Below are 70,953 nucleotides of genomic sequence, written 5' to 3'. Positions count from 1 at the left end.
TTTGATTTGTTACAGCCAAATTATAACTAGTATGAAATCTTAATTAATCCTCTCACAATCTTGGTTTTAATTAGTTATTTCATTGCTTTAATTAGTTTTTATATTCAATAATTATGGTTGGTTTTGTTGTACACTGCCCAGTGTCACCTTGTGTGAGATGGGCAGCCATGTCAATTTGATTAAATAAATTTAAGAATTCTAGTGAATGTAGGATTGTAATTAATGTGTCGGATCAAGACTAGAGTAACCTGTTGCAATTCACTCTGTCACAGTCTCTTTGGTTGACTTTGACCCAACCATTCTCCCAATTCAACCTTATTCCATTTTAACTATAATTACAGAAATAAAGGGAGATATTTAAGTAATCCATCTTGATAAAGAGCCTTGGTGGAGCAGTGGGCTAATGCCTCCTTAAGTAACACCAGCTGCCTGCAATCAGTGCAGGTTCGAGTCCCACCAGGCTCAAGGTTGACTCAGCCTTCCATCCTTCCGAGGTAGGTAAAATGAGGACCCAGATTGTTGGGGGCAATTAAGCTGACTTTGTAATAATGCCGCTTGGGGTGTGTGTGAAAGCCCTAACAAGCAGGCATATACATAGAATGAAGGCTACTGCTAAGCTTGTAAGCCGCCCTGAGTCTTCGGAGAAGGGTGGGATATAAATGGAATTAAAATAAAATAAAAAAAATAAAGTTGGGATACAAGTTTAAATAAAAATCATTAATCACAGGGAAAACTTAAGTTGCTGGTGATGACCTATAAAGCCCTAAATGGCTTGGGTCCGGGATATTTGAGGGAACACAAGTTCCCTTCGTCCAGTGCGCTCGCAGAGGGAGTGTCTTCTCAGGGTGCCGCCGGTAAAAGATTGCCGGCGGATAACACCCAGGGGGAGGGCCTTTTCTGTGGGTGCGCCTGCCCTCTGGAACCAGCTGCCAGTGGAGCTCAGGACTGCCCCTGACCTGCGTTCATTCCGCCGGGACCTGAAGACTTGGCTCTTTGAGCTCTCTGGCCCAGGCTGAGAATTTTAACTGGGGTTTTATTTTCAGGGATAATTTAATCTTTTAATTGTCTTTTAACTTTGTATTTTGTATTGGTGTGATTTTAAAAAGCCCTGTAAACCGCCCTGAGTCCTTCGGGAAAGGGCGGTATATAAATCTAATAAAATAAATAAAATAAAATAAAAATGTTGTCTTCTGTAAGCCATTCCCTGATGTGTGAACTTCTTTTAGTTCTATCTTTTGGACAATTCAAGAAACAGTTTCCCCTTTAGGAACAGATGGGAGAAGCCACCTGTGAGTGTTCTGCAGGGAATCAGCTTTACTTCTTACATACTCTTCTTCTGTCCTCTATGAATACCTCCATTAGATATTCAGGAGGACATATTATATATATATAATGTCCATTAACAAATCTCTGCTGCAATTTTCCCCTTGTGAAATAGGGGGAATTCACTGTCATTACAGACAGAACAGAATATTTGTAGCTCAGGGTGGAACTGTCGGGTTTTTGATGCTCTCAGAGCTTGGTTGATTTCTTGGCGACCAGAGTCAGTGCACTGAAGATGTTCCCTATTTGGGTAATGAAACATCGGCAAGGACTCCATAGTCCTTGCTGTCCTCCATTCCGCAAAATCCACTCCGTTTTAGCACTGATGATGTAACCTAGTTGGGATAATGAAATGTCTGCAAGAAAATAACCAAGGTCAGGGAAGCACCAAGGACCTCAGTCCTTTTCTTCCTCCTACCACCCCCTCCTCCTTTCTCCTTCTCCTCCACTGCCTTCTAGAACTGATGACACTACCTAGCTGGGTCATGAAACGTCTGCAGGGAAACAACCAAGCTCAGAGAACACCAAGGATCCCACAGTCCTCCTCCTCCCATTCTGATTTCTTCACTCTGAAAATCCCTTCTAGCAGTGATGATGTTACCTAGCTGTATCATGAAACATCTGCAAGAAAACAATCAAGCTCAGAGAGCACCAAGGACCACACAGTCCTCCTCCTCCTCTTCCCATTCTGATTCTGTCACTCTGAAAATCTCACTCCCTTCCAGCACTGATGATGTTATCTAGTTGCGTCATGAAACATCTGCAAGAAAACCACCAAGTTCAGAGAACACCAAGGACCCCAAAGTCGTCCTCCTCCTTTCTAGCATTGATGTTACCTAGCTGGGTCATGAAATGTCTGCAAGAAAACCACCAAGCTCAGAGAGCACCAAGGATCCCACAGTTGTCCTCCTCCTCCTCCTCCCATTCTGACTTCCTTCACTCTGACAACCTCACTCCCTTCTGGCACTGATGATGTTACCCAGCTGGGTCATGAAACGTCTGCAGGGAAACAGTCAAGCTCACAGAACACCAAGGACCTCTCCTTTCAACCCTGATATACAAATCAGGGGTCTTCTAAGCGGGGAAGGCCTGCTGGCTCGCTTAGGTATATTAAATAAATAAATAAATAAACCTTTATTGCCCGGGATATTTGCAGGACCATCTGCTGCCCGGAACGACTTCCCATCGCCCAGTACGCTCACACAGAGAAGGCCTCCTCAGGGTACCGTCGGCTAGACAATGTCGGCTGGCGACCCCCAGGGGGAGAGCCTTCTCTGTGGGAGCACCAGCCCTTTGGAACCAGCTCCCCCATGAGCTTCGGATGGCCCAAGATCTCCAGTTCTTTCGCCGCAGCCTCAAAACACTCCTTTTCCACCTGGCTGACCTGGACTGACAGGGATTTTAATTATGTTTTTAATTTTTTAACTCTAATTTTTAATTTATTTTATTATTTTTTTTAAATTTTTAATTCTATTTATATCCCGCCCTTCTCCGAAGACTCAGGGCGGCTTACAAGCTTAGCAGTAGCCTTCATTCTATGTATATGCCTGCTTGTTAGGGCTTTCACACACACACCCCAAGCGGCATTATTACAAAGTCAGCTTGATTGCCCCCCAACAATCTGGGTCCTCATTTTACCTACCTCGGAAGGATGGAAGGCTGAGTCAACCTTTTAAATAAAAAAATAAAAATAAAAAAATTTTATTTTTATTTATTCTACAGGGGCCTTTAATTTTAATTTTTTTTATTTTAACTTCTGTACGTTATTGTTGTGAGCCGCCCTGAGTCCTTCGGGAGATAGGGCGGCATATAAGTCCCAATAATAAATAAAATAAATAAATAAATTGTCCAAGTACAACACGTGTACGTTGAGATTAGCTGAGCCTCCCCCCACCCCCCACCCCGTGCTCTCTCCCCCCAACACCCAGTGACAACAAAACCCTCCATCCTACCACACCATGTGAACCAGGGGTCTTCAAACTTGGCCCTTTTGTGACTTGTGGACTTCAACTCCCAGAATTCCTCAGCCAGCCATGCTGGCTGAGGAATTCTGGGAGTTGAAGTCCACAAGTCACAAAAGGGCCAAGTTTGAAGACCCCTGATGTGAACCAACCATATTCGCTTCCCTTTCGGATTATCAAGAGGTCTGCAGCCCCTCCTCCCCCCCCGCCCCCAAAGACCTGAGCGGTTTACAAAACAAAGACGCACCTTCATTTCAAAAAAACACAAACCAACCACTCCCCGCCCCCCCCAACTCGTCTCCGAGGCTCATCAGGGTCAAGTCCCGCCGGAGGCCCTCAGCGGCCTAGGTGAGAAAAGGCTCCCCCATCCCTGCCCCCCACATTCTGAGGGGCCCCGGCGGGTTCCCCCTTTCCGGCATGACGGGACCCGGAGATATTGGCCTCCCGACTTTCTACTCGGGTGCGGGTGGGGGAAAAAAAAGGGGGGGGTGGGTCCAGGCCGGGCCGGGAGAGCCTCAAGCCGGGCGGCCTCCTCCGCCGGCTCCCCTCAACGCACCTCGGCTGAAGCGCTCCGGTTCGCAGACCCCGCGCGCCGCCTCACGTGGCCGCGCCCTCGCCGTCTGATTGGCTGGGCGGCTCGCGCGCGTTTGGCGCGCGCTCACGCCTCGAGCGGCTCCGGCGGGAGGGGAAGGAAAAGAAAAAAAAACCAAAACCCCACAAAGCTCTCGCGAGAGCTTCTCGTTGCCCGGGCAACTCTCTCTCTCTCTCTCTCTCTCTCTCTCTCTCTCTCTCTCTCTCCGCCCCGTTTCCATGGTGAAGCCATCCTCTCTCTCTCTCTCTCTCTCTCTCTCTCTCTCTCTCTCTCTCTCTCTCTCAAAGACTACAAACCCCATGGTTCCGAGCCGGGGACCTAATTGGGCCAAGTGGCGGAGTTTGTAGTCCGAGGAGCCGTGCTAGGCTAGTCTGAGCAGGAGGCAGTCAGAAATCAAGGGGTCCCAGGGGGGGGGGTATCCGAGTGGGGTCTTTCAAGTGATGGGAAATGTAGTCCATCACTACAGCCGGAGGGAGTCCCAGTAGGAAGGATGGGATCGGTGTAGAGATAGTCCCCGATTTACGACCACAATGGAGCCCCAAATTTCCGTTGCTAAGTGAGCGAGCTGTTAAGTGAGTTTTGCCCCATTTTACGAGCTTTCTTGGCATAGTTGTTAGAATAGGAATAGAGCTGGAAGGGACCCTGGAGGTCTTCTAGTCCAGCCCCCTGCTCAAGCAGGAGAACCTACACCATCTTTCCCAGTTCCTGCAACAATTCATCATACGCTTATCCTTCACTCCACTAATCATTATTGCTCATCTCTGCACTTTTCCTAAAGTCTCTTATCTTTTTTTGTATTGTGACCACCAGTCACTTGTCTGAAATGGCATAGGTTCTCCTGCTTGAGCAGGGGGCTGGACTAGAAGACCTCCAAGGTCCCTTCCAGCTCTATTCTATTCTATTCTATTCTATTCTATTCTATTCTATTCTATTCTATTCTATTCTATTCTATTCTATTCTATTCTATTCTATTCTATTCTTCCACTCCACTCCATTCCATATTTTATTATATTATATTATATTATATTATATTATATTATATTATATTATATTATATTATATTATATTATATTATATTATATTATATTATATTATATTATATTATATTATATTATATTATATTATATTATATTATTATATTATATTATATTATATTATATTATATTATATTATATTATATTATTTTTTATTTCTATTCTATTCTATTCTGTTGTACTCTATTCCATTCTATTTATTCCATTCCATTCTATATTCTGTTCTATTCTATTCTAGAGAAACCTATATGCAGGTCAAAAAGCAACAGTGAGAACTGGACACGGAACCACTGATTGGTTCAAAATTGGGAAAGGAGTCCGCCAAGGCTGTATACTGTCGCCCTGCCTATTTAACTTATATGCAGAGCAGATCATGACAAAGGCAGGGCTAGATGAATCAAAAGTTGGAATTAAGATTGCCAAGAGAAATATCAACGACCTAAGATAAGCAGATGATACCACTCTAATGGCAGAAAGTGAAGAGGAACTAAAGAGCCTCTTGTTAGGAGTGAAGAAGGAGAGTGCAAAAGTTGGGTTGAAACTTAACATTAAGAAAACCAAGATCGTGGCATCCGGCCCTCTCAATTCCTGGCAAATAGATGGGGAAGAAATGGAGGTAGTGACAGATTTTATTTTCCTGGGCTCCAAGATCACCGCAGACAAGGACTGCAGCCAAGAAATTAAAAGACGCTTGCTCCTGGGGAGGAAAGCCATGGCAAATCTAGACAGCACACTAAAAAGCAGAGATGTCACCCTGTCGACAAAAGTGCGCATAGTCAAGGCCATGGTCTTCCCAGTTGCAATGTATGGCAGTGAAAGTTGGACCATAAGAAAGGCTGAGCGCCAAAGAATTGAGGCCTTTGAACTCTGGTGCTGGAGAAGACTCCTGCGAGTCCCTTGGACTGCAAGGCGATCAAACCAGTCGGTCCTAGAGGAGATCAACCCTGACTGCTCTTTAGAAGGCCAGATCCTGAAGTTGAAACTCAAATACTTTGGCCACCTAATGAGAAGGAAGGACTCACTGGAGAAGAGCCTCATGCTGGGAAAGGTTGAGGGCAAGAGAAGAAGGGGACGACAGAGAATGAGGTGGCTGGATGGAGTCACTGAAGCAGGAGGCGTGAGCCTAAAGGGACTCCAGAAGATGGTCGAGGACAGGAAACCCTGGAGGAACGTTGTACATGGGGTCGCGATGGGTCGGACACAACTTCGCAACTAACAACAACATTCTATTCTATTCTATTCTATTCTATTCTATTCTATTCTATTCTATTCTATTTATTCTATTTATTCCATTCTATATTCTATTCTATTCTATTCTATTCTTTACTTAGTAAAATTAATTAATTAAAATCTTTAGATTTATACTGTTAAATCTGGACATTTCTAGGTGTTTGCTTGTTTGTATGAACGACTAGCACGCATGTGCGGGGGAACCTTTACCTTTACCTTTTTTATGTTTCTTTAAAGAACAGAGTGGGGAATTGTCAAGTGCCAAATGCGAGCATTGAATGGCCATTTCTCCAAACGGAGATCAAGATGATGAAACCCGCTTACCCTAAGTCCGGCTTCATTCCTGAAACTGCGGTGTGGCTTGCTTGACAGCGGCCCCGAAGGATCTCGCCACAGCTTTCCAAGGCGGCCTTTTGGCTCCTCAGTCCAACCTGCGCCCTTGGGATTCCCTGCTGGTGCCCCATCCAAGCGGTTCCCCCCTTTTTTCCCCAAGGTCAGCCAAGGTCAGCGAGGTCCCGATGAGCAAAAGCGAAACGGGCCAGGCAGGCTAAGAGGGACTTTGCCAGGCTGCCAAATGAGACACGCTTGGAGGATCCGGAGGTAGAAAGGCCATCTCTGCCTGCCCCTTCAGCCCGTCAGTTAGTAGGAGCTGCCATTAACGAAGAGAAGAGTGAGGGGTGACATGATAGCAGTGTTCCAATATCTCAGGGGCTGCCACAAAGAAGAAAGCAGGACAAGAAGCAATGGATGGAAACTAGTCAAGGAGAGAAGCAACCTGGAACTAAGGAGAAACTTCCTGACAGAACAATTAACCAGTGGAACAACCTGCCTCCAGAAGCGGTGAATGCTCCAACACTGGAAGTTTTTAAGAAGAGACTGGCCAGCCATTTGCCTGAAATGGTGTAAGGTCTCTTGCTTAAGTAGGCGGCTGGATTAGAAGACCTCCAAGGTCCCTTCCAAATTATTATTATTATTATTATTATTATTATTATTATTATTATTATTATTATTATTATTATTATTATTATTATTATTATTTTTCAGGCCGGAGAAGTCAGCGGGAAAGTTAAGGTCAAGCCATTGGTCTTGCCGAATGACCAGATTTTTTTTTTTCCTTTTTTTTTTTTTGAACCGAGGCTAGTGAGTTATCAGAACGATGATTCACTTTAAAAATGTTCCTTACCATGCTTTTTTTCCCCCTTCCTTCCTTTTTTTTTAAAAAAGAAATCTTTCAGATTGGAAAGCTTCGAACAGAAAGCCTTTCTTTTTGTTTTTTTTTTCATCGATTGAATTTAAGCCGCTCTGACAGCCTTTTCCCCTCGGAGGAGCAGGGCGAAAGGCTTATTAATGAAGCCACCATTTGCACAGCTGAGTTCCTGCTAAGGAGGGGGATGCTCACTTCCCCCTCTTCTGCTTGACGCTGTTTTGGGCAAGGGGGCATCGACCAGCTTTGGATTTTCGCAGAAGCGGCCTTTGGTTCCTAGCTTAAGTTCTGGCACCGGGGGGGGGGGGGAACGGCGATTTTTAGTTCTTTTTAATCCCTGTTGCATTAGTGCTGGTTAATGGCTGCAAAAAGTAATATACTACTACTACTACTACTACTACTACTACTACTAATAATAATAATAATAATAATAATAATAATAATAATAACAATAATAAAAATGGACCTTGGAGGTCATCTAGTCCAGCCCCCTGCTCAGGCAGGAAACCCTATACCACTTCAGACAAATGACTGTCCAGTCTCTTCTTAAAAACTTTCAGTGTTGGAGCGTTCACCACTTCTGCAGGCAGGTTGTTGCACTGGTTAATTGTTCTAACTGTCAGGAAATTCCTCCTTAGCTCCAGGTTGCTTCTCTCCTTGATTGGTTTCCATCCGTTGCTTCTTGTCCTGCCTTCAGGTGCTTTGGAGAATAGCTTGACTCCCTCTTCTTTGGGGCAGCCCCTGAGATACTGGAACACTGCTATCATGTCACCCCTCACCCTTCTCTTCATTAAACTACACATACCCAATTCCAGCAACTGTTTGCAGGATGGAAGCTATTCCTAGTAAAGCTGCCTTTTGCAATTGACTGATGGCGAATTTGTCAATGCCAATGGTGTTAATGCCAATGTTTTATTATTATTGTTGCTGTTATAAATATTATTAATTAGTTATTAATTATTATACCCCAGTTCAGAACGTATCTGTGGGGGAAAAAGGACCGAAATGATGTCAGGCATCCTCAAAAGCGACCCCAGTGATCATCTGCAGTAGAGGAGGACCTTCCTCACAGGATTGTTGTAAAGATAACGGAGAACGTGTATTGAAAGTACTCGAATCCCCGCCAAGACGTGATCTGAATCCCGAGAAGCCCAAAAATGATAACAATCGTAGGGTTGTTGTTTTTAAATGAAGTTGTAGGTAGTTCTCTACTTATGACCATAATCGAGCCCCAAATTTCTGTTGCTAAATGAGACATTTGTGAAGTGAGTTTTGCCCCACTTCACGACCTTTCTTGTCTCCGTTGCTAAGTGAATTGCTGCATTTCTAAAGTCAGTATGGTAGCTAAGTGACTTCAGCCTCCCTATGAATTTTGCTTGTCAGAAGGTCGCAAAAGGGGATCACGTGTCCCCGGGGACACTGCGACCGTCATGAGTCAGTCGCCAAATGTCTGGATTTCTATCACGTGACCACGGGGAGGCTGCCACGGTTGTTCAGTGTGAAACACGGTGGCCAGTCCCTTTTTTCAGTGCCGCTGTAACTCCGAACGGTCACTAAACGGATGTCAAAGCAAGAACATCCGTTGACTGTTGTAAGTCGAGGACTACCTGCGCTACCTATATTGGGAGGATCTGCAAAACTCTCTTGAGTTCTTAAGAAGTTAAGGAAAAGAGATTAAAGAGAAGGCGAAGAGAAGGATAATTTGGGTCAGCAAAACTGCAGGTCAATATAGTAGAAATAAAAGGGACGCGGTGGCTCAATGGGTTAGAACGCTGAGCTTGTCGATCAGAAGGTCGGCAGTTTGGCGGGTCGAATCCCGAGTGCCGCGTAACAGAGTGAGCGCCTGTTACGCGTCCCAGCTTCTGCCAACCTAGCAGTTCGAAAGCACGTAAAAATGCAAGGAGAAAAACAGGGACCACTCCGGTGGGAAGGTAACAGCATTCCGTGCACCTTTGGCATCTAGTCATGCCGGCCACATGACCACGGAGACGTCCTCGGACAAGCGCTGGCTCTTCGGCTTTGAAACGGAGATGAGCACCGGCCCCTAGAGTCGGAAACGACTAGCACACATGTGCAGGGGAACCTTTACCTTTACCTTTATAGTAAAAATAAAAATACCCAGTTTTGTAGAAGCCGTTAAAAAGACACTTTTATTTATAAAGGCTCAAACCATCCTGGGGAGGCAGAGAGAGAGAGAGAGAGAGAGAGAGAGGGGGGGGGAGGAATTGAATGTTGACTAAAGGGCAATTTTAATTTTCATTTATTTCACATTTTTCTACAGCGGCTGCCCCTCTTTCAGACCCACTCAAGGTGGCTCCCAATTAAAGATTAAAAAAAATCAACCCTGACTGCTCTTCGGAAGAAAGAGGGAAGATGGGAGGCCAAAGGAGAAGGCGACACAGAGGAGAGAATGCTTAGATAGGGTCATCAAGGCCATGAATGTGAATTTGGACAAACTCCAGGAGATGGTGGAGGATTGGGGGTGGGGGTGGGGGAGGGGGAGGCTGGCATGTGTGGTCTACGGGGTTGCAAAGAGTAGAGACATGACTTAGCAACTGAACAACGAATTCCCCTGTTTGCCTCCTGGTCCGCAGTCCAGCCCTAGGCACGGATTCAAATTAAGAGTGAGAATTTTCTGGATTTCTGTCACGGGAACTTAAGAGGGGAGAAATCCAGCTGCAAAGACTAAAAAAAAAACAACAAAAAAAGTGAGCTAAATTGCTGGGCACCTGCTTGGAACTTGGCAATGCCAACCTCAGCCAAGGGGAACCCAACAGCTGGCGTCTTCTGGCCATGTTAACCCAGTTCCCCCTTCCATCTCCCGAGGCCTTCAGCGAAATCTTACCCAGAGCTTTTTTAGGGGGAAGTCATCCCCTCCTGCCTTTTTCTCCCTGCGGTTTGCAACTCCCCGATAAATACGGAGGATCCCAGAGAATAAGAAGAGTTGGAAGGGACCTCGGAGGTCTTCCAGTCCACCCCGCCTGCCTGAGGCAGGAGACCTCATGCCAGACAAGTGACTGTCCAGTCTCTTCTTAAAAACCTCCCGGGATGAAGCGCCCGCAACTTCTGGAGGCGAGCAGTTCCACCGGTTAATTGCTCTCGCCGTCAGGAAGTTTCTCCTTAGTTTTAGCTTGCTTCTCTCCTGGATTAGTTTCCATCCGTTGCTTCTCGTCCTGCCTTCAGGTGCCTTGGAGAGCAGGTTGAACCCCCCCCCTCTTCTCTATGGCAGCCCCTCAAATACTAGAAGGCAGCTCTCATGTCCCCCCTGGTCCTTCTCTTCATTAGGAGCCTTGGTGGAGCAGTGGGCTAATGCCTCCTTAAGTAACACCAGCTGCCTGCCATTAGTGCAGGTTCGAGTCCCACCAGGCTCAAGGTTGACTCAGCCTTCCATCCTTCCCAGGTAGGTAAAATGAGGACCTAGATTGTTGGGGGAAATTAAGCTGACTTTGTAATAATGCCGTTTGGGGGGGGGGGGGCGAAAGCCCTAACAAGCAGGCATATACATAGAATGAAGGCTATTGCTAAGCACATTGATTTGTGCTTTAGATTGTAAGCCACCCTGAGTCTTCGGAGAAGGGCGGGATATAAATGGAATTAAAATTAAAAAAAATAAACTAGACATACCCAATTCATGCAACCACTGTTCACGTTTTAGCCTCTCAAGGACAACCAATGGGTAGCCGGTCCCTCTCTTGTCTGCGCCGAACAAGGGAAAGGCTGCCTTGGGGGAAATCTCCCATGTTTGGGTGTGTCACTTTTGTCCAGAGCCTCTCTACATCACCCCCAGAAAGTGGAAAGCTTTGGCTCCTCAAAGCCAAGCCTTGCTAGCCAGTTGGGTCTTCCGATCTGCGCACTCTTCCCTTTTCTTCCTTCCTTTCTTTCCTTTTAGCCTTCCCCCCCCCTTCCCTCCCTCCCTCCCCTTTGCACAGACGTCCCCCCCCCCACACTCTGTCTCCTCCCTTCTCGGAAAGCCACAGCCCCCTTCCAGCTGAGTCACAGCTCTCCTGGCTTCCACAGCATTGCAGCACTCCCGCAGCACAAGGCAGCTCTCGCCACCACCTCCTCCTCCTCCTCCTCTGCCTTCTGCTGCCTCCTTCCACCGCCCATCTCAGCATCCCCACCATGGCCAGCACCGTTTCAGGTACAGTAAAACCAGGGATGGCTTTTCATCCTTGGGCTTTCTCTGCAGGGCGTCTCCTTCCAGGGGATCTTTCTTTCTCTTCCTTCCTTCCTTCCTTCCTTCCTTCCTTCCTTCCTTCCTTCCTTCCTTCCTTTCTCTTTCTTTCTTTCTTTCGCAAAGAGTTGAGGCAATTCACGCTTCTCCTTTCCGAGCCTGAGGGTCTGGGTGGGTGGGTGGGTGGGATAGAAGGTTTTTGTTCCCCCCCCCTCCCTGCAAAGCTCTATCCAAAAAAAGCTCAGCATCGTTGTCTTTGATTTGATTTGATTTTGCTTTTGGGGGGGTTTTCCAGGTTGCATGGGTGGGCTGAGGATAAGGTAGATTTGACTGGACGTGGAACAACTGCATGATGATGATGATGAGGAGGAGGAGGAGGATGATGATGGATTTCTGTACCCGGTGGGAAGTCCAAAAGGAAAGGGAACGTGATTTTTATTTTTATTTTTTTATTTTATTTACCTAAAGAGCAGGCCTTTGGGTTATAGTTAGCCAAATCAGAGGCGGAGCGCTGCAGACTGCTTCAGAAGGAGTGGTCCCTCCATGGCGCTGAATCAGACCCAGCACACGCGCCACGACGGTCTTTTCCCGCAGGGGCTGCATAGCTGCACCCTGTTGCCTTCTCAGGGAAGAAGGCCTGAATGGGGGTGTGGTGTGTGTGTGGGTGTGTGTGGTGGGGGGGAGAAGGTGCAAAGAGACCTGCGGTGTCCTATTCTAGGGACATCTCTGGATGCGCCCGCTCTCCGATCCTAAACGTGTCTTGGGTTACGCCTTCCACCTTTATTTTATTTTTTTAAGCGGATGAAAGGATGGTGTGTGAATATAATTGGACCCGTCGGGTAACCTAAAGCAATAGACAGTTTGCAATTATTATTATTATTTTTTTTTTGGTTAAGAGATCTGCCATCCTGAAAACAGGCTCCTTTAAAACGTGTCGTGGAGAAACGCATGTCATCCCAGAAAAAACAATAATTAAACAATAATTTTTTTAAAAAAAACAACAACAAAAGGACAGACTGGATGTACCCCTAGGTCTTTTTTTTCCTCCTCCTCCTTCTTCTTCTTCTTCTTCTTCCCCTGCCGTTGGCTTTCTATGTTTCTGTTTCTAAAGAGTGTTCAAAATGGAAACCACAAATCACCTTCCACCGTTTGTCTTCCTCTAAAAAAGAGAGAGGGGGGGGGGAGAGGGAGAAAGAGAGGGAGAGGGAGGATGGGGAAGAGAAGAGAAGAGAGAAGGAAATATAAAGTAAGAAGGAAGGAGGAGAGCAGAACAGAGGGAAGAGGAGAGAAGAGAAGAGAAGAGAAGAGAAGAGAAGAGAAGAGAAGAGAAGAGAAGAGAAGAGAAGAGAAGAGAAGAGAAGAGAAGAGAAGAGAAGAGAAGAGAAAATATAAAATAAGGAAGGAGGAGAGCAGAGGAGAGGGATGAGAAGAGGAGAGGAGCGGAGTGAAGAGAAAAGGAAATATAAAATAAGAAGGAAGGAGGAGAGCAGAAAAGAGGGAAGAGAGGAGAGGAGAAGGAGGAGAGGAGAGGAAAGATTACCGGGAGGCAGCTGCTAAGCATGGACAGGAGAGAGAGAGAGAGAGAGAGAGAGAGAGAGAGAGAGAGAGAGAGAGAGAGAGAGAGAGAGAGAGAGAGAGAGAGAGAGAGAGAGAGAGAGAGAGAGAGAGAGAGAGAGAGAGAGAGAGAGAGAGAGAGAGAGAGAGAGAGAGAGAGAGAGAGAGAGAGAGAGAGGAAGGCAACACGCAAACGTGCACAAACGCACAAACCGGCTGGCAGGAAGATGCCGTCGGCTGTGTGTGTGTGTGCGTGTGCGTGTGTGCGTGTGTGCGTGTGTGCGGCTTGCCTTCCCCACCGGTGGGCTCGCCCCCTCCCCAAATGCCCCGGCTGAGAGTCCTCCCCCCCCCCCGCCTCTGCCTAAAGATGCTCGGAGGCAGCTGGACCGGGAGATGCCTTCGCGAAAGGAGCCGCCCACCCACCCCCCTTTCTTGCCGCTGGCTGGAGGAGGCAGGCGGGGGGGGGCGAGAGGCTGGGGCAGCAGCTCCCCCCCCGCCCCCCCTCCTGCAGACTTTCCCCCGCAGAAATGGCCTGGGTTAAGCCAAGGACTGGCCCGGGTCCCTCTCTGCCTCGGGAGTGGAAGGAAGATGCTGGGGCTTTGGTGATAGGGTGGGGAGGGGAGGGGAAACAGAGGAAGGGGGGGGGGAGGAAGCACCAGGTGCATTCCCCATATGGTGCTTGCAAACAATCTGCTCCTTTCCCCCCCCCACCCACCCCCAGGCGATGTATTTCAATTCACTGACCACCGCAAAGGTCTCTTCCATCCGAAAAGCTTTGCCTTGGGGGGATCTGACGGCCCCCTCTGGTCTTCTCTAAGCCGGATTAGCAGTTGCGATTATTGGATGGAGGGAACGGGGTGGGGGTGGGTGGGGGAAGAAAGAGAGAAAAGCAGGGCTGGTCAGGTAAGGGGGGACTGCCGTAAAAAAAAAGAAAAAGATGGAAGAGATTAGCCGAAGACAAAGCAGAGAGCCCTTCCTACCAGCCCCATCACCACCCCCCTTCTGCGGGAGGGTGACATCCAACGAGCTGAGATGGATGGATGGATGGATGGAAGGATGGATGGATTTTATCCCCTGGATGGATGGATGGATGGAAGGATGGATGGATTTTATCCCCTGGATGGATGGATGGATGGAAGGATGGATGGATTTTATCCCCTGGATGGATGGATGGATGGATGGATGGAAGGATGGATGGATTTTATCCCCTGGATGGATGGATGGATGGAAGGATGGATGGATTTTATCCCCTGGATGGATGGATGGATGGATGGAAGGATGGATGGATTTTATCCCCTGGATGGATGGATGGATGGAAGGATGGATGGATTTTATCCCCATGTGAATCGCAGACCTGTTTCATCCTCAGCCTCCTGCCCCCTTAAAAGCAGGAAGAGGCTAACAGGAGGAGCACGTCAAGAAAACAAGCAAACCAGGGTTTGCAGCTGGGGAAAAAAAACCAACCCAACCCAATCATACATTATCTTTGCTCTGACCCCTTCAGCATCTTTCACCTGCTTCCATGACCGATTCCGGCTTCCCCAAAGGAAACACATGCTCAGTGCCCGCCGGGTGGGGGAGAGACGGGTGGGGGGGGGGCGAAGCATTGCACCCAGCCCGGCATCTTGCAAGGAGCCCCAGATGTTCCAGCTAACCAAGCAGCCACGCCTTCTGGAAGGTCCTTCGCCAAAGAGGCTGCAGAAAACCCCCGCAGATGTGCTTGCAGGCCCTGGCAGTCGGGTGGGGAGACGCCACGGGGCCCATCAACCACTAGACCAAAGCTTGAAGCAGTTGAAAGAATCCATTGGCGTTTCTTTTGTCATTCTTTTTTTTTTAAATGAAAAAAAAATCTTCTCCTCATCTTTATCAGCTGGCCCGGAATCTCGGCACACAGCGATGGCCGGCCTATAAATTTAATAAATAAAACAAAACACAATCCAGGAATTAATTTGAGGGGGCGTGGATTTGGTCCACCGGGTTGGGCGTCTGTGGCGGAAGGGATGTTGGGGACTGGGGAAAAGATATTTTTCTCCCCCCCCCCGCTTCCTCAATATCTTCGGAAATAACAGAAGAATATTTCTGAGGGCAGAAAAAGACCCGGTGGTCCGACCAGTCCCCCCCCCTCGAGTTTGTTTGCTTTTTTTCCTTTTCTTTTTTTTAATGAATTTCTTGGGTTTTAATTATTAGTTTTATAGCTTACGTGTTTTTATCGTGCTTTTTTTGGTTGGAGGAGATTGCTTTGACCATACCTTTTATCTCAGGATGTGATCTGGAGATCTAGTCAGCCTCCACCCCACCCCCCTTTTTGGGGGGTGTGGGGTGGGTGTGGGAGATCCACATATTATTAGGGAATGGCAGATGTCGAAGACAAAGGAAAAAAATTGTGTAGGTTGTGTAGGAAAAAAAATAAGGTGTGGGCCTCCCTCCCCGGCTGAAAAAGGGTGGTTTTCTTGATCTGGGGGAGCGAAATAATAATAAGGGCTGCAGTTACGTTTATTTGGCGATGCCCTACAGCTCTAGTACTAAGAGATTAAGAGAAGGTGGGGCCACGGTGAATTTGGCAAACCAAAGTCTTCTTTAAACGTTTAACCCTGGAACTCATTTTCTGGTTCCACGTGCGAATCCAAACAAAGGGCTTCTAAGGGGATTCTCAAGTGATCCAGGACACAGTTGTCCCAAAGGTTGTTTTTTCAAGACTTGCTGATTTTTCTCTGAAGGCGTTTCGCTTCTCCACCGAGAAGCTTCTTCAGCTCTGCTTGGTGGAGAAGCGAAACGCCTTCAAAGGAAAAATCGGAAAGTCCGGCGGCCTCTTTGAAAAAAAGCAACCTTTGGGTCAACAAAGGTTTGCATTTATTTATTTATTTTTTCCTTTGCATATATTTATGTCCAGAACGCCCAAACCTGCATCTCGTTCGGTAAGGCTGATTAGGAGAGAGAGAAGAGGGGGGGGGAAAGGCAGGATGAGAAGACTTTAGGACCGACAGTCAATATGAAATGGCGGGTTGGTTGAATAGGAGCCATGAGGTCTATGGGAACTCTGAGTAACCATACGGACAGATCTTCTCCAGGGCCATCTGTCCCTAATCTAGTGCTTCAGGTCTTCCAAACATACTTCTATCAGCCAGCTAACCGAGCCCAAATTCTTCTCTTTTCTTCCCCCTATGCCAGTTTTATTAAAAGCTCAGCCTTCGCATAGTCACTGTGTCCAAAATATCCTAGCTTGAGTCCGGCCCTTTGTGCCACGAGGGAGGAAACCCCCCCCCCTAAGATTGCCAGCCCATTCGTTCCCTCCTCCAGTTGTGTTTGATCCATCTGCAGACGTCCTTATGTCGGCTCTTGAACAGAAAAGATGCTTATCCTGGACATCTGGAGCGGGGTGGTGTGTGTGTGTGTGTGTGTGTGTGTGTGTTTAAGCATAAAATCCCTTATTTGATCCTGTCCGTACACTTCAAAGACAAAAGGACGCTCTGAATCGGCATGAGCACCTAGGAGAGTTTCAAACAACTACACACCTAACCGTTTCTGCAAATGGCATGGCTGCGTCGACAAACTCTCATCTGCATTGTTTTTTTGTGGGTTTTTTTTGTTTTTTTCGCAAAAAAGGAAAAGTACAGACAGGTTAATTCCCGTGGAGGATTTCAGCGTGGCGGGTGAGGCAACAGAGAATTGAAGCTGCAGAGCTGGCCTTGATAGGAGTGGCATATACGCCTTGCACATAAAAAAATAAATAAGTATCTGAGAGACAGATTGATCTGGTGGTCAAAGTACTGGGCTGGAAACCAAGAGACTGTAGGTTCTAGTCCTGCCTTAGGCATGAAAGCTAGCCGGGTGACTTTGAACCAATCACCGGGAGACAGTGAGTTCTAGTCCTGCCTTAGTCATGAAAGCCGGCTGGGTGACTTTGGGCCAATCACCAGGAGATGGCGAGTTCTAGTCCCCCTTAGGCATGAAAGCTAGCTGAGTGACTTTGGGCCAATCACCAGGAGATGGCGAGTTCTAGTCCCCCTTAGGCATGAAAGCCGGCTGGGTGACTTTGGGCCAATCACCAGGAGATGGCGAGTTCTAGTCCCACCTTAGGCATGAAAGCCAGCTGAGTGACTTTGGGCCAATCACCAGGAGATGGCGAGTTCTAGTCCCCCTTAGGCATGAAAGCCGGCTGGGTGACTTTGGGCCAATCACCAGGAGATGGCGAGTTCTAGTCCCCCTTAGGCATGAAAGCTAGCTGAGTGACTTTGGGCCAATCACCAGGAGATGGCGAGTTCTAGTCCCCCTTAGGCATGAAAGCTAGCTGAGTGACTTTGGGCCAATCACCAGGAGATGGCGAGTTCTAGTCCCACCTTAGGCATGAAAGCCAGCTGAGTGACTTTGGGCCAATCACCAGGAGCTGGTGAGTTCTAGTCTTACCTTAGGCATGAAAGTTGGCTGGATGACTTTGGACGAATCACCAGGAGGCAGTGAATTCTAGCCCTACGTTAGGCATGAAAGCCAGCTGGGTGACTTTGGACCAATCACCAGGAGGCAGTGAATTCTAGCCCTACTTTAAGCATGAAAGCCAGCTGGGCGGCTTTGGGGCAATCACCAGGAGACAGTGAGTTCTAGTCCCACCTGTCAAGCGCAGGGAAAATCAGGAGATTCAGGCAATCTGACCAACTAGCGGTGAAGGGAAATGAGTGGGAGATAAGAAAAGCATTCGAGTTGGGCGGGACTTAGATCACTGGCCCCCAACCTTTTGGGCCCCAGGGACCAGTTCTGTGGAGAGAGGTTTTTCCCGCGTACCGGAGAGGGTGTGGTTTCTTGTGCTGCCTGATTTGTGGATGGGGCTTCGCTTGTTTGCTTGGCCTGGGTTCTGGCATGCCGCGGCCCGGTTCCAGCTTACAGACCTGGGTTTGGGGACCCTCTCTTAGATGTCTTGCGAGTGTGCATGGACTTGTGACTTATGACACGTTGGAACTGCCCCCCCTCCTTTGGGCTCAGCCTTGTCATCTCTGCACCTCCTGGCTGGGGGACCTTTGCAACGCCCCTCTCTCTGAGCCCGGCCCACCTGACTGGGATGCTGTTGTGGGCGAAAATGGGAGGAGAAAGGAGAGTTAGAAATGTTTGCTGCCTTGAGTATAAAGTGATAACGGTGGGATAAAAATGAACTGATTGATCTTCAGTTCCCTCAGTTTAATGCAGGGGTCTTCAGCCTTGGCCTTTTTATGACTTGTGGGCTTCAACTCCCAGAATTCCTCAGCCAGCATGCCTGGCTGAGGAATTCTGGGAGTTGAAGTCCACAAGTCATAAAAGGACCAAGGCTGAAGACCCCTGATTTAATACATTTAATAGAATTCTATTCTATTCTATTCTGTATTTCTATTCTATTCTATTCTATTCTATTCTATTCTATTCTGTTCTGTTCTGTTCTGTTCTATTCTATTCTATTCTATTCTATTCTATTCTGTATTTCTATTCTATTCTATTCTGTATTTCTATTCTATTCTATTCTGTATTTCTATTCTATTCTATTCTGTATTTCTATTCTGTAATTCTATTCTATTCTATTCTATTCTATTCTATTCTATTCTATTCTATTCTATTCTATTCTATTCTATTCTATTCTATTCTGTATTTCTATTCTATTCTATTCTATTCTGTATTTCTATTCTGTATTTCTATTCTATTCTATTCTGTATTTCTATTCTATTCTATTCTATTCTGTATTTCTATTCTGTAATTCTATTCTATTCTATTCTATTCTATTCTATTCTATTCTATTCTATTCTATTCTGTATTTCTATTCTATTCTATTCTGTATTTCTATTCTATTCTATTCTGTATTTCTATTCTGTATTTCTATTCTATTCTATTCTATTCTATTCTATTCTATTCTATTCTATTCTATTCTATTCTATTCTATTCTATTCTGTATTTCTATTCTGTATTTCTATTCTATTCTATTCTGTATTTCTATTCTATTCTATTCTGTATTTCTATTCTGTAATTCTATTCTATTCTATTCTATTCTATTCTATTCTATTCTATTCTATTCTGTATTTCTATTCTATTCTATTCTATTCTGTATTTCTATTCTGTAATTCTATTCTATTCTATTCTATTCTATTCTATTCTATTCTGTATTTCTATTCTATTCTATTCTGTATTTCTATTCTATTCTATTCTGTATTTCTATTCTGTATTTCTATTCTATTCTATTCTATTCTATTCTATTCTATTCTATTCTATTCTATTCTATTCTATTCTGTATTTCTATTCTGTATTTCTATTCTATTCTATTCTGTATTTCTATTCTATTCTATTCTGTATTTCTATTCTGTAATTCTATTCTATTCTATTCTATTCTATTCTATTCTGTATTTCTATTCTGTATTTCTATTCTATTCTATTCTATTCTATTCTATTCTATTCTATTCTATTCTATTCTATTCTATTCTATTCTATTCTATTCTATTCTATTCTGTATTTCTATTCTGTATTTCTATTCTATTCTATTCTGTATTTCTATTCTATTCTATTCTGTATTTCTATTCTGTAATTCTATTCTATTCTATTCTATTCTATTCTATTCTATTCTATTCTGTATTTCTATTCTATTCTGTATTTCTATTCTATTCTATTCTATTCTATTCTATTCTATTCTGTATTTCTATTCTATTCTATTCTATTCTGTATTTCTATTCTGTAATTCTATTCTATTCTATTCTATTCTATTCTATTCTATTCTATTCTATTCTGTATTTCTATTCTATTCTATTCTGTATTTCTATTCTATTCTATTCTGTATTTCTATTCTATTCTATTCTATTCTATTCTATTCTATTCTATTCTATTCTATTCTATTCTATTCTATTCTATATTTAAACACATGAAAAGATTCACTTAACAACTGGGTTATTAACTGATCAACTGCAGCTTAGCAAAAGTGTCAAGAAAGATCGTAAGATGGGACAAAAGTCACTCAGCAAATGCCTCGCTTAGCAACAGAAATTTCAGGCTTGTGATCAGAAGTCGAGGATTATCCGTGTTTCAAACCTCCATCCTTGGTGAAGCAGTGGGCTAATGCCTCCTTAAGTAACACCAGCTGCCTGCAATTAGTGCAGGTTCGAGTCCCACCAGGCTCAAGGTTGACTCAGCCTTCCATCCTTCCGAGGTGGGTAAAATGAGGACCCAGATTGTTGGGGGCAATTAAGCTGACTTTGTAATAATGCCGCTTGGGGGGGGGCGAAAGCCCTAATAAGCAGGCATATACATAGAATGAAGGCTATTGCTAAGCACATTGATTGTGCTTAGATTGTAAGCCGCCCTGAGTCTTCGGAGAAGGGCGGGATATAAATGGGATTAAAAAAATATATATTCAATGTGTACATACTGTAAGTATAACTGGGCATATTTGGCTATGAGGGGGAAGCACCCATTCGGCCTGGAGCTTCAGGATCATTCTACAGGGAGTCTTATTGATACTTACGGACCACACTGGAGCTCAGAATTTACGTTGCTAAGCGAGAGATTTGTTAAGTGGAGCTCTGCCCCATTTTACGACTTCCCTTGTCATGGCTGTTAAAGGAATCGCTGCGGCCGTTAAGTCAGTAACACGGTCGTTAAGTGAATCTGGCTTCCCCTGTTGACTTTGCTGGTCAGGAGGTCGCAAAAGGGGGATCACGTGACACACACACACACACCATGCCCCAGGGGACGCTGAGACCGTCGTAAACACGAGCCGGTTGCCCGAGCCTCTGAACTTTGATTCCCTGACCATAGGGAGGCTGCGACGGTCGTTAAGCGTGAAAAACGGTCGCAAGTGGCTTCTTCCAGTGCTGCTGTAACGCCGAACGGTCACTAAATGGACGGTTGTCGGTCGAGGGCCGCCTGTGATTGGCGATAAGAGGGAAAGCAGCCATTTGGCCCCGGGGCCGCCTTGCAGGATAATCGTGTCGGATGAACTCAAAAAGAAAGGCTCCTTCGCCACTTGCTTGCCCGCTCTCTCTTTCTCTCCTCCTCCTCCTCTCATTGCCCCCCAGCGCCCCCCTCTTCCACTAAATAGGATTTGGGCCCCTGGGGGGATTCCGCCCAAGTCGTTTCCTTCCTCCGTAGCGCCAGCCGGGATCTGGGGCGACAACAAGGCTGCAGTGTTGATGGTCTGAGAGCTGAGCAGGCTGTTCTTCGGTTTCCTGCTTGGCAAGAGTCAAAATGGAAGCCGGGGTACAGGATGGATGGACGCTGATTAATCCCGAGGTCTGAAAGATGCTGGCTTCCTTCCCTTCCTTTCACGGCACTCTTTTCAACTGCAGCAGGAGGCATGTTGGCCTCATTCTGGGAAGCAGAGGAAGCCGGAGATAAGGAACACGCCTTGATTTGCATTTCGCTCTTCCCACCGCCTGGGAAACCATCTTAGCTACTCTGCAAGAGGTTGCTCTCCTTCCTTCCTTCCTTCCTTCCTTCCTTCCTTCCTTCCTTCCTTCCTTCCTTCCTTCCTTCCTCTCTCTCTTCCTTGTTTCCTTTCTTCCTTCCCCTTCTTCCCTTCCCTCCCTTGTTCCCTGTCTCCTCCCTCCCTCCCTCTCTCCTTCCATCTCCTTCCTTCCTTCCTCCCCTTCTTGCCATCCTTTTCTCCCTCATTCCTTCCATCTCTCCCTTCCCTCCCTCCCTCCTGCCTTTCCTCCCTCTCCTTCCTTCCTTCCTTCATTAATTCATTCTTCCCTCCCTTCCTCCTTCCTTCCTTCCTTCCCTCCCTTGTTCACTGTCTCCTCCCTCCCTTCCTTTCTTCCTTCAATCCTCCCTCCCTCCCTCTCTCCTTCCCTCTGTCTCCTTCATTCCTTCCTTCCCTTCTTGCCGTCCTTTTCTCCCTTCCTCCCTCTTCTTCCTTCCTTCATCAATTCATTCTTCCCTCCCTTCCTCCTTCCTTCCTTCCCTCCCTTGTTCCCTGTCTCCTCCCTCCCTTCTGTCCTCCCTTCCTCCCTCTCTCCTTCCCTCTGTCTCCTTCATTCCTTCCTTCCCTTCTTGCCGTCCTTTTCTCCCTTCCTCCCTCCCTCCCTCCCTCCCTCCCTCCCTCCCTCCCTTCCTTCCTTCCCTCCCTTGTTCACTGTTTCCTCCCTCCCTCCCTTCCTTCTGTCCTCCCTTCCTCCTTCTCTCCTTCCCTCTCTCCTTCATTCCTCCCTCCCCTTCTTGCCATCCTTTTCTCCCTTCCTCTCTCTTCTTCCTTCCTTCAGCAATTCATTCTTCCCTCCCTTCGTCCTTCCCTCCTTCCTTCCCTCCCTCCCTCTCTCTCTTCCTTTCTCTCTCCCTCTTTCCTCGTTCTCTTAGCTAAACTGCTCTTTAGCTTGGACTGCTCGCCTGAGATACGGTGTGTTTAGTCTCAAAATAACAGGTAACCTGTTTAGCATGTACAGACTTTCCAGTTCTGTCTCCGTGGATGGATTGTTTTTTTTTTTTTAAAAAAGCAGCTCTTTAGCAGGCAATTTTTGGTTTTGGGGGTTTTTTTTGTTTTTTTTGGGGGGGAAACAGCACTGCAATTATTAAACCAACCAGACGCAAATATTCTGTAGTGAATTTCCTGTTGTTACCGATCTTCAGCGCTGCAGGACACATAGGCATATTGTGATCGCCCGTGGATTTCCCCCCCCCCTTTTTTTTAATGGGCGTGAATGCCATTTTCTATTCTCTCTCAAAATTAAAAAAAAGTGAGGTGGTGCCTGTCCTCCACCGGGCAGGTGCGGAGAAATGGCTTCCTTGCCTTCCACCCTGCCAATCAGAAACGACAGCGGTGCATTGGGCTGGAGAAAGTACAGGATCTTGCAAAGCAAATAATAATAATAATAATAATAACAATAATCATCATCATCATCATCATCATCATCATCATCATCATCATCATCATCATCATCATCATCATCTTCCAGAGTTTGGTTTTCCTTTACTGGGCTGGCAATATCAAATCTGGGTCATCTGCAATCTCAGTCAGCAGATTTAGACTGCCGCAGTTGATGGATGCAGATTTGCAGTACTATTGCATAGGCAAAAATACGTACGCTGTGAGTAAAACAAGATTCCAAGCAGTTTTATCGCCAAAGCAACCCCACAATAAAAATGAACCAGAAAGGCTGACACAGCTACAGGGGCAGTTCTGTAGGCCTGGAGACTAAAACATACGAAGAACGGCTGCAGGACTTGGGTTTGGCTGGTCTAAAGAAAAGAGGAAATAGGGGAGACATGATAGCAGTGTTTCAGTATTTGAGGGGCTGCAACAAGGCAGAGGGGGCCAGCTTGTTCACCAGAGCACCAGAGGGAAGGACAAGAAACAACAGTTGGAAACTGACCAAAGAGAGAAGCAACCTGGAATTAAGGAGAAATTTCCTAAAAGTGAGGACAATCAACCATTGGAACAGCCTGCCACCAGAAGTTGTGGGTGCTCCAACACTGGAGGTTTTTAAGAAGAGACTAGACAGTCACGTGTCTGAGATGGTGTAGGTTCTCCTGCCTGAACAGGGGGCTGGACTAGAAGACCTCCAGGGTCCCTTCCAGCTCTATCCTATCCTATCCTATCCTATCCTATCCTATCCTATCCTATCCTATCCTATCCTATCCTATCCTATCCCATCCCATCCCATCCCATCCCATGTTTTCTCTTCTCTTCTCTTCTCTTCTCTTCTCTTCTCTTCTCTTCTCTTCTCTTCTCTTCTCTTCTCTTCCATTCCATTCCATTCCATTCCATTCCATTTTTTTCTATTCTATTCTATTCTATTCTATTCTATTCTATTCTATTCTATTCTATTCTATTCTATTCTATTCTATTCTATTCTATTCTATTCTATTCTATTCTATCCTATCCCATCCCATCCCATCCCATCCCATCCCATCCCATGTTTTCTCTTCTCTTCTCTTCTCTTCTCTTCTCTTCTCTTCTCTTCTCTTCTCTTCTCTTCTCTTCTCTTCTCTTCTCTTCTCTTCTAATTTCTATTCTATTCTTCGCTTACAGCCATTCATTTAATGACCATTTGAAGTTAAGAAGTGCACTGAAAAAAAAGTGACTCACGACTTTTCCACGCTTATGACCGTCGTCGTGGCATCCCTGGGGTCAGGTGGTCAAGATGCAGAGGCTTGGCAACTGACTCCTATTTATGACGGGTTGCTGTCTCGCTTAGGAATGGAAATGTTGGACTCAGTTGAAGTCGTAAGCTGAGGACTACCTGAGTTTTGTATGTCAGCACCACGCTTTGGGATTGGAGCTTGATCTCTCTATTGCAGGGGTAGACAACCGTGGCTCTTTGATGACTCGTGGACTTCAACTCCCAGAATTCCTGAGCCAGCACAGCTGGCTCAGGAATTCTGGGAGTTGAAGTCCACGAGTCATCAAAGAGCCAAGGTGGCCTACCCCTGATATAGGTGGTACCTGGCTCAATAGTAGCAACTGTGAGAGGGATCTTAGTGAACAATCACTTATGACTCGTGGACTTCAACTCCCAGAATTCCTGAGCCAGCATGGTTCAGTTGGAAACCTCTCCCTTTCTCCTCTGCGTGGCTGGCTGAGGAATTCTGGGAGTTGAAGTCCACGAGTCATCAAAGAGCCAAGGTGGCCTACCCCTGCTCTATTGCGAGAGTGGGGAAGGATGGGCCAGGGATTCTGGGAGTTGAAGTTCAAAGGTCGTAAAAAGGCCATAGTTCCCCACCCCTGCCCTATTGTAACAGCACTTCGTGGTGACCATAAGCTTATCTTTCCGCTTTTGTCAGTGCATTTTATCTTCAGTCTGGGCAAATTCATCCCAGTTTTTATTTAGAAGGCAAAGTAATCTCTCCTCCTCATTAGGACTGAAGAACCTGGTGACCGTGTTCATGCCCTGTTGGTGGCAATGTTGTAGAGGTCCACCGTTGCCTTTTTCTGGGAAGGTTGTGGTTTTGTGCTTTTCCTTTCTTCCTGGTCTACAGCCTGAGCATTTCCTGGTGGTTTCACATCGCAGCACTAACCGGCGCCACATGCTTTTGTTTGCGAGATTAGCCAAGGATGGCTAGACGATACCATCTACGTTGGCTTTTTCCAAATAGCCCTAATATTGTTACAATTGTAGAGAGCTACTTTCCTTTAGTGGCTCAAGGCACTAAAGGCTAAAAACTGGGCAGCTGTGAGTTCTAGTCTTGCCTTTGGCACAAAGCCAGCTGGGTGACCTTGGGCCAGTCCTCCTCTCTTGGCGCTAGGAAGAAGGAGGCAAGGGTGATCCATTTCTGAGAATCTTGCCGGGAAAACTGCAGAGTTGGAAGGGACCTTGGAGGTCATCTAGTCCAACCCCCTGCTCAGGAAGGAAACCCATTGCCATTCCAGACAAAGGGTTGTCCAATCTCTTCTTAAAAACTTCCAGTGTTGGAGCATTCACAGCTTTTGGAGGCAGGTTGTTCCACTGGTTAACTGTCCTCACTGTCAGCAAAGGGCCTTGACCAAAGGGCCAAGTTTGAAGACCCCTGTTGTAAGGATATTCGGGAGATTAAACAGATGGAAACTGACCGGCCCAATGCACAGAACATACTAAGATGAAAACTGAGTTTCCTCAATAGGCTAACCCACCAGCTGCTCAATCCTACCTTAGCTTTGATGCTATTTAGCCAAACCATCACGCCCTTCGACCTCTGTGCGAGTGTTCGACAGCTTTGCTGGTTTGTTCCAGCCACTCACCTGCTGGTCCCACGAGAACCAGCTTCAGTGAGAAAGCAAAGCCCTAGGATTTGCAGGGAAAATCAGTAGCAGAGTTAGGAAGGTTTTATGCATCTATCAACCTGAACCAAAAGTGGACCATTGATCGGTGCTTCAAGCAATAATTGATATGTTTCCCATTCTAGTGCTGGCATTGTTCATCCGGTTTTCCCTCATTAAGAGGTACCATTTAATCCCCCCCTTTTCCCCCCTCTGTTGGTCCTTCTCTCTTTCAATGTGCATTATTGATTTTCTGATCTATAAATCTGTACGTATATAAATCTGAAATGAGCCCTCTGGAGCGTCAGCTTTTAGACAGTTGACTTCATAATGTCCTCCAACTCTAAGGAGGCAACAATATAACACAACTCATGGTCTAAACATGGCTGCTGGCCGCAACAGACAATCTTCGATGCAGATGGGTATAAATGCACATTTCTTAAAGAATCAAAATAATTCGAGCTTGTCAGAAGACACACGATTTATTTGTTTTTTAATCCCATTTATATCCCGCCCTTCTCCGAAGACTCAGGGTGGCTTACAATCTAAGAAGCACAAAACAATGTGCTTAGCAATAGCCTTCATTCTATGTATATGCCTGCTTATTAGGGCTTTCGGGGGGCCCCAAGCGGCATTATTACAAAGTCAGCTTATTGCCCCCAACAATCTGGGTCCTCATTTTACCTACCTTGGAAGAATGGAAGGCTGAGTCAACCTTGAGCCTGGTGGGACTCGAACCTGCACTAATTGCAGGCAGCTGGTGTTACTTAAGGAGGCATTAGCCCACTGCTCCACCAAGGCTTTTGATGCTTTTGCTCAGAATCCTGCAGGCTTTTTTATTTTTATTTTACTTTGAAATTTTGTAATATTTCAGGTGGGAAGGCCTAAATTATTTGAGCCATTAAAGTATTAAAGTTGTTTGTATTTAATTTTAGACCTACCGTATGTCCATCAACCAAAGTGGGTTTTGTCTGCTAGACCGGCAGTCCTTGACTAACATTTCTAATTGACTCAGCAATTATGGATATAAGTCGCTCTGGTTGTTAAGTGGGCCATCTGGACCACTTAACAATTGTCTCGCTTAGCAATGGAAATTGTGGTCATAGGTCAAGGCCTACCTATATCTGACTGGCTGGAATTTGGAGATCTGGACTTGGATGCCCCTTCAGACAGAATTTTGTCGGCCTCGGCTTGTTCTATTTCAAGCTGATTATCGCACAGCAATGTAATTAAGGAAATGGCGATCGTCTCAGAATGAAGAGAGAGAACAAGATAATTCTTAATTGAGTGCCAGAGCGACTTCCTCCATTTATAAAATAGGAACTTTGGAGAGCTTCAAAAAAGGGAACGATTACTCTGGATGAGATCAACATAGAGAGCTGTAAATGGGATGAGTAAACTCAGCCATCTCAGCAGAAGTAGCAGCTGAGCAAATTCTGCATGAGCCCAGCTCAAGATCGGACCACGTTAGACCTTGGATGGGAGAACTCTGAAGGTTATCAAGCTAAACCAGGGCTCTTCAAACTTGGCCCTTTTATGACTCGTGGACTTTAACTCCCAGAATTCCTCAGCCAGGCACGCTGGCTGAGGAATTCTGGGAGTTGAAGTCCACGAGTCATAAAAGGGCCAAGTTTGAAGAGCCCTGGTCTATACCTACAAGACTATTTTCTCTACAAACACAACCACCCACAATCGCCATCTCTCTTTTACAGAGCTGTTTTGTTTGAGGATGGCTGAATCAAGGAGGCGTGGTGCTGAACGGACAGCTCCTCCAGGTTCACCAAAAGCCTTGCAGACCCGAACTATTGACTGTGGGAAGTGATGTTTGAGCAAAAAACCTGACGGTTTCTTTTATGTGTGCATGTATTTATTAATTGAATTGATATGCTGGCCGTCTCACTATCCAAAGCCACTCGTCTGGGTGGCTTACGATGTAAAAATCCCCCACAAAAGTAACAACACTGACAGCCGTTAGATAAAACTAGGAACGGAGCGGATACGGAGGTGGGATCTTCTCCCTTAAAGTCCCAGCAGCGGCTTCCACTGAAAAGTACCCCCCCATCAAAGCCCCAAGACAATGGGCAGAGCCAGGTTTTGAGGTCCTTCCAGATGGCTGAAAAGGTCGGGGTGGACCTCACCTCCAGTGGCAAGGAGCTTCAAAGGGCGGGGACCATAGGAGAAAGAATAGCAGAACTTGGGGGCAGCGTGAAAAGAGGGATCAGCCTAGAATCCCTACATAGTCACAAGCGAACTAAGTCCAAGTCCCTTATCCAGGTGCTGATCATTGGTTGAGAAGATTCTCATGCACAGGCCTGTAGCAATAAATCAGCTGAATTGAACCTTTTGTGCTGAACAGGGGCCACGACAGAAAAGACCCCGCTTCTGGACCCCACCAGCCAAAATTCCTTGACTCAGACTTATGATGGTTGCAGTGTCCCAGGCTCATGTCATCCCCTTTCTGCGGGCCCTCTGACAAGCAAAGTCCATGGGGGAAGCCCAGATTCAACTTAACCAGCATGTGACTAATTTAACAACGGCAGTGATCCCCTTCCCAGCTGTGGCAAGTAAGGAGCAAAACTCACTTTAAATGCTGTCTCACTTCACCACCTTGTAAGTTGTCGAGACTGAGGGATAGCTTGAGAGCTGTGAAAGAAGGGGCCAAGGGAACGACAACCTGGCCTTCTCTGTGGCTGACTAGCAGCTCCATGCAACTGCTGTGGGATCAAAGAGGGCTGATGTTGCAGTCCCACTGGATGGCCAGGGCAGTTCACGGCAATTGTGTCTCCCGGTTTCCTCCCCCCCACCCGTCGCTTTCTCTGATCCACCCCCTGCCGGGAGAACTGATCCTCCCCTCCTTGGGATGCCTGTTGTCAGGAAACGAGTAATTACTCCTGATCACTGGCGCCAAGATGGAGCGACAGGGTCCCCAATGCCAGGAGCTGTGTACACCCCTCGCCTCATTAGCTTTCTTCCAACAGCTGGTCCCTTTGTCTTCTGCTGATCTCTACCTTCTGGGTGAAGTGGGATCTTTATGTTTCGGGGCATTGATAAAAATATGAATGGCACAACAGATTCCCAAGACTAGGGTCACTTGTAAGACATCACGGCTGAAATGCGGAAGGCCCTGCCAGAGATGTAGCATGGCAAGATCCCAGGGAAATAACAACAACAACAACAACAGTAGTAGTAGTAGTAATAGACACCATGGGTGCAATCCCAAAATAACTGGAGCACCACTTGAACACCATCATCGGCATTGAAAAATTCACCATTAGTCAATTGCAAAAGGCGGCCTTACTAGGAACTGCTTCCATCCTGTGACAAGATCTGTAACACCATCAAACATCCACATCTGCCTATCCCGGGTCCTTGGTAAGGACTTGATAGGCTGACAAAAATGCCAAATCCAGTCTGAACATCTGGCTGACTGTGCGATGATCAATAATAATGATGATGAAGATGGTGGTGGTGGTGGAAGGGACCTTGGAGGTCATCTAGTGCAACCCCCTGCTCAGGCAGGAGACCCTATACCATTTCAGACAGATGGCTGTCCAGTTTCTTCTTAAAAACTTCCAGTGATGGAGCATCCACAATATCTGAAGGGAAAGCCTTTCCACGGATTAATTGTTCTAACTGTCAGAAAGTTCCTCCTTAGTTCCAGGTTGCTTCTCTCCTTGATGAGTTTCCATCCGTTGCTTCTTGTCCTGCCTTCCATCTGACGCTTTGGAGAATAGCTTGGCTCCCTCTTCTTTGGGGCAGCCCCTGAGATATTGGACCACTGCTATCATGTATAATATCTGTCATGTTACTCTAGTTTTACTCTTTGCTCTCTGTTCATCTCAGATGTGTTCGCACCAAGATTTAGACCTTGTTGTTGTGTGCTTATACAGCTAGTCCAGAGGTGTCCAACCTTTTGGGCACCACTAGGGACCAGTTCCGTGGAGAGAAGTTTTTCCGTGGACCGGAGGATGCGTGGTTTTGTGTGCTGCCTGCATCCCGCGGATGGGGCTTTGCTTGTTTGTGCAGCCCGGTTGCTGGCATGCCACAGACCGGGGGTTGGGGACCCCTGAACTAGTCCTTGACTGTTGCTAAGTGAGACTGTTGTTAAGTGAATTTTGCCCCAGTTCTCACCCCAATTAAGTAATCGGCTGCAGTTGTTGAATTAGTAACACGGTTGTTAAGTAACATCTGGCTTCCATATTGACTTTGCCTGTCAGAAGGTCACAAAATGGTGATGTCACAACCGTGGGACACTGTGACCATCATAAATATGAACCAGTTGTCAAGTACCTGAATTTTGATCGCGTGTCCGTGGGGACACTGCAATGGTTGTAAGTGTGAAAAATGGTTCTCACTTTTTCACTGCTGTTGTAACTTCAAGTAGTCATTAAACGAACGGTTATAAGCTGAGGAATACCTGTAATAATGCCTAGCAGTTAGTATTGACCTTGGTTATGTGTATGTTGTGGTGTGTGTGTGTGTGTGTGTGTGTGTGTGTGTGTGTTCGTTCATTTTGACTCATGATGTGCAGTCCAGCGGACTAGATTATTGTTAATTGTACTACACTAATCCCCAAATTTGTTATCCTTTACAGCAATCACTTAACAGGTTTTATGTGTTGTGAAAACAGCCCTACTTCTAACAATAGATACAGGCTTCAAATGACGATGCTTTATTGTATTACGATTATATCCAATTCTCCATAGTGGATTCCATTATTAATTAAATGAGAAATGCCAAGTTTGGGATAGTTAGACCTATTGAGACTAGGCATTTTTATTTATTTATTTTTATACACGAATTGAGATCAGCTTTTTTTTAAAATGACTCCTGACGTAGATCCAAACTCCACCTATAACAGACTGAAGAGGATGTTTGATTTCCCAAATTCATTCTTGGAACTAATGTTCATACGCTGTTTAGTGCTGGACGTAAAAATTAAAAGATGGGGGGGGGATAAGGCACATGGGAGGAATCCTTTGTAAAATAGAGTGGAGCCAAACATTCAAAGCCAAGTTTGGATTTAATGCCAGTTTTGATTTTTCTTTATGGGTTAAGCGTCAGAGATCTTAAAGCAAGAGTTCCCCAACCTTTTTGGCTTTGCAGACCGAGGGGGGGGGAGAGGCAATCCTTCCATATGTGTGGCGGGCGAGCACACGTGTGCAGCTCCACTCGTGTTAGTGGTGGGCACGTGCACCCACTGCTCGTGCAAATGGAGCACCCACCAATTCCGTGGCCCAGTTCCGAACAGCTCAAGGCCTGGTAGTCTTAAGATGTCATTCATAACATTTCCCTCTTCGAGAAGGTTGAAATGAGGGGTCCTTGGTGCTCTTTGATCTTGGTGGTTTTCCTGCAGACGGTTTATTACCCAACTAGGTAATATCAGTGGTAGAAGGGAGTGGGGAGGAGGAGGAGGAGTGTGGGGTCCTTGGTGCTCTGTGACAGGGCTTTTCAACCTTTTCACCCATTGTACCGCTTTTAGGATATGGCAGCATCCGAGTACCCCCAGTCGCCTAGCAAGGTGTCAAAAACTTGATGACCAAAAAAAAAAAAAGGAAAAAAGTGATGAAGTACAGGTAGTCCTCGACTTACGACAGTTCGCTTAGGGACTGTTCGAAGTTACAATGGCACTGAAAAAAGTGCCCCCCAAACCACAGCCAAGCAAGACTCTTGCCTGCCCGCCCGGCGGCGCTCTTCCTCCTGTCCGAGGTTTTCATTGTTGTGAGCATTTCTGTTGAGGATTGGCAGTGGGGGTGGGGTGGGGGGTGTTTGGTTTTTATTTCCCCCCCCCCCGCTGGGTGGTTGCAGCAGGTTTTGGTCACTTCACATGACCCTGAGAGACTGTGACCATCATAAATATGAATCAGTTGCCAAGCATCTGAATGTAAATCACAAGACCCTGGAGATGCTGCAACATTCCGGCTGATTGGTGCTTCTTCTGGGCTCCGAAGTACCAGGATCAGCACCGAGCTCCAGCTGGAGCCTGGCACTGATCCTGGCGCTTCCACTGAGCCCTGACAGCCCTGCAGCTCCAGCTGTCTCTCGCTCCGGCTTGTGCGGTGCTGCCACCGGTTTAGCTCCCTCCCCCACTACCACTTTTCTAGGATGGTCGCGTACCACCTGCCAGGTCCTAATGTACCACAGGTGGTACCCATACCACTGGTTGAAAAGCCCTGCTCTATGAGCTTGGTTGTTTTCTTGCAAACATTTCAGGACCCAACTAGGTAACATCATCAGTGTTGGAAGGGAGTGGGGTTTGCAGAGAGGAGGAGGAAGAGGAGGAGGAGGAAGAGGAGGAGGAAGTGTGAAAGAGGAGGGGACAGGAGGAGAAGAGAAGGAGGTGGAGAACCACAGCGTGGTTGGTGCTCTCTGAGCTTGGTGGTTTTCTTGCAGACGTTTCATGACCCATCTAGGTAACATCATCAGTGCTCATGACGATGTTACCTACAGTAGTTTGGGTTAAGGAAACGTCTACAAGAAAACAAGCAAATTCAAGACAGGACCAAGGACTCCTCTTTTCCATCTTCCAATTTTACCCCAGAAGTAATTTGGTGAAATAGGTTGATCATACACACCTTAACCGGTCCAAAATTACCCGGTGAGCTTTTGTGACTAACAGCGGATTTTAACACGGTCTATACTCTAACCACTGCACTGCACATCTAAAGTCTCCTGCTTGAGCAGGGGGTCGGACTAGAAGACCTCCAAGGTCCCTTCCAGCTCCATTCTGACTGATTGGACGCTACAGGTGTGACAATCGGTTTCCATGGCTGCATACGTCAGCCACGTTGATGCCCACCGGGTTTCCTCTTTCCAAGCAACAGGTCCGAGTTACAAAACATTTGATCGAGCTGGATCACCGTCTTATCTAATGAAGCAACTTCCCTGTGAGTTTTTCAGAGGCAAACAGAGGAGAACGAAGATAATTATGCTGAGATGCAGCCTGTGTTTTGGCTCAGGGCCATCCCGGAGACATAAATTCCTAACTCCACTTTATCTTCACTAGTTGATCAGCGATAACATCACCCGACACTAATTATGCCAGTCACGCATTAGGGCGCGATTAGTTTCGTAATTTATGTCTCCCCGATCAGAGAAACATTTCCTTGGTTATTGCAAATGGAACTTTCTCTCTGGGAGCTGCCTAACCCTATCCCAGTGGACCGGTAAGATTTATCTCTTCCCTTTTAACATGCATGGAAAGTTCGGGCAATTTCCCGAAATATGGATTTTTCCACGTGCATTTTGAGGATTGAGGTGTGAGTAGCTGCAGAACTCTGCATGGGTGATCATCTTTTTTCCGATACCAGTGCTGCAGTTATTAACAGACTTTAACAGAATAACAGAGTTGGAAAGAGTTGGAGGTCATCTAGTCCAACCCCTTGTTCAGGCAGGAGATTCTATACCGTTTCAGACAAATGGTTGTCCAATCTCTTCCTAAAAGCCTCCAGTGATGGAGTACGTACAGTCTCTGAAGGCAAGCTACTCCATTGGTTGATTGTTTTAACCGTTAGGAATTTTCCCCTTAGTTCCAGATTGGTTCTCTCCTTGGTTAGTTTCCATCCATTGCTTCTTGTCCTGCCTTCAGGCGCTTTGGAGAATAGCTTGACTCCCTCTTCTTTGGGGCAGCCCCTGAGAGATTGGAAGACTGCTATCCTGTCCCCCCTCGTCCTTCTCTTCATTAAACTAGACCTACCCAATTCCTGCAACTGTTCTTTGTATGTTTTAGCCTCCAGTCCCCTGATCCTCTTTCTTGCTCTTCTCTGTACTCTTTCCAGAGTCTCAACATCTTTTTTTTTTATAATATGGTGACCAGAGCTTCTTGCAGTATTCCAAGAGTGGTCTTATTTGAATCCACCATTGTTACGACCTATTTTATGTCCTTTAATTACCGTGTTACGGCTGGGCACGCCGTCAGCCAGATGTTTATACTGGATTTGGCATTTTTATCCTCCTATCAAGTTCTCCCCAAGGACCTGAGATAGGCAGATGTTGTTGTTTTAAAGGTAAAAGTACACATAGGTTATAGCAGTGATGGCGAACCTTGTAGAGACCGAGTGCCCAAAAGCTGCCGCTGCCCCCACTCTGCCCCCCCGCCCCTGCCCCACCCCGCCTCGCCCACCCACAGGCCCACCCACCGCCTCCACGGCCTGCTGCAGATCACCCAGGTGGGACAGCAGCGCTGTGGCAGCCACGCCCTCTGGCCACGCCCCACAGCATCATCTGCGTGCGACGGGGTGCGAGGGCAGAGTCTTCTCCCCGCTGCCTGGCTGTCACGTCCTTGGCTGCGCTGCTCCATGAGGGCCGCGCCCGGGGGCGACTCTCCTTCAGGGGGCTGCTGGTGAGGAGGGGGCCGCAGTGGGAGGCAGGGCTGGGGCTCCGAGTCCCGCCCCTGGCACACGTGCCATAGGTTCGCCATCACCAGGTTATAGTGTACAGTAGTCCTTGGCTTACAATCGCTCTTTTAGTGACTGTTCAAAGTTACAGCGGCACTGTAAAAAATGACTTAGGGCTGGGGTTTTCACACTTACGACCGTTGCAGCGTTCCCAGGGTCACGTGATCGAAATTCGGGGTGCTTGGCAACTGGTGGCGAGTCTGCTAACATCGGACATTTTTGCATTGACAACAGATGGAGGTGCAGCCATTTTCTTCTTTTGCTTTTGCTTAGAGTTAAAGCTAGACGATGCTGGGGGGAAGGAACGTGCACGAGAGTCTAGCTAGACATAACAAAACTGAAGCTAGTGTGAGAACCAAGGATATTGAAATAAGAGATGATAAAGAACTGGCGGGCTGGAGAGCTGGAGAGCTGGAGAGGAAGTCTGCACTTCAAGCTAATTGGGGAATATGATTTATGACTGCAAATTGGAGGAGGGAATTGTGCTTTGATACTATGTGCCCCAGGGGAGGGGAATTCAGTTTTTGGCTTCAATTAGTGCCGATGCTGTGCTACTCAAATAAAAATTCTTTAAGGTAAACAATGCCTCAAAGTTCTTTGAAGAGCTTCATCTGTCGGAACCACGACAAATGGCACGAATAAAGATTCTTTAAGGTAAAGAATGCCTCAAAATTCTTTGAAGAGTTTCATCTGTTGGAACCATGACAAATGGCATGCATTTATGACAGTTGCACTCTCCCGGGTTTGTGTAATCACAATTTGTAACTTTCTGAGCCAGCTTCTGACCAACAAAATCAATGGGGGAGGCCAGATTCGCTTAATGACCACAGGATTCACTTAACAACTGAAGCAATTCGCTTAATGTCGGTGGCAAGAAAAAGTCATCAAACTCACTTAACAACTACCTCGCTTAGCAATGGAAATGTTCGGTTCAATTGCGGTCATAAGTCAAGGACTCCCTGCATTAAGTCTCAAGAAACAGCCGTTGGTTTAGAAGACAATGAAAGAGCTTGTGAACGTGGCTTATATAAGAACATGACACATGCATGGGACCCAGGTGGTCTGTGTTAATCATGCGTGCCCAAATTTTTGGATAGTTTCAAAAACTAGGTTTTTTTCACCCCCAAGCAGTGGGTTAGGATGCCGGATAAGCCTTTCTCAAAATGGGTTAGAATTCTGAATATTGGTTTTGGGGACTCTCACTTTGCACTGTTACTTGTTGCATTGTTGACGTTTTATGTTTATTGTTTATCCCTGTTTATTAATCCTATCTTAGCTAGCCAGAGTCACAATCTGCAACTTGTGGGGTCCTATCAATTGCATAAATAAACCAATAATATTTCAAAGCCCGCTTGAGGACTGATTCTAGGTCCCAGAATTCCCCCTTGACCTTCCCATTTCCTGTAGCGTCAAAGTATATTTCTGTGGCCCACGAAGGAGAACAAGCCAACTTTGGTCACGGTGGGTGGGGTTTACAGGATCAGCCATCCATGGAGAGGGTGAGATTATGCAAAGCTGCATTAAAGCATGCTCAACTTACATTTTTGTTCTGCTTTTTTCCAGCTTACAAAGAGAAAATGAAGGAACTCTCTCTGCTTTCGCTGATTTGTTCCTGTTTCCACACCCAGCCCCACCCAAATACCATCTACCAGTATGGAGGTAAGTGGCCCACGTGCGTTAATGACCTGCGGAACAACAAACTCCTGCCTTCTAGAGATCTCAGCACTACAACACCCACAATTCCTCTTGCTAGGTCAAGGAGGAACAAAAACATGGAAGACCAACTGCAGAAGACCGGCTTCGTGTTTCTGCGAGCAAAGCGTGATCGGAGCTGCCGTCTCTCTATAAATATTGGTGGGGTTGTGTGTGGTGCTGGCTTTGTTGCTGTAAGCGGGTTGGTTGGCTGTGTTGTTACATCCTGATTGTTGTTACATCATCCAATCAGGATGTAACAACACAGCCAACCAACCCGCTTACAACAACAAAGCCAGCACCACACACAACCCCACCAATATTTATAGAGAGATGGCAGCTCTGATCATGCTTTGCTTGCACAAACGCGAAGCCGAAGACACCAGCCTGAAGATGATGAGTGGGACCTCGTCGAAACGTTGCCAAGACACCCTCAATCTTACACGGGAAAAGACCCGAATACGCCAAGACCTACATACCTATACCCGTGAAAATCTATGAAAACAAATATATAGGACGCGGTGGCTCAGTGGGTTAGGACGCTGAGCTTGTCGATCAGAAGGTCGGCAGTTTGGCGGGTCGAATCCCGAGTGCTGCGTAACAGAGTGAGCGCCTGTTACTCGTCCCAGCTTCTGCCAACCTAGCAGTTCGAAAGCACGCAAAAATGCAAGTACAAAAATAGGGACCGCTTTGAACAGTGTCTTGCATTGCTTTGCTAAGGTTCCCATTTATTTATTGTTAATTTATTAGATTTTTATCCCACCTTATTTTATAAATGACCCAAAGCAGCAAACATATCAAATACTCCTTCTTCTTGTGGTTTTCCCTACAATAACAATTCTGACAGGTGGGTTAGGCTGAGAGAAAATGATTGGCCCAAAGTCACCCAGCTGGCCTTCATGCCTAAGGTGAGACTAGAACTCACCGTCTCCTGGTGATTGGCCCAAAGTCACCCAGCTGGCTTTCATGCCTAAGGCGAGACTAGAACTCACTGTCCCCTGGGGATTGGCCCAAAGTCACCCAGCTGGCTTTCATGTCTAAGGCAGGACTAGAACTCACTGTCCCCTGGGGATTGGCCCAAAGTCACCCAGCTGGCTTTCATGCCTAAGGCGAGACTAGAACTCACCGTCTCCTTGTGATTGGCCCAAAGTCACCCAGCTGGCTTTCATGCCTAAGGCGAGACTAGAACTCACCGTCTCCTGGTGATTGGCCCAAAGTCACCCAGCTGGCTTTCATGTCTAAGGCGGGACTAGAACTCACCGTCTCCTGGTGATTGGCCCAAAGTCACCCAGCTGGCCTTCATGCCTAATGTGAGACTAGAACTCACCGTCCCCTGGGGATTGGCCCAAAGTCAGCCAGCTGGCTTTCATGCCTAAGGCGAGACTAGAACTCACCGTCTCCTGGTGATTGGCCCAAAGTCACCCAGCTGGCTTTCGTGCCTAAGGCAGGACTAGAACTCACCATCTCCTGGTGATTGGCCCAAAGTCAGCCAGATGGCTTTCATGTCTAAGGCGGGACTAGAACTCACCGTTCCCTGGGGATTGGCCCAAAGTCACCCAGATGGCTTTCATGCCTAAGGCAGGACTAGAACTCACCGTCTCCTGGTTATTGGCCCAAAGTCACCCAGCCGGTTCTGATGCCTAAGCCGGGACCAGAACTCACTGTCTCCTGGTTTCTAGGCCAGCAACCTCATCCCTATGCAAAACTGGCATAAGGAGAAAAAAGCTGAGATATACAGTATGTAAATAAAATAAGTCGAGTTTTAAAAAGAACAATTCATACAGTCACCTGCAAATCACCGGACTCTGAGTAATGAAGTGATGTACATGCGCATGTGACTCAATCCTTATTTTCTTTAACTCCCAAGGAATTCAGTGAGTTCTCTTTTTTGTTTTTTTAAAAAAATAACACCTCTGCTTAGAATTGCAGATGTACTGCAGAAGTGTGCCACTTCGCTATAAGCTTAATTAGGTTTGGTTTTAGCTTTATTTATTTATATTTATATTTTGCATACAGAAAGCGCCCATCTCCTTCACACTCTTTAGCTTTGCCTATTAAATGAACATAGACCATTTTGATACTGTGTGTCAATGGTGGCTTTCGGCTTCCTGGATTGTACAACCCCAGCCTCTGTGGCTTAGAAGTATTCAGCAAATCGTGGTTAAAGATAAGCTACTGTGGGAAGTCAGCCCTCTCCCCCCCAGAGAAGGAAATATTAAAAGGGCAGAAAAATATATTTCCTCAAAGGATCTTAAAGAGGCAGAAAAGCATGCCCAGTTTTTCTTAATAGCCCCAGGTCTCCCTCCCCCAAGCAGAAACCAGCTCTGTAGAAATGCAGATGTGATAATCCATTCAGGAAGGTTGGAGGCCTCCAACTAGAAGCTTAGGAAGACAAAGAAATTTAAAATCTACATACCTCACCCAAACTCTTAAGACAGGACATAATAGGATTAACTCACAGATGCCAAAGGGCACACCCAGACTCAGGTCAGAATACATGACACAGGAAATACAAAGCCTCAAACAGGAACAGGAAACAACTCCAAACAAAAGGCTCCAGAGGGTATAAAACCCCACTCCCTACATGTGCTCGTCCCTCTTTTTTCCTCCCAGAGCCATCTTCCTGTCTGGCTCTCTTCTTCCACAAACTGCAACCTTCTTCCTAAAACAGTCGCCACGTTGTTTATCCCCGGCTTGGACTGAACCATGATGAAGACTTTTCTTTCAACATTACCCAAACTGAACTGCTGCTTTATTTAGCCATAGTTTTTAAATAGATAGATTTGTGGTTCTCCCACCTTTATGATAGTCAGAAAACTGCTAAAAAAAACACCATGATTCTTCTTCCAGGCCTTGGGACAAGTGTGGTTATAAGATCCCTTTTAGTCGTATTTCCCTTCTTGAAGTCACTCCCATCTCTTTTTTTAAAATATGTACGCTTTCAATATGTACGCTGAAGAGCCTTGGTGGAGCAGTGGGCTAATGCCTCCTTAAGTAACACCAGCTGCCTGCAATTAGTGCAGGTTCGAGTCCCACCAGGCTCAAGGTTGACTCAGCCTTCCATCCTTCCGAGGTAGGTAAAATGAGGACCCAGATTGTTGGGGGCAATTAAGCTGACTTTGTAATAATGCCGCTTGGGGTGTGTGTGAAAGCCCTAATAAGCAGGCATATACATAGAATGAAGGCTACTGCTAAGCTTGTAAGCCGCCCTGAGTCTTCGGAGAAGGGCGGGATATAAATGGAATTTAAAAAAAAAATTGTGAGCTGCCCTGAATTGACATGGACTCAGGCAGCCTAGATTCATCCCAGTTTTATTATTTTTATAAACAGCTCGTGGCAGTGAATACACCTGCTATGCCTTCCTCCCCTTGTTTTTCCTACAACTATCCTGTGAAATGGGCTTGGCATACCCAATTCCAGCAACCGTTCCTTATATGTTTTAGCCTCCAGTCCCCTGATCATCTTTGTTCCTCTTCTCTGCACTCTTTGTAGAGTCTCAACTTCTTTTTTACATCATGGTGACCAAAACTGGATGCAGGATTCCAAGGGTGGCCTTACCAAGGCCTTGTAAAGTGGTATTAACACTTCACGTGATCTTGAACAGCCCTCTCTCAACAGAGTGGGAGGGATATGACACCACCTACATACTATTTACAACACAGTCCTTTCAGCGGTTCCAAGAAGGCTCCACACCCATTTGCGCTATTCAGCTGACCCTGAGGGGACACATAAGCCTCCAAGTGGCCTCAACGACTCTCAGAAAGAGTACTAACGACCAGAGGATTGCAAGGAATATAAATCCTTCCCTCCTCCACCATCCAGTCAGAACCGAAGCAGCTCCTTGGGATGAGAAGCGAAACCTCTTCAAGGAAAAACAAAAACAAAAAACCAAGGTCTAGTTGTGTTTTGGAAAAAGCACCTTAGGGACGTCTCCAAGAAAGGGGAAAAGGCCAGCCAACTTTACACCAATCGGTCTGGATGTGTTCATTTATGTGTTCATTTATGTCAACGGCCAAACTCTTGCCGAGTGGAGGGGGGGTCCACAGGGAGGACACGGAGAGTCAAGAGTGATGCAAGCATTGTCATAGCGTTAGAACGCACAGAGCTTGTAGTAACTTTGCAAGCCTGGTTTCATCATTCTGGTTGAAACCAGGGCCCACCGCTGGCCTCACATTAAGCCTGACGAAAGACGAAGGGAAATGTTGGTTAAGCCTTGGGAGAGATGGCAGAAAGCAGCCTCGTACAGACGGTCCTTGACTTACAGCAGTTCATTTAGTGACCATTCAAAGGTACATCTATTCAATGCTGCAAACATTGACATGTTTTTGCACTGACAATATAAGAGACAGCCAGTTACTTTAACTGTTTCGCTGGGGGAGGGAGAGGAAAACTACCCGGATGTTGTGAGAAGATTAGAAAAGTCCGCGTACAGAATCGGAAGTCAAACCTCATATGTAAAACTAATTGGATAATGTGATTTATGACGTGTAGATAAGGGCGGGGGTTGTGTGTGTGTTACGATGGGTTTCAGGGGGAGGAGAGTTCAGATTCTGGCATCCCTCCATGAGTGCCGATATTTCGTTTCATTATTAAGATTTTTTAGATAAACAATGCTTGCGGTTTTTTTGAACTGTCTCATTGATCGGAACCATGACAACGTCATTGAAAAAAAATGCCTTAGGGCCATTGTTCACACTTGCGACGGTTGCAGCATCCCCCATCGTCAGGTGATCAAAATTGAGAAGCTTGGCAACCGACTCACATTTACGACAGTTGCAGTGTCCTGCTGGGGGGGTAATGTGATCCCCTTTTGCGACCTTCTGACAAGCAAAGTCAATGGGGAAGCCAGATTCACTTAACAACCGTGTTACTAACTTAACACTTGCAGTGATTCCCTTCACAATAACAACAATAAAGTTGGAAGGGACCTTGGAGGTCATCTAGTCCAACCCCCTGCTGAGGCAGGAAACCCTATCCCATTTCAGACAAACGGCTATCCGGTCTCTTCTTAAAAACTTCCACTGTTGGAGAATTCACAGCTTCTGGAGGCAGGTTGTTCCACCGGTTAATTGTTCTAACTTAGGAAATTCCTCCTTAGTTTCAGGTTGCTTCTCTCCTTGATGAGTTTCCATCTGTTGCTTCTTGTCCTGCCTTCGGGCGCTTTGGAGGATAGCTTGACTCCCTCTTCTTTGGGGAAGCCCTTGAGATATTAGAAGACTGCTATGCTGTCACCCCTGGTCCTTCTCTTCATTAAACTAGTAAAGGTAAAGGTTCCCCCGCACATGCGTGCTAGTCGTTTCCGACTCTAGGGGCCGGTGCTCATCTCCATTTCAAAGCCGAAGAGCCAGCGCTTGTCCGAGGACGTCTCCGTGGTCATGTGGCCGGCATGACTGGACGCCAAAGGCGCACGGAACGCTGTTACCTTCCCACCGTAGCGGTCCCTATTTTTCTACTTGCATTTTTTTACGTGCTTTCGAACTGCTAGGTTGGCAGAAGCTGGGACGAGTAACAGGCGCTCACTCTGCTACGCGGCACTCGGGATTCGACCCGCCAAACTGCCGACCTTCTGATCGACAAGCTCAGCGTCCTAACCCACTGAGCCACCGCGTCCCAAATTCATTAAACTAGGCATACCCAATTCCAGCAATTGTTCTTTGTATGTTTTAGGGACAACAATAGTTTTTGCTCATCATGTCCTCATTGTATTAAAAACCTTGGGCCTTGATAGAATTTGCAGCTCAGCATTGAACTCTGGGGGTCCTTGGTGCTCTCTGAGCTTGGTGGTTTTCTTGCAGACGTCTCATTACCAATCTAGGCAATATCATCAGTGCACTGATGACGTTACCTAGTTTGATAAGGAAAGGTCTCCAAAAAAACCGCCAAGCTTGGAGAGCATCAAGGAGACACACTCAGGGTCCTCCAATGAAATTCTGTGCAGATCAGGACCCATAAAATGATTTACACAAAGTGTGGCTAAACCATACAAGTTCACTGCCATCACAATGGTCACCACTTTTTTTTTAAAGGCCCAGACAGATTCATGGAATATCAGGCATAGTAGACTACTTCTACCTTAATTAGCATTTATTTATTTATTTTACGCTGCTTCTATGCTAGCCGTTCCTGAAAAGGCATCAGAAGCTGCTAATCCGAAACATCAGCTGCTAAGAGAGAAATACTGAAAAAATGGCTAATTGGCCACTGATCCAGGTTTATGATAAACCTTGGTAGATTCAGCAAAGGACATCTTACGTTTTTAACCGTGTTTGAGCAATTTGTCAGTGGCCTGTTGGCTCTTTCACAGTAAACGCTGGATGTGTAATTCAAAAAACCTCCTGACAGTGAGAACAATTAACCAATGGAACAACCTGCCTCCAGAAGCTGTGAATGCTCCAACACTGGAAGTTTTTAAGAAGAGACTGGACAGCCATTTGTCTGAAATGGTGTAGGGTTTCCTGCCTGAGCAGAGGGTTGGACTAGATGACCTCCAAAGTCCCTTCCAACTTTATTATTATTATTATTAAAATCAATTTGACAGCCTATTTATACAGTGGGTAGCCTTTTTTTAACCAATATAAATTTCATCAGCTCTTGTTGAGCATTCAGAACCAAGTTAAGTATGCCACTAACTGAGCTGGGTTCGTTGTTTATGGAGACAGACACATTTATTTATTTATTTTTATAAATATTTTATTGGTTGTTTTTTTTACAATAACAATCTCCAGTGCCTGGTGTACAGCGTGTTGTCTTGGTTTATATATTTGAAAAAAAAGCAATAATAATTAATTAACAGTCAATAATGATTGATTTTGATAATTCCATAATTAGTATATTAATTAATAATACATTTCTTTGAACTTCCCTTCGCCCAATTGTATCCTCCTTCTTCAACCTTAAACAAATAGAAATCTTAACATTTTCAGTGTATAGATGGTTAAATATAGACATTTTTTCATATTTGTACAGATAACGATAACATCTATGTATAACTTTTTTATCAGTTTATTCTTATAACAATCCTCTCATTAGCACACCATGCATCCTATTTTCGTGATTTTTGTTTAAGCTTTATTTCCTCCTTTATATTCGATCCATTTTTACCAGTCAATGCATCATCTGAATATCCAAAATTTTCCATTTAAGTACACCGTCCCCATATTTTCATATTTCATGCACTGTAAAAACACTGTACTTATCTATCTGCGTATAATCTCCTTTCTGATCAGCTTATATTTCACTTAAGTTCGCAAAAGTTACATCATCTCAATCTTTTTACCTTTCACATATTGCAAAACATACTGTACTACTTAAATCTCTTCTCCCTCTAGTTTCTAGGGCCCCTTTAGGTTCAAAGTTCTGTGTTCTTTTAACCACATTCAAACAAGTGTTGGCTCCTGTAACCCTCTATCTCAGTGATGGGGAACCATTTGGAGACCCAAGTGCCCAAACTGCAACCTAAAACCAGCTTTTGTATTGTCGGGTGCCAGGTGGGCGTGGCCCATTGGTGGGCGTGGCTGCGGTGGTAACGGCAGACTGGGTGAGACTAAAAAGTTCAATCCGTCAATTTCAACTTGGCGAGATCTTTTTTTTTCCCCGCGAGAAGTTGAAATTGATTGATTGATTGAAACTTTTTTTTTTTGCACACGGCGGCGGAGGCCTAAAGCGAAAAGGTTTTCTTAAACCCAGCTGAAGGCCTAGGACTGGGGCGATGGCGCGCGGGCCCACAGAGAGGCCTCTGCGTGCCACCTGTGGCACGGGTGCCAGAGGTTCGCCGCCACGGCTGTATCTGGTAGTAAAGTAAAGGTAAAGGTTCCCCCGCACATGCGTGCTAGTCGTTTCCGACTCTAGGGGCCGGTGCTCATCTCTGTTTCAAAGCCGAAGAGCCAGCGCTTGTCCGAGGACGTCTCCGTGGTCATGTGGCCGGCATGACTAGACGCCAAAGGCGCACGGAACGCTGTTACCTTCCCACCGGAGCGGTCCCTATTTTTCTACTTGCATTTTTACGTGCTTTCGAACTGCTAGGTTGGCAGAAGCTGGGACGAGTAACAGGCGCTCACTCTGTTACGCGGCACTTGGGATTCGACCCGCCAAACTGCCGACCTTCTGATCGACAAGCTCAGCGTCCTAACCCACTGAGCCACCACGTCCCTTTGATGTATCTGGTAGTAGGGCGAGTCAAATCTCTTGAATCGAGACAGACCCATTTAAATACTTGGGTGAGGGATTCTCGACTGCATGGGAGAGAACTAAACGGAGATGGCGAAGAAAGAACTTGTTCATTAATAAGGACCAAAAAGGATGCCACAATACTTCCCATAAAGTCTGACCAATAACCCTTTTCACTTGCTCAGATATGGAGGTCAAGCAGTTGGACAAGAGGGCTTCTGGCCAAAGCTTTGAAGTGATTTTGAAGTCCCCTTCTGACCTGTCTCCAGACAGCCCCATCCTCTCCTCTCCCCCCAAGAAGAGGGATCTGTCCTTGGAGGAGCTGCAGAAGCGACTGGAGGCTGCCGAAGAGAGAAGGAAGGTAACTTGTGCGTCGCTGACTGATCCTTCCCCAAATTTTATCTCCAGAAAAATCCTCGCAGTTCCCTGGTGGCAGCTAAAAATCATGCCCTGAGGAAGACCTGGAGAAAACCTTGGGACCCTGTGCCTGAGAGTTCTCCAAAATACTGTGTGTACATGGGCAGAAAGCTGGCCAAGAAATTCCAAACCAAATTACATATATACATATGTAACTACTGTTTTATTGTTAGGTGCTCAGCGTGGTTAACATTTCGGAGAGAAGAGAATATCTGTAGCTCAGGGTTGAACAGCAGCGTCCTTGTTACTCACTGAGCTTGATCGTTTGCCTGCAGACATTTCATTCTCGAAGTAGGTTACATCATCAGTGCTAGAAGGGAGTAGGGTGTGTAGAGAGGAGGAGGAGGAGGAGGAGGACTGTAGGGTCCTTGCTGCTCTCTGAGCTTGATCGTTTGCCTGCAGACATTTCATTCCCGAAGTAGGTTACATCATCAGTGCTAGAAGGGAGTAGGGTGTGTAGAGAGGAGGAGGAGGAGGAGGAGGAAGAGGAGAGGAGGAGGAGGAGGAGGGGTGCGCTCTCAGCTTGGTGGTTTTCTTGCAGACGTTCCATTATCCAACTGGGTAACATCATCAGTGCTAGAAGGAAGTAGGGTGTGTGGAGAGGAGGAGGAGGAGGAGGAGGAGGAGGAGGAGGAGGAGGAGGAGGAGGAGGAGGAGGAGGACGACGACGACTGTGGGGTCCTTGGTGCTCTCTGAGCTTGGTTGTTTTCTTGCAGACGTTCCATTATCCAACTGGGTAACATCATCAGTGCTAGAAGGAAGTAGGGTGTGTGGAGAGGAGGAGGAGGAGGAGGAGGAGGAGGAGGAGGACGACTGTGGGGTCCTTGGTGCTCTCTGAGCTTGGTTGTTTTCTTGCAGACGTTCCATTATCCAACTAGGTAACATCATCAGTGCTAGAAGGGAGTCAGGTTTGCTTTTTTGTTCATACAGTAGGCAAATAGCTTGCCTTGTCAGTGCTGTTGGGACTGTTCTCGGTGGTTCCTTGATCAGACTGTTGTTTACGGAGTTGGCTCCCAGAATCCCCCAGCTAGCCAGAGTTCAAATCCACAAGTTTTAAAGTTGCCAAGTTTGGAGACCCCTGTCCTGAAAGAAGGAAGGAAGGAAGGAAGGAAGGAAGGAAAGAGGGAAGGAAGGAAGGAAAGGAGAGGGGAGGGAGGGAGGGATGGAGGGAGGGAGGGAGGGAGGGAAGGAAGGAAGGAAGGAAGGAAGGAAGGGCAAAACAATGCCCAAGCGCACACAGACCTATTATATGTATATGAATGGACAATGGCTGCTGGGGAATTCTGGGAGTTGACGTCCACAACTCTTAAAAGTCACCAAGCTTGGAGATCCCTGTTCTATAGAGAGCCCTGGTGGCGCAGGGGTTAGAATGCAGCATTGCAGGCTAATTCTGCCGACTGCCAGGAGTTCGATCCTGACCGGCTCAAGGTCGACTCAGCCTTCCATCCTTCCAAGGTCCGTAAAATGAGGACCCGGATTGTTGGGGGAACCAAGAGGCTGACTCTGTAAACTGCTTAGAGAGGGCTGTAAAGCACTGTGAAGCGGTATATAAGTCTAAGTGTTATCGCCGTTATTATTGCTATTGCTATATCAACTTAGGACATCTTCCCAGTCGGATGGCTATTCCAGGGCTCCTGAATTCCCTCTGATTTATGGGTTTGTGGGGGTTTTTTTATAGAACCAGGAAGCTCAAGTCCTGAGGCAGCTGGCAGAGAAGCGCGAGCACGAGAGGGAAGTGTTGCACAAGGCCCTGGAGGAGAACAACAACTTCAGCCGGCTGGCTGAGGAGAAACTCAACTACAAGATGGAGCTCAGCAAGGAGATCCGCGAAGCTCACCTAGCCGCCTTGAGGGAGCGACTCCGCGAAAAGGTGAGCCCGGCCACCTCCCCGCTAACCAGATCCCAACAGGTCACGTCTTTGACCCCAAGCCGCCCCAAAGGTGAGGCCCTGGGTAACGCAGAAGAAGAAGGACGAAAGAGTAAGTCGCAGCAACGCGTATCCCAAAGGTGCTTTTTTTCATGAGGCAACTGGACTTCCTTGTTTTTCCTTTGAAGACGTTTCGCTTCTCATCTGAGAAGCTTCTTCAGGTTCTGACTGGCTGGCGGGGAATGGAAGGGTTTATATTCTTATGACACACACCCCCCTTCGAAGGGTGCGGGACCATGAACGGATTTCCAGAAAATGATGCATACAGGAACCCTTTTGCGCTTCAGTCTGTGATGCAGACAATACATCCCCATCATCCTGCGCCCGTCTTCAACCGGGAAGGGACCCAGGGCAGAAGACATCCTGCAGCCAAGAAGGCTCCACCCCCATTTGCACCCCTCAGGTGACCCTGAGGACACAGATAAACCTCCAGGTGGCCTCAACGACTCTCTAAAAAAATGCAAACGACCAGCTGTCTGCAAGGAGTATAAATCCTTCCATTCCCCCGCCATCCGGTCAGAACCTGAGGAAGCTTCTTGGATGAGAAGGGAAATGTTTTCAAAGAAAAACAAGAAAGTCCAGTTGCCTCATGAAAAAAGCATCCTTGGGACAACCAGGACCTGGGTGACTGAGCATCTGCATAGACAGCAATGCATAGTGGCTAAGATGGACACCAACTAGTGCCGTGGGTAGGACACACCTGGTGGGGGAGACTGCCCTGGAATTGAGCAAGATCTTCTCAACCATTAAAGGAGAACATTTTAGCTCAGAGGAGTCCCGGATGCTCTCTCTGAGCTTGGTTGTTTTCTTGCAGACGTTTCATTACCCAACTAGCGCTGATGAGGTTACCTAGTTTGGGAAATGAAACATCTGCAAGAAAACAGCCAAGCTCAGAAAGCACCGAGGACGCCCCTTCTCGATCATACCAAACATGCTTCGTTGAGTTTGAACTTTCAAGATGCGTGGACTTCAGCTTCCATGGCTGGCTGGGGAATTCTGGGAGTTGAAGTCCATGAGTCTTAAAAATTGACAACGTTGGGGGAAAAAATGCTCTAAGAGGCCCTCCCTCCCCCAACTTTCCACCCTCAGTCACACGGGTTTGGGATTACAGGTAGTCCTTGATTTACAACAGTTCATTTAACGACCGTTCAAAGTAACTGAAAAAAGTGACTTCTGACCGTTTTTTTACACTTATGCCTACTGGGGCACCCCCGTGGTCACATGATCAAAATTCAAATACTTGGTAACTGACTCATATTTATGACGGCCGCAGGATCCAGGGATCATGTGACCTTTTGACAAGCCAAGGGGGAAGCCAGATTCACTTAACAAACCGTGTGACTGACTTAAGTGCAGCGATTCAATTAACCACTGTGGCAAAGAAAGATCATACAATGGAGCAAAACTCACTTAACGAATGTCTCCGTTAGCAACAGAAATTTTGGGCTCAAGTTTTGGGCTCAAAAAGTCGAGGACTAGCTGTAATGGTTGTCAGGATGTGTCAGAGCCTTCACAGTCTTATCGCGCTGAGAAAACCCAGGAGTAAACACAATAAACAATGGTCTATATTAAATGGTGGTTTATTTTACACACTATCTACAACATCATACACCAGGAACAACATACGTAGACATGCTAATACAACAGGATGCAACAAACTGCAGTTACAGCAGGAAAGGAAAGAGACAGAATACATCAGCGGAGCCTTCCCTTTATACAAAGGCTCTTAAAGAGACACAGACCCTGCTGAGTCATTCCCATCATTACATTTTAAATCTTACATTACATAAGCTGGTTAGCTGTTCAATCAATACCTTGGCAGGACAGCCCGTCCTGCCATTAATGTGTTTATCCCTGCAAACCATTGTTCTGCGTTCACACCCATTATCACCTCCATGTTTTTCAGGAACTGCACGCAGCTGAAGTGCGCCGAAACAAGGAACAACGGGAAGAGATTTCCGGATAAGTGGCTTTTCTACACAGCTAGCACCTGCTTCCTAATAACTAACCGACCGATCCCAACTACTTCTTCTTCTTCTTCTTTTTTTTCCCCGTCTAGACAGGGCAACATCCGGTTTCTCCATTTCTTTTCGTCTCCCCTTTTCCCTGCCCTCCGGTGTACGAGCTCCATGTCTTTCTCCTCACTGTACCTTTTAAACATGGAAGTTCATAGAGACCTCCCAGCCTTGAATATAGCATCCATCAATCAGCTTTTTTTTTTCCTTTGGGCTGTTCAGAACAAAACCGCAAGATCATTTTAATGCACAAGAACTAAGGGAACACTTGCGAGGTGTTTGGCCGCGTTGCGAAAAGGCTGCTCTCTGTGAACCCCCATCGGTCTGATTATTCGCCCCCCCGCCCCCTCCCCAGCCAAGGAGACTGGTAAAAGAGGACTCTTCCCCCTGTCAAGGCCTATCTCTCAAACCCCATGCTGAACGGAGGCATCTTGAGTTTAAGTGCACGCTGCAAACGGAAAAGCAACTTCCTATTTGCAAATGGGGGTGGGGGTGGGGGTGGGACGCACACACATCCGAACCACAATCTGCAGTGGGTTTTTTTCCTTCTTCTTCCCCATTTGCCTGGGAGAGAGAAAAAAAAATCAAAAAAATCTTACGAGGCCCCTGCTTTCTCGTTGAGGAAAGTTACGACTGAACAGTTGACCGTTTCGATTAAGAGACACCTTTTTGCTTTCTTGATTGGTTTACAGGAGAAGCTTGAGTTTGAAGAGGCTATTAAGAAAAAAAATCCAAACTCAAATCTAATCCGGCTTTTTTTTTTAGACTGAACGGTACTTTGTTTTGGAAAGTTTCTTTCCAGGTTTTATGGACCGCAGAGTCCTTTAAGGGGCTTTGGCTAGACAGCGGCCCACCAGATCTTGGCCGAAGGCTTGTCTACGGAGATGTTAAGCTAATTTTTTTCTGTAAAGGTGGAAGGCCGTTGCCGGTAGCACTGCCCCCATATTAAGAATGGGAAAAAACCTCAATCTCAGTTATAAGTACGGTGGGAGGCTGTCTCAAAGAAAGGCTTGAGAAACATAAAGAAAAACGGGTGAAGTTGAAGTTTTGAATAGTTGAAAAAGTCAGTAAGAACTGATCTTCCCTTTTTTTCCCCCAAACTGGATCAGGCAACTTTCGCCCCCCTCCACCCCCCCCCCCCACCACCACCCCGAACTGGCAAAAATATAGGCCGGCATAGATCAAGTGTGACTGTTACTTTTTTTTTTCATTTACAGCTCATCTTTCGGTTTGCAGCACTTTAAAAAAAAAATAAACACAAAGAGAGTAAAAGGCTTATTTAAATTGCAGGAAAGCAAACAGGAAGCAACATACGATCATCCCAGCTTTTGTCCGTTCCCAAATGCATGGCATGAAGATAGGTCTTATGAAGGCAGGATGTTTTAATGCTTGGAGGTTTCTAGCCCCCATGGCGAGCGTTTAATTCAGCCAAATATCAGAGCGAGGGCTGTTTCCAGCTGACCTTCGCAGGGCTCCTATCTATGTTGTTTTAACCCAAATATAAAGAGGAATTTTTGCACCAGCTCTTCTACTGGGGGGGTTGGGACTGGTGTGTGTGTGTGTGTGTGTGAAATGGGAGAGATCTACTATTAAATTTACTCTGGCAAGTTGGTTTGCGAGTGGGGCTGGCAAATTGATGGGCCTGAATGGCTGTGAGATTAGAACATTTTTTTGGTTAGTGACCTATATGATGTAGGAATGGTGAGAACGGACTTTCTCAACCTTGGGCCCTTTTAAGACGGGAGGACTTCAACTCCCAGAATTCCCCATTCAGCATGGATGGCTGGGGAATTCTGGGAGTTGCAAGCCCACTGGTCTTAAAAGGGCCCAAGGTTGAGAAACACTAATATAGGTTGATTCACATCACTGTCATTAACGTTATCATCATCACCGGGGGACAGAAGATCGTGTGAACGCTTGTCTTGGGTCAGGCCAGGGTCTTATCCGGCATTATTTTTCTTCCGGATGTTCACAAGGAGGTGGACACAGAAGCTCTCCCCTCATTGGCTCCTTTGCGATTGGTATATGAAGGCAGGTTACCTCTAACATAACCTTCAAGACCAGAAGTGGTGAATGCTCCATCACTGGAGGTTTTTAGGAAGAGACTGGATAGCCATTTGTCTGAAATGGTATAGGGTCTCTTGCCTGAGCAGGGGGTTGGACTAGATGACCTCCAAGGTACCTTCCAGCTCTGTTATTCTGTACCTCTTAATAGACTAGTCCTCCATTAATTTTTGCCATTCTCTTTCAAAGCCATCTAGGTTAGAGGCCACCTCCACATCTTTTCATCATGAGTTTAAGAGATGCATTAGGCGCTGTGGTTGGCGAAAGGCAGCTTACATTTCCTCTGTTGTTTAAGCAGTTCAAAGTACTACTGAAACTCAAATGTTATTTCATTTGATTAGGGCTAATATGTAATATTATAGGGTTCTTCTGTGTTTATAGGTGGCAGTATTCTGATTTGAAGTCTACAGATCAGGTTTCGTTTTATAAGGCAAATGATTTTGGGAAGTCAGGAACCAAGGTCTACATATCTGCAAAAGTGTCCACTTTCAGTGACATTGAAGGAAGGAAGGAAGGAAAGTCTACAGAAAAATTATAATTCCCTACGCTCATTAGTCATAAAGGGAAAACAAAACAAAACGTAATTCCCATGCATAGTTTCTAAGCATTTGTAGAAAGAAAGGAAGGAAGGAAGGAAGGAAGGAAGGAAGGAAGGAAGGAAAATTTTTTACAGAAAAATTATAATTCCTTACTGTCATTAGTCATAAAGGAAAAACAAAACAAAATTTAATTCCCATGCATACTTTCTAAGCATTTGCAGAAAGAAAGAAAGAAAGAAAGAAAGAAAGAAAGAAAGAAAGAAAGAAAGAAAGGAAGGAAGGAAGGAAGGAGGGAGGGAGGGAGGGAGGGAGGGAGGGAAGGAAGGAAGGAAGGAAGGAAGGAAGGAAGAAAAAAAATCTACAGAAAAATTATAATTCCTTACTGTCATTAGTCATAAAGGAAAAACAAAACAAAATTTAATTCCCATGCATACTTTCTAAGCATTTGTAGAAAGAAAGAAAGAAAGAAAGAAAGAAAGAAAGAAAGAAAGAAAGAAAGAAAGAAAGAAAGAAAGAAAGAAAGAAAGAAAGATTCTACAGAAAAATTATAATTCTCTACTGTCATTAGTCATAAAGGAAAAACAAAACAAAATGTAATTCCCATGCATACTTTCTAAGCATTTGCAGAAAGAAAGAAAGAAAGAAAGAAAGAAAGAAAGAAAGAAAGAAAGAAAGAAAGAAAGAAAGAAAGAAAGAAAGATTCTACAGAAAAATTGTAATTCCCTACTGTCAGTCATAAAGGAAAAACAAAACAAAATGTAATTCCCATGCATACTTTCTAAGCATTTGCAGAAAGAAAGAAAGAAAGAAAGAAAGAAAGATTCTACAGAAAAATTGTAATTCTCTACTGTCATTAGTCATAAAGGAAAAACAAAACAAAATGTAATTCCCATGCATACTTTCTAAGCATTTGTAGAAAGAAAGAAAGAAAGAAAGAAAGAAAGAAAGAAAGAAAGAAAGAAAGATTCTACAGAAAAATTGTAATTCTCTACTGTCATTAGTCATAAAGGAAAAACAAAACAAAATGTAATTCCCATGCATACTTTCTAAGCATTTGTAGAAAGAAAGAAAGAAAGAAAGAAAGAAAGAAAGAAAGAAAGAAAGAAAGAAAGAAAGATTCTACAGAAAAATTGTAATTCCCTACTGTCAGTCATAAAGGAAAAACAAAACAAAATGTAATTCCCATGCATACTTTCTAAGCATTTGTAGAAAGAAAGAAAGAAAGAAAGAAAGAAAGAAAGAAAGAAAGAAAGAAAGAAAGATTCTACAGAAAAATTGTAATTCCCTACTGTCAGTCATAAAGGAAAAACAAAACAAAATGTAATTCCCATGCATACTTTCTAAGCATTTGTAGAAAGAAAGAAAGAAAGAAAGAAAGAAAGAAAGAAAGAAAGAAAGAAAGAAAGAAAGAAAGATTCTACAGAAAAATTGTAATTCCCTACTGTCAGTCATAAAGGAAAAACAAAACAAAATGTAATTCCCATGCATACTTTCTAAGCATTTGTAGAAAGAAAGAAAGAAAGAAAGAAAGAAAGAAAGAAAGAAAGAAAGAAAGAAAGAAAGAAAGAAAGAAAGACTTTTAAACAAATCTATAATTCTCATATCTTCTTTTTTAGCATAGGAAGGAAGGAAGGAAGGTAGGAAGATTTTTATAGAAAAATTATATTTCCCTATCATTAGTCATAAAGGAAAAATAAAACAAAATCTTAATTCCCATGCATGCTTTCTTAGCATTAGTCGAAAGAGACTTCTAAACAAATGTATAATTCTCACATCTTCTTTCTTAGCATAAGGAAGGAAGGAAGGAAGGAAGGAAGGAAGGAAGGAAGGAAGATTTCTACAGAAAAAATTGTATTTCCCTACTATCATTAGTCATAAAGGAAAAACAAAAATGTAATTCCCATGCATGCTTTCTTAGCGTTAGAAAGACACTTCTAAACAAAAACTATAATTCTCATGTCTACTTTCCTAGCACTGAAAGAAAGAAAGAAAGAAAGAAAGAAAGAAAGAAAGAAAGAAAGAAAGACCTAAACTAAAACTATAATTCTCACATCTACTTTCTTATCATTTGCGGAAAGTAAGTAAAGGAAGAAAGAAAAAAAAAGGAAAAAGACTTCTAAACAAAAACTATAATTCTCATGCCTACTTTCTTAGCAAAGACCTAAAAAAAAAATTATAATTCTCACATCTACTTTCTTAGCATTAGTGGAAAGTAAGAAAAGGAAAGAAAGAAAAAGACTTCTAAACAAAAACTGTAATCCTCATGCCTACTTTCTTACCAAAGAAAGAAAGAAAGAAAGAAAGAAAGAAAGAAAGAAAGAAAGAAAGAAAGAAAGAAAGAAAGAAAGAAAGAAAGAAAGAAAGAAAGAAAGAAAGATTTTATGGCACAAGTCTCTTGAACAGAAGAAAAGAGGCCAACATAGGTTTTGATATTGCTGTGCTACACTAGGAGATTGGTTAGACTTACTTATGCTGGTGACCTTTTGTTTCCCACCCCAAATTTTTCTGATTTATGCTTTCCTTCCTTGTAAATAACCTATGCAAATCCAACATTGGAGTTTTTGGTTTTGAGAATCTGTATAAAGCAAATAATATCAAAGCAGCATCAAAACCCCAGCTTTTGAGGACTCTTGAGGTGGGGCTCAAATTGTCCCAGCTAGAACTCTTTGGCCTACCGTCGTCTGAAATATTAGGGTAGCTAGAGGTCTCCAAGCTTGGCAACTTTTAAGGTTTGTGGACTTCAACTCCCAGAATTCCTCAGCCCAGCCAGGTAGATGAATCAGGGCTGAATTGTGCCTCTTCCTGTACTCTTTTGCCTGGAAAAGGCAGGAGAAAAAAAAATCCATATTCTCCAAGCCATAGAAAGATTCCTGGACAGCCATCCAGCCATACATCTTACAGGATTTCAGTTGCATAAAATAATGTTATTTGAGCTTGACTGCCAGCAACTCGAAGGGGTTGCAAAAATCCAAAGTTAGTACATAAGGAGGTTGTAAATATAGCAAGTGAGAGGCCCCTCCAGAAATAAAACGAAAGCCACGGTCAAATCCTCAAGCAGAACAATCCTTTACTTTCTTTCCACTTTCAAACCCCTGGATAAAAACTTGGCTGTATCCCTCTCCATCTTCTATCTGGGAATGAGATCAAGAAAATCCTCCTGCTTCCAAAAGCCTTGGCTTCGTTTTTGAGGCAGTCCTCAACAATGAGGGGAAAAAAATAACCAAGGGGACTTCTTTCGTATCTTTTATTAAAGGGAGTCAAATGCAAAAAAAAAAAAATTATCTGAAGATTTACAGGATTTCCCTGCGTCATCAAACGGTAGCCAATTCCTTAAAATATCGCTGCGAAGGCTGGCTGATCTTTCTTTCGTTACTGATTTGAGTTCTAAAAATTATCGGGGGCCCGATAGCAGCAACTCTCAGGGCAAGATACACTAAATGTAGCTGAAATATTATTATTTTTTTAACAAGCTAATTAACAGCCAAGGAACAACAGAGGGGTCAATACTATACTGCCTGCCTGAAGGGCTGTGCTTAACGCTCCTGTGGCCGTCTCTTCCAAGTAGCAGGTTCAATAAAGATTTTGCACTCTTAATGTCCTCTCCCTTAATAACCTGATCCCGATTCATAACATAGGAAACAAATGCCAAAGTTATCACTGATCCACTATGACCATGTTTGGCCTATATTGGCCATAGATGCGAAAATAGTCAAAGTATCTGTTTGCCTGCCTGCCTGCCTATCTATCTAATACCTGTTCCAGCTAAGCCCCTAAGAAAGAAAGATTGAATGAAGTGATGGGTTCTTTTTACTAAGGATTAGTGGTTGGGGAAAAAAACCCCAAGGGTAGAACTGAAGTTCTCACGCAAAGCGTTCCAGAATTCATTCCATCCATCTATCTGTCTGTCTATCATCTATCTATCTATCTATCTATCTATCTATCTATCTATCTATCTATCTATCTATCTATCTATCTATCTATCTCATACCTGCTCCAGCTAGGCCCCTAAGAAAGAAATATTGAATGAAGTGATGGGTTCTTTTTACTAAGGATTAGTGGTTGGGAAAAAAACACCAAGGCTAGAACTGAAGTTCCCACGCAAAGCGTTCCAGAATTCATTCCATCCATCCATCCATCCATCCATCCATCCATCCATCCATCCATCCATCTAATCTCATGCCTGCTCCAGCTAGGCCCCTAAGAAAGAAAGATTGAGTGAAGTGATAGGTTCTTTTTACTAAAGATTAGTGGTTAGAAAAAAAAGCAAGGCTAGAACTGAAGTTCCCACGCAAAGCGTTCCAGAATTCATTCATTCATTCATTCATTCATTCATTCATTCATTCATTCATTCTGTCTGTCTGTCTATCTATCTATCTATCTATCTATCTATCTATCTATCTATCTATCTATCTATCTATCTATCTATCTATCTAATCTCATACCTGCTCCAGCTAGGCCCCTAAGAAAGATTGAGTGAAGTGATGGGTTCTTTTTACTAAGGATTAATGGTTGGGGGAAAAAGCAAGGCTAGAACTGAAGTTCCCACGCAATCTATCTATCTATCTATCTATCTATCTATCTATCAATCAATCAATCAATCAATCAATCAATCAATCAATCTATTATTTATTGTATTAGATGCTGACCTGACTTTGGAACGCAAAATTATACCCCAATGCCAACTTCCTGAATAGCGTATGCGTGTATTCCCTTGAGTAACTAATACCCAATCCTAGTCTGGGGTTTCCATGTTTCGTTTTGTTCTAAGTTCTCCTGGATCTCTAAAGTCTTCTGTCTTTATAGCCTCTGATTAGATCCCTACTGTGGCTTCCCAGGCACCAGATCTAAACAGGATGTGGGAAAGATCTTGGGAGACAGGAACAATCCGATAAGGGACAGCTGGGCTCTCCGCTGCATAACGGGTAGAGAAAAAGGATCAGGAAGGGATCCTTCTTAGCTTCCCGGGTTGTAAAAGAATGGGAGAATTGTTCTTTCAGATTTGCAAACTTCAGCTAATGTAGCTTTGCAATAAACTTGCGACTGCCGTCAGGTCTACCTGGTAAGGCTGACCCCAGGATACCACGTTTCAAGAACCGCCTTGCCATTTTGTGAATTCTAGTGATGTGACAAGTGCCACTTTGAGGATGCTTGTGAATTCTCAGCCTTCCCTAGATTCTGTGCCTTTGGGGGGGCGGGGGGACAGGAACAGCACTGCTGGCTGAGGAATTCTGGGAGCTGAAGTCCCCCAAGTCTTAAAGTTGTCAAATTTGGAGACCTCTGCTTTAGAATTCAGAAACGGGGTCGACATCTGTCAAAAAAAAAGAAAAAAGATGGGAGCCTGTCAAAAAAAAAAAAGAAAAAAGATGGGAGAGTGCAGACGAAGGGTGAGGGAAATTAGGTTGTCTCAGGGAGAGTGTGTTTTATAGGGACATCGGCGTGGATGCTCTTCTTAGACCGACAGAAAAATCATAGCTTGTTTTCAGAAAGTGAAGTGGCCTCAGGGACCGATGGGCAAGGAGTGAAGTCGTGGAAAGAGCGTTCAAGAAATCTTTGGGGGGGGAAATGGATAATGCCCACGGATTACCTGTAGCATAGAAGAAAGGTAAAAGATACAGGAAAACTAGTTAGACAAAGGTGGATGTTCTACCCAATGAACTCATCAAGGAAGGCAAACAACCAGCTGGAGTTCGGGTGCATTGATTCACTTTCCCCAGGATACAGTATCTCCAGCCTGCCATTCCTTAAAAAGAAGTCCTTGAGCAAGCATTTTGTCTTGATATCCAAAGAAAAAGGGCCATTAGGCTAAAAAAGAATTTTTTAGTTAACTTAGAAAAAAAGAGAGCGCCGTTGGTGGCATCATCAGGGTTAAGAGGTAATATGCCTGGGAACAGGATAGAAGAACCGAGTTAAGAGGTTCTAGCTAATCCATCAGTTATAAAGAACAATCATTGGTGAAAGCACCGGCCGATAACGCAGAATTGCCTTATCCACATTTGATATATTGAAAATAAAAAAGTTAAATAAATTCTAAGGGAAAATAGAATTGCCTGGAAAAGTCATCACCCGTGTTATCCAAGTGGGACCTGTGAAAATGTCTGCAGGACGATGATGATGATGATGATGATGATGATAGTCTTAGTTGCTGTGGTGCCGTGAGCTTGTGTGGTGTGTAATTCAGACTTGCTGTAAATTTAGGTTTATAGTATTTTGAGTCTTAACCATTGATCTTTTTAATTCTGTGTGGCCACAATCAGAAATGCAAGTTGACTCAGGAGTCCAAGCAAAACAGTGCAGCATTCCTGCCCGCTGTTATCCATTTGAGGTCAGGAGACTAGTAAATTGGGCAGAAAATTGGAAGTTAGCTTTTAAGTAAGAGAGACTGAACTGCGTATTGCCGCAGAAGGATGAAAAAAGCTGCCTGGTGGATATTTTGAGGAATGTTCCATTCAATTGGAACCCCAGAATTGGACATTTTGGTACGTTTGAATTGTGCTGGCAGAAATCTCCTTCCAAAGTGAAGAAAAGACCCAGCCTTGATACCACACTGCTGACGTTGGTTAATTTTAGTTAGAATTCATTTTTTTAACGTTGGCTTTCTACATCTTAGCAGGTTGCACGAATTTATTTATTTGAGAATTTATGTGGCCCCCTGCTCACTTTTAGTGACTCCAGGTGGCTTATAAAAAAACACAACACAACTGATTGTTTTAGAGTAGGGCTACCAGTTCTGATTGTCAAAAATACAGCAAACCACTAAGTAATAGCAAAAAAGTCTCTTTTGCTATTTACCTGGGTTTTTGCAACCCTGGTTTATGGCACCATGCACTGTAGAAAATTCAGAAAAATTGGCTACTTTGGTAAACTGTGTTCTAAAGAAACCTGCCCCCCCCCCTCTATTTTGCTTAATGATTGTGTTCACACTTATGTTTCCTGTGCCACCAGTACTGGCTGCCAGCCAAAAAGATAGGGACCTGGATGCCTGCCAGAGTCCAGTGATAGGCAAAACGTTTCGAGTCTTCTAACTAGCATCTTACGGCAACAGGTGTGGGGTGCACAGCTTTAGCAAAGGCCGAGGGCAGAAATTCAGTAAGCAAGTGACAAATCCAGGAGGAAAAAAAGAAACAGGAGACACACAGGACGGTGGAATCCAGAGCAAGATAGTTGGCTCAACCAGTTGGCTTTCAGCCTCTGCGCCCAGGGAGCAAGGCCTGTATATCTGCCCTGCAGAATAGGTGCTCCCAACGCTGGAGGTTTTTGGGCAACCATTTGTCTGAAACGGTGCTTGAGCAGAGGGTTGGGCTAGATGACCTCCCAGCCCCCTCCCAACTCTTTTATTCTATTATTCTCCGACCCGTAGAGAGCTGTGGCTTGGATTCTTCTGCTTTTTTTTTCTTGGCACGTTTCTCAGATCTAAGGAGTTTTATCACGTGTCTCCGCTTAGGAGGGGGTGGCCGGACTTGAGGGTCTTGGGAAGGGGGTCAGTGATGGCAGGCAAGGGGTCCTGTGGGCTCGCTGGATTTGCTTTGTGGGTCTGGGGGCGGGGGCGTCACCAGTAGTGGAATCACCCACACCAGGTCTATGGTCTCTAGATGTCCCGGCTTCGCTTCATCCCCATCTTTTATTAAGGGCCCAGCAGCCCAGAACATTAACCAGACAGCTACAAATCTAGCAGCTGTGTTTGCACAAATGTGGGAAGCCTGGTTGTGTGTGTGTGTAAGCGCAATGCCCATTTAGCATGTTGCACAAACTCGCCTCCTTTCGGGAGTGGGGCGTTTGGCGCACTTTGCAATCCCAGAAAATGAATTAATTCAGTAAGGCAGAAATTTTTACACCGCCTAACTTTCCTGCTAGAGAGAGGAGCGAATTGGGTTCCTAGGACATCGGGGCGAGGTGCCATTTTAACGACAATATCCAGCTCTCCGGGAGCTTTCTCGTCTTCCTAATTCCACACGGTATCTGGAGGCACTGGTGTGCAAAATTGTGGGATGACGCACAGCCCGGTTTATTGTACGGCTCTTCCAAGGCGTAGATGGGTCCGAGTCTAGGATTACAGGCTAAAGGGGTTGATTTGTATGCCCCTCCGCTTTTGCTATCTATCTATCTATCTATCTATCTATCTATCTATCTATCTATCTATCTATTTATTTATTTTTGGGACTTATATTCCATAGCCGTTCATGAAAGGAAGAAACTGGCCCAACTGAAAAAATACATTTCGATGTCAGGGATGCCTTTGTGCTGTTAGAGCTAATGTGGTGCAGTCAGAGGTCACAATATTGTGTTTCAGTCAAATCAGAAACAAGGATGGGCGGAACAGCCTTCAGCATCCTTCTCCTACCTACCTAATCGCCTTGAAATGCGCTGGTTTGAACCAGTATTTCTCCATCTGGGCAACTTTAAAGACGAATGGACTTCAACTCCCAGAATTCCCCAGCCGGAATCCTGGGAGCTGAAATCTGTAGGTCTTAAAAGTTGCCAGAGTTGAGAAAGCACCCTCAATGTCTCTGCCAACTGGGCTTCCTTGTGAAAAATACCTGATGGCTGTGAGGTTGCAGAAGGCTCTCTTCTGACCGTCAGTGAATTCGGCCACATTTGTTGTTGTTGTTAGCTGCGAAGTTGTGTCCGACCCATCGCGACCCCATGGACAACGTTCCTCCAGGCCTTCCTGTCCTCTACCATCTTCTGGAGTCCATTTAGGCTCACGCCTCCTGCTTCAGTGACTCCATCCAGCCACCTCATTCTCTGTCGTCCCCTTCTTCTCTTGCCCTCCACCTTTCCCAGCATTTGGCTCTTCTCCAGCGAGTCCTTCCTTCTCATTAGGTGGCCAAAGTATTTGAGTTTTAGCTTCAGGATCTGGCCTTCTAAAGAGCAGTCAGGGTTGATCTCCTCTAGGACTGACCAGTTGGATCGCCTTGCAGTCCAAGGGACTCGCAGGAGTCTTCTCCAGCACCGTAGTTCAAAGGCCTCAATTCTTTGGCGCTCAGCCTTTTTTATGGTCCAACTTTCACAGCCACACATTGCAACTGGGAAGACCATAGCCTTGACTATACGCACTTTTGTCGGCAGGGTAGTAGCAGTAGCAGACCTTTTACTTTGGAAGATTATGTACAAAATCATTATAACCAATAGCTAAAAAAATCAAATTATTTGCTAAAATTACTTTATGTGCGAGAGAGAAAGTTAAGAAGGCCTAGGAACTGTGAGCTCTTCTGCCCCTGTAATTTTAATTACGGAAATCTGTCCTTTTTGTTTAGAAGTAAGAACTTTGAACATAGCTATAACTTTGTGGCACTATTAAGCCAAAAAGAACAATACTCTTGTGCTAATGGACTACATCTCACATTAAGAAATCAACGAATCTGCCCGAAACCAGCTTGTCAAATCTTAAGTCAAATCTGATTCAAATGTATGTTGATGCTTTGGTTTTCCTTCGGGGTGGTGTTATGTTGCTGCATTGTGAAACAAACCCTAGTGTTAAGAATAAATGTGATGCCCTCTTTCTGGTGCCCAGTAGCTATTCTCTGAGCAGTGCGCGACGGTGGTTCTTGCTGCTGCTCGGTTAATATCTTCCATGAACTGTAGGTTGCCTGATGCTACTGGCGCCAGCGCCTCCAAAGTTTACGTAGCAAGGTGTGGTTACGTACCTGCGTGTATTAAGAGTTGCCAACTGCGACATCGTCCAAGTGCACGTAGCAAAAGCCACACGCACGTACACAAAAACAAACAAACCGGATGGCTTGAGGCAAGGAAGGCTACTGATGATATTCCACAACAGATTTTTGTATTAAGAACCAGTTCTTAGCCGACATGGACCTGATTAATGGCCCCCGATTGGGCTCCTGCAAACTGTTAACTGACAAAAAAAAAAACAGAGCAATGATGGTTGAATGCCAGAGAGAAGACTGACATCTGGAAAAAGAAAAGAAAAAAAGAAAGGAAGACTCAAAGATGCTGGAATGTAGATTCCATGAGGCAGGTGGAACAGCTCTCGTTGGCAACCTTCTTCTGTGAAGGCCACGGTCCCCGGAGGCATCTAGTCGGAGCTGAAGGGGCGAAGGAAAACTTGTCAAAACGTCAGCAGCCAAAGTGCGCCACTCCTTCCAACCTGAAAGGGAACTTTTTCTCTCTCTTACAGGTGTGTTCTAGATGTTCTGCGATGAGCATCACTATTTAAAGTTATGTTACGTATCATTGTAACCAGGTAGCACAAGCAGCGCTTAACAGGAAGTTTTCAAAAAAACAACAACAAAACACACCTGTACAGCAAGCAAAACTTAACTTTTCTGGTATTTTATCAGGACCGTCCTCCCGTTTTCTCCCGAAGTCTAGTTAAATGTGATTGGCCTTGCATAAAAGTCACTTCTTAGGGTGCAGTGTGTGCTGGTTTTTGTTTTTTTTTTGGTCTTTACAAAGACGCGGAAAAGTAAGGAAGTGTAACGGTGTCATGAATGGTTTGTTTTTTTTCCCCATACTTGAGCCTAATAATCCGATTCCTTTAATTTCACAATGCATTTCATCGTCAACTTGAGGTTGTTGTTGTGCAAAAGAAGTGATTAATGAGGAAAAACAAGAAATAAACTTGGTATGAAACCACAACTCGCCATTTTTATTTATCTATTGACTTTTTTTAACCACAGTTTGTTTTCAAGTGGTTTTCTAGAATAAAAAACAAACAAAAAACCCGCCTATTGATAAAACCTGGGGAAAGAGAGAAAGAACTTTTATTTCTTCGTGGATTTGCTCTGTTTGTAAACATTCCCCAAAAGTATTTTTTTAATAACCCGATACACCGAAGACACCCAATTAGATTAGGCGACCATATACTGCAGGGGTCTTCAAACTCGGCCCTTTTATGACTTGTGGACTTCAACTCCCAGAATTCCACGCGTGCCTGGCTGAGGAATTCTGGGAGTCGAAGTCCACAAATCATAAAAGGGCCATGTTTGAAGACCCCTGGCATACACCCGTGGTGGGATTCAGCCGGTTCGCACCACTTCGGCAGAACCGGTAGCTAATTTTTTTGCTGCCCAGGCCCAGAATGGACTTCTGGAAGCGGCATCCACCACAGAGAACCGGTTGTTCACCTATTTGAATCCCACCACTGGTCGTAAACCACTGTTTTCAGTGCCGTTGTATCTTTGAAGAGTTGCTAAGCCAACAGTCGTAAGTCAAGAGCTACCTGTCCTTGGCTCTCGAGGTGATCCCCTATGAGGACAGGCCACCCCTGAGAAATTCACATTCTGGAAGAACAAACTTAATTCCTAGAAGCAACACCCCCCTCCAAAAAAACCAATACTTTTAATAATTCCTAAAAACAGCATACAGTCGCTCCAAACTAATCCCTAAATATAGGGCTATAAATAATGGCCTCCAAAGGGAGGGACAGGCCAGCATGTTACCCAACAAGATCTGGGCTGTTCCCAAACCTCTGAGGACCTCCACCTTGATCATCTACAGCAGGGGGTCTTCAAACCTGGCCCTTTTATGACTTGTGGACTTCGACTCCCAGAATTCCTCAGCCAGGCACCTGGCTGAGGAATTCTGGGAGTCGAAGTCCACAAGTCATAAAAGGGCCAGGTTTGAAGACCCCTGACATATCGTATAATGTATTCGGTTTAAATGAGGAAGAACAGTGTTTCTCAACCTTGGCCTCATGGCCTCTTCCCATCGGGAAACGTCTTCCGTTCAGTCAGAACAGAAGAATCTTCTTGGGCGAGAGGCGAAACATCTTCAAGGAGAAACACCAAGAAAGTCCAGTTGGACTTTTGGAAAAGGCACCTTTGGGACAATAGGATGGGATGTTTTTGGTCAGAGAAGACAGGTTAGGCACGTGGATCTATCCAAGGGAAGGAGGGAGAAAAAGGCTGAGGAAGAGGATGTCCATACTCCTGGAAGAAATTCCAGCCTCAGTTGTGGTTTTTAAGTTGAGCTACCTGCCGTGAAAAGTCTGCAAGAAAACCGCCAAGCTCAGAGAGCACTAAGGACTCCACAGTTCAGCCCCGAGCTACGATTGCTCTCTTACCAAATCCCTAGAACAGTGGTGGCGAACCTATGGCACGGGTGCCAGAGGCGGCACTCACGAGCCCTCCCTGTGGGCACCCGCGCCATGCCTCGGAGGTGGCAACTGTCCCTCTTCAACCAGCTGCCCCCCACAGGCGTCCCTCCCCATGAGTGACATCGAGGTGACCACACCCACCTAATCTTCCATGACCAGCACAGCCACGTCCACCCATTAGGCCACGCCCACCTGGCACCCGCTGATAAATAAGTGGGTTTGGGGTTGCAGTTTGGGCACTCGGTCTCTAAAAGGTTCGCCATCCCTGCCCTAGAATTTCTGATTGTGGGCCACGCTTACTGAGACTGTAGTATCAGTAGAGTATTACCTTTTTAGCAATGCCCACTGCCAAGAAAATCTAACCCCCCCATTGAAGTATAAAGTAAGATGTTATGCAATGCTGCAGAGTCCACCCTGTAAGCTCCAATCACAAACTGTCATTAATTTAGGAGGCGAGAGCAAGCCGAAAAGCAAGCGTTCTCGTATAGGAGGAGACATGATCCGTTCTTGGACGCTACCACTTACTGAAAAAAGAAAAAACTCAGCAGGAAGTATGGTCGTTCCATGTGCATAATGAAAACAAAAGCCCTTAGGTGCTTTTTTTTGCAAATGTCTTGGTAAGGATAAAAGGAGAGGTAAATAAAAATGATGCCATACGAGCAGCTCATTGTAGATGGCCTGGATAGGCGGTAGATAAAAATTGAGGCTTTTGTGCTTTAAATGACCAGTCTTTCTCGACTGGGACAGTGATAATATGGAATTTCTTGACCTGGGACAGCGGTAATATGGAATTTTGGTAATCCTGACATCAGCTGAGCATTTATTTATTTTTTTGCCTCTGCCAAGTGGTTCAGCAAATGTTTGTCCTCTGTTGTTGCAAAATTTCAGAAAGTAAAAGAAAGAACAGAGGGGGAACTGCTATCCTGGACCGAATTCTTACCAGCAAGTAATGGTTGAAGAAGTGGAGGAGAATACTATCTCGAAAGAAAATGGTCACAATAAGCTGTTGGCCCAGAAACCAGGTGTCAGTGAGATGGTGGCTTGCTTCTAGCTGTTATCACAGATATGCGCATATCCAGACAGGCAATCCTGCTCTTTTTCCTCTATCACTAACCGGCAGCCACCACCTCCAATTCGCTCCTTTTCCAGTATTTGCCTCCTCAGTTATAACCGGACCCCACGTTCCTTCCCAATTCCTTTTAAAATCATAATTTAGGTTACTGATCAAAACATGAGGGTTGGAGGTTTCTGCCAACCCTCTTCAATTCCTCTACTAACGTCAGCTGCCCGCAAGTCAACAAAACCACTGCAAAACAGCCCAGAAAAAAGAGTGGATTTTCAGAGCAACGAAGATTCCAAAGGAAAAAGCTATTCCAAATATTCAGGCTTCTCATGTTTTACAAAGCTCCTGCTTAACAGAACTGAGCCTATTTCACCTTCCAGCCTAATGTCCCAAGAGCTTTTTTTTCCCCTTTTTCTTCTTCTAACGTTGTACTAAACCCCTAAAAATAAAGGAAAAAGGGGAGGATAAAAGCAGAGACAGTCATTTGACAGGAAGATATTGGGGGAAGCGGGGTGGGGGGGGGGTTAAGAAATAGCAGAGTTTCTAGTGCAGGGTTCTTCAAACTTGGCCCTGTTGAGATTTGTGGACTTCAACTCCCAGAATTCCTCAGCCAGCAGGCTGGGAATTGAAGTCCACAAGTCATAAAAGGGCCAGGTTTGAAGAGCCCTATTCTAGTGGAAAGGACGCGGTGGCTCAGTGGGTTAGGACGCTGAGCTTGTTGATCAGAAGGTCGGCAGTTTGGCGGGTCGAATCCCGAGTGCCGCGTAACAGAGTGAGCGCCCGTTACTCGCCCCAGCTTCTGCCAACCTAGCAGTTCGAAAGCACGTCAAAATGCAAGTAGAAAAATAGGGACCACTCCGGTGGGAAGGTAACAGCAGTCCGTGTGCCTTTGGCGTCTAGTCATGCCGGCCACATGACCACGGAGACGTCCTCGGACAAGCGCTGGCTCTTCGGCTTTGAAACGGAGATGAGCACCGGCCCCTAGAGTCGGAAACGACTAGCACACATGTGCGGGGGAACCTTTACCTTTATTCTAGTGGAACAAAAGTAGTGCTAAGGGGAAAAATCAGAAACAACCTTGATCTGCAACATGTTTCTCAGCAGCAAATTATTTTGACCAAGGGGGGGGGGAGATGGAAATTGGTAACACTGCAGAGGGAAGGCCACATACTGGCAACCCAAGAACAAAAAATACATACTTCTGCTCCCTTCGGTTGCCACAGAACCTGGAGGGATCTGAAGAACTGGACATTAGCAAATGCATGATGGCTTTGAAGGTACGTATGTGAAACTTTAAACCAGCAGGATGTCTCAAGATCCACAGACGTTGAGGCCATGAAATCGACCCCCTCCCCATACAGCAATGACACGGACCCTCCGTAACAGATGCCCTAGCAATGTCAGACACACAGAGCTTCTGGGGAAACAGAAGTGAGCTTCTTGATTCTGCTTTGCTTTCTTTGACAAAACTCATAACAGCCTCCTACAGATGGGAGACACCCAGCACACACACAAAAAAGACGGCAATAAATATGTCCATCAATATTTATTTGTGAGATTTACAGCTTGCCTTTCTTTCAGGTCAACCTTTACATTGCTGCCTCTTTGCATTTTTTTTTAATCTACACAATCCCCAGTCTGGGCAGTAGGCTGAGAGAGGAAAATTGATCCAGAGCAACTGGGGGTGGTCTCTTCAATACCGCCCCCACATCTTCTCCGTCACCAAACACCGGACCTTCTATTAAGCAAACCTTCTGTAATGGTATTTGAGCTGGTTGTTTTATAAGCTAATTTCAGCAAAGGTGCAGAAAAAAATGTGAGCAAGTGAAGTATTAGAAAGGCTTACGGCGGGGGTCTCCAAACCTGGCAACATGCTGGTTGGTAAATTCTGGGAGTTGAAGTCCACAAATTTGGAGAGCCCTGATTTTAGGGGATTTTTTTTTCTCTACTGTAAAATGTAATGATTTTATACACACAGATAGACAGACAGACATGAGGCAGCTTTTGGAGATGCCAAGAACCGAGAGAAACAATCCCAGGACCCAGATTGTTGGGGGCAATTAATCTGACTTTGTAATAATGCCGCTTGGGGGCCCCCGAAAGCCCTAATAAGCAGGCATATACATAGAATGAAGGCTACTGCTAAGCTTGTAAGCCGCCCTGAGTCTTCAGAGAAGGGCGGGATATAAATGGAATTAAAATAAAAATAAAATAAATTTTTAATATTTATTACATTAAACGCCAGTTCCCTCCTCTCATCCCTATAAAGGAACCAAGCCTATGAGTGTAATCTGCATTAAATGGAGGTTGGTTTTATAACAGTCAAGAGCTGGATCTCTGGTCGATGACACGGGTGTATCCATGTCACTCGCCTGACAATCATAGGGCTGTGATTATTATCCCTGCCTCCTTCCAGAATGTTTTTTTCCCCTCCACTCAGGGGAGGAGTTCACAATTCCAGGATTTCCTGATGGTCTCCTTTCCCCAATCCTAACCAGGCCCAGTTAGTGTTACACCTCAAACAGAACAATTAAAAAGATAAAAGATCCCAAGTAAAACATTTTCATAATTGGATGGAACCTCTTGAGAAGCTGTTTAAACAAACATCTCTGCGTACTGGTCTGGCTAGAACGAAAGATTACATGCAAAAACATTTCTCCCCGATGATGATGAGGAGGAGGAGATTCACTGCGAAGGTGGCACTATTCAAACAACTACCCATCTTTTACAGGAACTGGGGAGGAAGGCCCCATCCCGGCCGGCATAGCCAGGGGATAATGGGATCAAGAGTCCGAACCCCAAGGAACTGGGGAGGAAGGCCCCATCACGGCCGGCATGGCCAGGGGATGATGGGATCTAGAGTCCGAACCCCAAGGAACTGGGGAGGAAGGCCCCATCATGGCCGGCATGGCCAGGGGATGATGGGATCTAGAGTCCGAACCCCAAGGAACTGGGGAGGAAGGCCCCATCACGGCCGGCATGGCCAGGGGATGATGGGATCAAGAGTCCGAACCCCAAGGAACTGGGGAGGAAGGCCCCATAACGGCCGGCATGGCCAGGGAATGATGGGATCTAGAGTCCAAACCCCAAGGAACTGGGGAGGAAGGCCCCATCACGGCCGGCATGGCCAGGGGATGATGGGATCAAGAGTCCAAACCCCAAGGAACTGGGGAGGAAGGCCCCATCCCGGCCGGCATGGCCAGGGGATGATGGGATCAAGAGTCCAAACCCCAAGGAACTGGGGAGGAAGGCCCCATCCCGGCCAGCATGGCCAGGGGATGATGGGATCAAGAGTCCAAACCCCAAGCAACTGGGGAGGAAGGCCCCATAACGGGACACGCTATTTTCCCTCAGGGAGGCACATGGAGGCTGGAGTCCCATCTCCCTGTCATTCATCTCTATAAAGCAACCAGCATGAGTATAGCCTGCATTCAACCAAGGATGGTTTTCCAATAACAAAAAGAGCAGGATTTTGACAAAACAGGCGTACAATGTCACTTTCAGGGCAACCTTCTGCCTCCCACCAGAATGTTCTTCCCCTCCGGCTCCTCCTCCTCCTCAGGGGAGTGCCCAGCCCTGTCATCTCCTCGTGGTCTCCACTCCACTCCCAGCTCCTAACCAGCCCCTAAACCTAACCCCACTCTACAGAGGCGCTTCTTTCCTTTCCTTTCCTTTTTTTTAAACGGCGATATAAGGGGATGATGGGAGTTGGAGTCCGAAGCCGAAAAGAAAAAAAAACCCGGGAGAGGCTGCTTTTCCCTCAGGGGGCGCGCGCGGCGGGGGAAAAGAAGCCTCTCGGCGCCCCGCGCATGCGCCGCGGAGTCTCGGCGGCGGTTCTGCGGGGAGGCGACCGGCAGCTCTCCCCCAATAAAAGCCCCGCGGCGGGTGGGAGCCCTTCCCTCCCTCCCTCCCCCCCCCCACCCTCGCCTCGCCTCAGCCCCGGCGCCGCAGCAGGGAGAAGGCGGCAGGGGCGCAGTGCGCCTGCGCAGCAGCGAGAAGAGGCCGCGCGCGCCGCAGCTCCCCTCAGACACGGCGCCGAGGCGGCCGCTTCGGCTTCTTCCTCCTCCTCCTCCCTCCCTCCTTCCTTCGTTCCCCGCCGGCGCTGGAACCTGAGCTCGGGCCACCGCGGCTGAGGTAAGCGAGTCAGGGCTCCCGGGTGGTGACGCCGGCCAGTCAGCCAGCCGGCCGGCCGACCTGCCTGCCTGCCTGCCTGTCAGCGGATCCCTGCGGAGCGTCAGGACGTTACGGCAACGACGGGCGGACGGCGGCGACGACGACGACGACGGAGCGCCGCGCTCGGCCGTCTCCCCCGCTCGCCCCCCCTCGCTCGCTGGCGCCTCGGCCCCTCCCCCTCCCCGGCCTCACATAGGCGAGCGCGCCTCTTTCCCCCCCTCCACCGCTCCCTTTTCGACTCTGCGAGCGGAGTGCGCGTGCGCGCGGCCCGGCTACTCTATTTCCCTCCCCCACCCCTTCTCCCCCTCACGCGCGCCGCCTCAGAGGTTGCTGTGGGGGGTGGGGGCGGCGGCGGCGGATGGGCCTTGGAGTCCGGCGCTCCGACCCCGGGACGCTTCTTCCCCTGATGGGATGGGAGGTGTCTGCCCACCCCCCAACCCCACCCCGGGTCCCACAGCCCGGCGGTGCCGCGGCTGGGGATGATGGGAGTGCGCGGGGAGAGGTGTCTGGCGGGTCCCCGTGTGGTGGAAGGGACGGGACGGCACCCGAGCTTAGAAGAGCCGTTAAAAGAAAAGGGGTCGTTGGTTTTTTGTGTTTTTTTTGGGTGGGATTTTCCTGGCTTGGATCTTGACTTAAGCGGGGCCTTTCCGGCGGGAAGGACTACAAAGCCCATCAGGGGCGTGGAGTGGGGGGAGGAGTCCCCCGCCCCCCAAAGGGCGGAAGAATGGCTGAGCTGCAAGCTGAGAGAGAGAGAGAGAGAGATCAATTTGACAATTCAAGGTGAGAGAGGAGGTACAGCCAAGCTCCTGATATTATTAATGCTTTATTAATTTTATCAAATTTGTATACAGTCATATCACAGTTTGGGGCAGCTTTGAAAGGTTCTTCCCCCACCCCACCCCTCAAAAAAATCTATGGAAGCATCGATTTGACAATCCCAGCTGAGAGTAGATACAGCCAAGCTCCAAAAAAAATGGAGTGAACCAAGATTTTCTCTCTTTTTATGATTGCCACAGTTGTGAATCATCAAACTCCCAAAATTTACCTTTCTGGGATCTGGAAACCCACCCCCCCTCCGTATATTTACCCCCTACCCGTTTTAAGATTCTGTTCACCATACTTTTGTGTTGTGCATTCAGAAGCAATTTCCAGAAAGTTTAGCCAGGCCTACGAGCTGAGCTTACAAAAAGCAGCAGAAAGATCACAGAATTTAACTGCATTTATGATCAGAAATTATATATATAATGTATGTGTGTATGTGTGTATATATGTGTACGTACACACACACACTCATGTCTGTCTGTCTGTCTCTCCCTCTCTCTCTCTCTCTCTCTCTCTCTCTCTCTCTCTATCTTTAATAAATTTAAAAACTGGAATCCCTGGTGTAGACATTTGAAGTTAGTAAAAATAAAAACCATGAACTCCAGGATAGAAGAGAAAATTCTTCTTTATCAACACTTAGTTGATAATTCTACAACCTCTGTAAAATCCTCTGAAGATTTGCTAAAAAAATTACACGCATTAAGGGTGATCTCATGATCTCATTTGACGTAGTATCTTTGTTCACCTCTATCCCTCAAAACCTAGCCATCTCTGTTCTTAAAAATCTATTACAAAGAGAAGAACCACAACAACCTGGCTCCCTTATCATTCAGCCCTTGCTCTGATGATGTCAACAGCTTGTTGACGAAAGCTCAGCAATAAAGAAGAATTTTCTCTTGTATCCTGGAGTTCATCGTTTTTATTTTTACTAACTTCAAATATCTATATCTATCTATAGATAGATAGATATATCTATTAGATATATATCTATATGTATATGTATATCTATATATGTGTGTATATATCTGTATGTGTCTGTATCTCTGTGTGTGTGTATAAATAAAAGGTAAAGGTTCCCCCGCACATGCGTGCTAGTCGTTTCCGACTCTAGGGGCCGGTGCTCATCTCAGTTTCAAAGCTGAAGAGCCAGCGCTTGTCCGAGGACGTCTCGCTGGCATGACTAGACGCCAAAGGCGCACGGAACGCTGTTACCTTCCCACCGTAGTGGTCCCTATTTTTCTACTTGCATTTTTACGTGCTTTCGAACTGCTAGGTTGGCAGAAGCTGGGATGAGTAACAGGCGCTCACTCTGTTATACGGCACTCGGGATTCGACCCGCCAAACTGCCGACCTTCTGAGCGACAAGCTCAGCGTCCTAACCCACTGAGCCACCGTGTCCCATGTGTGTGTGTGTGTGTGTGTGTGTGTATGTGTGTGTGTATATATATGTATGTATGTATGTATGTATATGTATGTATTTGTTTTCGTAGATTCTCGCGGGTGTCTGTATGTGTAGGTCTAGAGTCTCGGGTTTCTTCCCGCGGGAAGAAACCCGAGACTCTAGACCTATATATATGTATATGTATATATGTATATATGAGATCTATATATAATCTATATAGATAGATATATCTATATAGGTATATATCTGTATATGTATATCTGTATGTGTGTGTATATCTGTATCTATATATATCTATCTGTATCTATCATATCTATATATCTATATATCTATATCTATATCTATATATATCTATATCTATATCTATATCTATATCTATATCTATATATAGGTAGATAGATAGATAGATTTCTGTAGAGTTCCCCAAGGTTTATGCCTCCACTTGGGAGCAAGTTTCTCCTCCCACAGTCCTGTGAATGT

The 70,953-nt window shown here is 45.7% G+C and overlaps 3 protein-coding genes across 5 annotated transcripts in view; 2 read left to right on the top strand and 1 right to left on the bottom strand.

The window, feature by feature from the left end:
• RTEL1 (regulator of telomere elongation helicase 1) overlaps positions 1-3,958 on the bottom strand; it is a 177,222-nt gene extending 173,264 nt beyond the window's left edge. The window contains exon 1 of the mRNA XM_081323881.1: positions 3,841-3,958. The gene's annotated coding sequence lies outside the window, so the exon portion shown is untranslated. The remainder of the gene's footprint in view (positions 1-3,840) is intronic.
• Positions 3,959-11,469: 7,511 nt separating this feature from the next.
• Positions 11,470-48,713, top strand: STMN3 (stathmin 3). The gene is made up of 5 exons (XM_081323877.1): positions 11,470-11,485; positions 35,702-35,797; positions 44,182-44,357; positions 46,092-46,283; positions 48,247-48,713. The coding sequence occupies exons 2-5, from the start codon at positions 35,716-35,718 to the stop codon at positions 48,304-48,306; spliced, it is 510 nt and encodes a 169-aa protein (XP_081180003.1). The 5' UTR covers positions 11,470-11,485; positions 35,702-35,715; the 3' UTR covers positions 48,307-48,713.
• Positions 48,714-68,068: 19,355 nt separating this feature from the next.
• GMEB2 (glucocorticoid modulatory element binding protein 2) overlaps positions 68,069-70,953 on the top strand; it is a 37,233-nt gene continuing 34,348 nt past the window's right edge. For 2 of the 3 annotated variants that reach the window (XM_081323777.1, XM_081323775.1), the window contains exon 1: positions 68,069-68,210. The gene's annotated coding sequence lies outside the window, so the exon portion shown is untranslated. Of the gene's footprint in view, positions 68,211-68,569; positions 69,030-70,953 lie in introns of those variants that run through there. The other variant, XM_081323776.1, reaches the window with a different exon arrangement.

The sequence above is a fragment of the Vipera berus genome, assembly GCF_964194415.1.
Source record: "Vipera berus genome assembly, chromosome: 3".
Classification (NCBI taxonomy): Eukaryota; Metazoa; Chordata; class Lepidosauria; order Squamata; family Viperidae; genus Vipera; species Vipera berus.
The sequence above is the reverse complement of the archived record's forward strand: the minus strand, read 5'-3'. Positions and strand labels throughout refer to the sequence as shown.

What these genes read in the sequence shown, in the direction of transcription:
- STMN3 (XM_081323877.1), top strand. Translation starts at nt 35,716, where the DNA reads ATGAAGGAACTCTCTCTGCTTTCGCTGATTTGTTCCTGTTTCCACACC. An exon ending in CTGCCGAAGAGAGAAGGAAG is followed by an intron (nt 44,358 to 46,091) that starts GTAACTTGTGCG and finishes GTTTTTTTATAG; the next exon opens with AACCAGGAAGCTCAAGTCCT. An exon ending in GGGAGCGACTCCGCGAAAAG is followed by an intron (nt 46,284 to 48,246) that starts GTGAGCCCGGCC and finishes CATGTTTTTCAG; the next exon opens with GAACTGCACGCAGCTGAAGT.